At 47.2% G+C, this 68,168-nt stretch overlaps 6 protein-coding genes across 12 annotated transcripts in view; 5 read left to right on the forward strand and 1 right to left on the reverse strand.

Moving 5' to 3' along the window:
• The window catches only part of LOC311310857 (butyrophilin subfamily 2 member A1-like), a 7,909-nt gene extending 5,270 nt beyond the window's left edge, over nucleotides 1-2,639 (forward strand). For all 3 annotated transcript variants that reach the window (XM_084440437.1, XM_084440438.1, XM_084440439.1), the window contains 2 exons: nucleotides 85-111; nucleotides 1,153-2,639. In XM_084440437.1, coding sequence (XP_084296563.1) covers nucleotides 85-111; nucleotides 1,153-1,748 — 623 coding nt within the window. In that variant the 3' untranslated portion in view covers nucleotides 1,749-2,639. The remainder of the gene's footprint in view (nucleotides 1-84; nucleotides 112-1,152) is intronic.
• A 5,256-nt stretch (nucleotides 2,640-7,895) lies between these two features.
• On the forward strand, nucleotides 7,896-14,454 carry mffa (mitochondrial fission factor a). 2 transcript variants are annotated; one of them, XM_084448101.1, is made up of 8 exons: nucleotides 7,896-8,032; nucleotides 8,968-9,176; nucleotides 9,276-9,451; nucleotides 9,602-9,693; nucleotides 11,308-11,472; nucleotides 13,258-13,314; nucleotides 13,545-13,629; nucleotides 13,725-14,454. In XM_084448101.1, exons 2-8 carry the CDS (start codon nucleotides 8,972-8,974, stop codon nucleotides 13,854-13,856), a joined length of 912 nt encoding a protein of 303 aa, XP_084304227.1. In that variant the 5' UTR covers nucleotides 7,896-8,032; nucleotides 8,968-8,971; the 3' UTR covers nucleotides 13,857-14,454. The 2 variants fall into 2 exon arrangements, with proteins under 2 accessions (XP_084304227.1, XP_084304228.1); XM_084448102.1 differs by lacking the exon at nucleotides 13,258-13,314.
• A 929-nt stretch (nucleotides 14,455-15,383) lies between these two features.
• Nucleotides 15,384-17,865, forward strand: mrpl44 (mitochondrial ribosomal protein L44; the record flags this gene model as incomplete). 2 transcript variants are annotated; one of them, XM_084461706.1, is made up of 4 exons in its annotated part: nucleotides 15,384-15,559; nucleotides 16,000-16,468; nucleotides 16,730-16,908; nucleotides 17,098-17,865. In XM_084461706.1, 4 exons carry the CDS (start codon nucleotides 15,384-15,386, stop codon nucleotides 17,270-17,272), a joined length of 999 nt encoding a protein of 332 aa, XP_084317832.1. In that variant the 3' UTR covers nucleotides 17,273-17,865. The 2 variants fall into 2 exon arrangements, with proteins under 2 accessions (XP_084317832.1, XP_084317833.1); XM_084461707.1 differs by having other exon boundaries at nucleotides 16,000-16,387.
• Nucleotides 17,866-19,139: 1,274 nt separating this feature from the next.
• agfg1a (ArfGAP with FG repeats 1a) lies at nucleotides 19,140-52,321 on the forward strand. 3 transcript variants are annotated; one of them, XM_084449220.1, is made up of 13 exons: nucleotides 19,140-19,409; nucleotides 33,515-33,608; nucleotides 37,272-37,387; nucleotides 38,040-38,202; nucleotides 39,134-39,290; nucleotides 40,929-41,057; nucleotides 47,207-47,278; nucleotides 48,243-48,393; nucleotides 48,821-48,903; nucleotides 49,029-49,133; nucleotides 50,474-50,629; nucleotides 51,301-51,395; nucleotides 51,511-52,321. In XM_084449220.1, the coding sequence occupies exons 1-13, from the start codon at nucleotides 19,243-19,245 to the stop codon at nucleotides 51,568-51,570; spliced, it is 1,548 nt and encodes a 515-aa protein (XP_084305346.1). In that variant the 5' UTR covers nucleotides 19,140-19,242; the 3' UTR covers nucleotides 51,571-52,321. The 3 variants fall into 3 exon arrangements, with proteins under 3 accessions (XP_084305346.1, XP_084305347.1, XP_084305348.1); XM_084449221.1 differs by having other exon boundaries at nucleotides 50,477-50,629; XM_084449222.1 differs by lacking the exon at nucleotides 47,207-47,278.
• A 218-nt stretch (nucleotides 52,322-52,539) lies between these two features.
• On the reverse strand, nucleotides 52,540-59,895 carry LOC311327107 (thiamine transporter 2-like; the record flags this gene model as incomplete). Its single annotated transcript, XM_084460134.1, has 5 exons — nucleotides 52,540-52,722; nucleotides 52,816-52,957; nucleotides 53,049-53,241; nucleotides 53,743-54,526; nucleotides 59,749-59,895. The coding sequence occupies 5 exons, from the start codon at nucleotides 59,893-59,895 to the stop codon at nucleotides 52,540-52,542; spliced, it is 1,449 nt and encodes a 482-aa protein (XP_084316260.1).
• A 2,994-nt stretch (nucleotides 59,896-62,889) lies between these two features.
• The window catches only part of daw1 (dynein assembly factor with WDR repeat domains 1), a gene marked incomplete at its 5' end in the record, with an annotated part of 18,561 nt that continues 13,282 nt past the window's right edge, over nucleotides 62,890-68,168 (forward strand). Inside the window, 7 exons of the mRNA XM_084442306.1 lie at nucleotides 62,890-62,929; nucleotides 63,543-63,615; nucleotides 63,819-63,963; nucleotides 66,444-66,502; nucleotides 66,688-66,810; nucleotides 66,910-67,009; nucleotides 67,095-67,202. Of these exons, the coding sequence (XP_084298432.1) occupies nucleotides 62,890-62,929; nucleotides 63,543-63,615; nucleotides 63,819-63,963; nucleotides 66,444-66,502; nucleotides 66,688-66,810; nucleotides 66,910-67,009; nucleotides 67,095-67,202 (648 nt within the window). The remainder of the gene's footprint in view (nucleotides 62,930-63,542; nucleotides 63,616-63,818; nucleotides 63,964-66,443; nucleotides 66,503-66,687; nucleotides 66,811-66,909; nucleotides 67,010-67,094; nucleotides 67,203-68,168) is intronic.

A 68,168-nucleotide genomic window follows, 5' to 3' on the forward strand; every position in this document is an offset into this window, starting at 1 on the left:
AGCAAGGATATAATATAACCTCCCCCTGTGGCTGTTTGTGATATCCCTCATTTGTAAATGTAAATAATGTTCTCTATATTTCAGATTATGAAACCATCAGAAAACATGCAGGTCAGTTTGGTTTACATTATTTATTCTGTGCGATTCTCAAAGTGTTCTGATGTGGGAGATTTCCTGGTGATTTAGTCCAGCCTCATAGACTGTCTACAAAGCAGACTCTGAACATTAGGTTATTGCCTATTTGAGACCACAAACTTGAAAGGACTCTTGAGTAGAGCCTACAACAGAATGCAAGGAACGCAAACGCATGCGGGAGTGAACGAGGCGCTGAGGGGAGATTTTGACTAGTGGAGGAGATTGAGAACGTGGACGGAGGTGACCCTCGGTAGGGGAGTGGGGAATGCAGGAGAGGGAATCAGCTGTGTGCAGTGAATCAACCCTTTAGACAAACGAGGCCATCTCAGTCTGAAGACTTGCTAACTCTCACCACCGGGGGTACCTTATATTATCATAACTCAGTTATTGTACTTGTGAACAATCGTGTGTACTGTAAATGACTATCATAGAAAGTGGATTAATCCCGCACACCATCTCTTAGCCAGTCTTCTTTTTTTAACAAAAAACAACGTTTCGATCAGAACAGATCTTCATCAGGTCACCAACCTGACTTCATCACCAACCTGATGAAGATCCGTTCTGATCGAAACGTTGTTTTTTGTTAAATAAAGAAGACTGGCTAAGAGATGGTGTGCAGGCTTTATCCACTTTCCATGATATCATATATTTGACCCAGCACTCACGTCAATGTGTGTATTGTTATATCCTCACTACTGTAAATGACTATACATAAGCATAGTCAATTACATTTAATTATTTCTAAACAATAAGAGGTGCAAATACTACCCATGTCATCATTGACATTGTTATTGGAAGTGCTGTGATTGTTACCCATGTAACACAGGGGCAGCTCTCATACAAGTACTTTTTATACGAACGTCTATATACAGTAATAGACAACCAAACCATGTTACAGAGTAGTACTGTAAAACTTCAATCATCATGACATCCATGGATTGTGCTTCTAGTTCTATAATAGTGTTTATGATGAAGTGTGTTCATTGACTTCACCATAGTGCATGTTTCTCTCCACAGTGGAGGTGACTCTAGACCCTGATACTGCACATCCCAAACTCATCCTGTCTGATGATCGCAAACAAATGAGATTAGGAAACATACGCCAGGACCTCCCTGACAACCCAGAGAGGTTTGATAAACATGAGTGTGTCCTGGGAAAGAAAGCCATCTCCTCGGGGAGATTCTACTACGAGGTACAGGTGAAGGACAGCACTGATGTTTGGATTTTAGGCGTGGTGAGTGACTCCATCTACAGGAAGGGGAATATGACAGCGAGGCCTTGCTATGGATTCTGGACTATTGACATGACATACAGTAATATGACCAACAGTGAAGAGTACCGGGCTCTGGCTGGCCCTCCGGTCTGCCTTCCCCTGAGTAAGAAGCCCCAGAAGGTGGGGGTGTTTGTGGATTATGAGGATGCTAAGGTGTCCTTCTACAATGTGGATGCCAGGTCTCATATCTACTCTTTCACTGGCTGCACCTTTGACAACAAGAAACTCTATCCATTCTTCTTCAGCGATTGTAAAGTAGTTCCACTGGTCATCTGTCCTGTAGATGGTGACATAGTCGAGTCACCAAGTCTTGTAACAGAGTTGAGTCCTGAGTCCTAAGTGATGAAGACTGTGTCCAGCTTGGTTGAGTCCCAAGCAGCTGAATCTGAGTCAGGTCATCAATAACCAGAGTTCAAATTGGTTTAGGGTCAAAGCTGCACCATGGCTAAACCACGACCCTGTTATTCCCGTGTCTGTCTGTTCACGCGCCATGGTTTTGACACAATGCATTATTTTACAGAAAACTGAAATGAGACTTGTTTGTTATCTGTTTTAAATCAATGAATCAAACAATTGACTAAACGAACCAGGCCGATCCAGCCTGGCTTATGTGCATGGCTGGCTTGTTTCTGTTCAGGACCGGTAGGACGGAAGCTAGTCATGCCACTGAAATACTGCCTCTTAACTACTTCTTCATACTTTGTGCTAGAAACTTCATTCAAACTTTAAAATGTTCATGATGTTTAGCTGTTTCCCGGATGTATTCAGATTTTTGATATTTTTAATAGTTGTTTTTTTTATAATTTAACTTTTAATAGTCATTTTTGTACCATTGAAATTGCTGGTGGAATGTTCAGTAACTTGATGTTTTTAGAGTGGTGGCAGCTGTTGCTTTGAAAATATTCACACATTTTGTAAACTGCTGGCACTCCTACAGTTTTAACTGGCACTCCTCATACACATATACATCAAAATGTTCACACAATTGTGCAGGTTCATACAATGTAATTATCTAAACTGTGCAATTTATAGTTTTTGCGTTATGACCATTTGTTTGACGACCATGCTCACCATTCAAACTAATGGTGCTCCACTATAGCTTTTGAGCTGCAAATTCTTTCTGAATTTATACCTGTTTTCTAACCTGTCACCACTCCTACAGTTTTCAAGCTAAATGGACATATTATATCTCAAAATGTTCAGCTGGCCTCTGCATTTATGGGAACTAGCCTTTACCGATGTGCTACCTATCCCTGCCTTGCTAGTTGAGGTGGGGGAACTGCCCTTGTGGCTGAGACGTGTCAAACTAGGGCTGCAGTACTGGGTCAAGCTGAATGGAAGTGGTCGATCCTTCCTAGCTAGGTGTCAGGTACAGGGGTCGTGGGAGTCAGGAGGTTTTTTGAGGTCATCAGGCGGTGGGCTGGGAAGTTGGGGCTGGAGCAGGAGACGGTCGCTGAGCATGTGAGGTGGGTGGCACTGCCTTTCTGGGTCATGTAGGAGCCGGACGTTGACCTGACCTTTCTGCAGCCGGGGGATAGGAGTGGTGTAACCTCTGAGGTTGTACGCTTCATTCAGAGAGAACTGGAGAATAGGATAGGGATTTTTACTGATGGGTCTAGAGATCCTGAGAGTGGAGGGGCAGGATTAGGAGTATATGTGTCTCAGTTGGATCTGGGGTCTGGTCTCCGCCTCATAGACGGGAGTTCTGTACAACTGAGCTACTAGCAATACTCTGGGCTTTGTGGTGGGCAGAGGATGTAAAACCAGATAGGGTCCTTGTTTGCTCCGACTCTGCAGCGGCCTTAATGGCGATAAGAGGTGGGAAATCCCAAGCTTGGCCTGACCTTGTCCATGAGATCAGGTTTGTACTGTATGGACTGGAGAAGGCAGGCAGTGGGGTCAAATTTTGCTGGGTCCCGGGACATGCAGGGGTGGAGGGGAATGAGAGAGCCGATGCTCTAGCTAAAAGCGCACTGGGAAAAGAGGCTGTAGATGTGCGTTTATCACTGGGAAGAGTGGAGCTGAGGGGTAGAGTCAAGGACGGTGTGCTAAAAGAATGGCAGGAGCTGTGGGGAAAAGAAACTAAGGGACGGCACTTGTTTTCCATTCAGCCGCAGGCTAAATGAGTCACTCAGAGCTTTAGATCTAGGAAAGACTCTGTAAAGGTCTGTCGCCTGAGACTCGGTCATTGTGGATTAAACCACTGTTTGCACATTGTGGGGAAACACAGTTAACACAGTGTGGGAGCCCTGAAACAGTGAAACATATGTGTTTATGGAGTGCGGCAGGCTTAGGGGTGCGATAGAAGCTCTTTTTAAAGTCGCACTGAAATGAAAAAAAAGCATTCTGTCCCATTTTGGTTCACATAATTGGTCATAGTGTTCACCTATTCAACGATGTATGCCAAAAAAAATAAAAAATTCTACTTTTGTTGTAATCTTATATCAAAGTATATAATTTCTTACTTCCTGGAAAACGGTTGGTCACGTGCAATGACGACAACAGATACCTTAGATTTTAGGCCAATAATGATGACATCCACCCGTCAATCAACGCTATCCTTCTATCGAATCTGTCTAAAGTTCTTAAAAACCGTCCACTTGTCAATGTTCCAATCAACTTCCTCTAAACATTATGTCCCACCCTCGGAAATACGTCAAACTATGGAAGTTAGATGATCTCAAACGTCCATTTCTGTGCGAATTTGTTCCTATCGGAGAGGAGTTTCAATGAAAACTCCCATAGACCGGATTTTCTAATAATTACTAAGAAGCCATTTCAGTGAAGTTATCAAAACAAAAACTTGTGAGTGTCTTTACAGTAATAACCTAGCCTACTAACCGTGAGAATTTCAAACAGTATTTCGCCTTCTTTCAAATGTTCGAAATTGCTCCATTCCTCCAGTCAAGTCTTCCTCAAGTCAATGGAATTTAAGAAAAATATTTTCATAATTCGGATTGTGATTGAAAATCAACTATGATCACCAGAATCAATAAAGTTTGTCCATCCATCCATCCATCTTCATCTGCTTATCCGGGGTCGGGTCGTGGAGGCAGCAGCTCCAGCAGGGGGCCCCAGACATCCCTTTCCCTAGCAGCATCAACCAGCTCTGCCTGGGGAATCTTTAGCCGCTCACAGGCCAGTGCGGAGATGTAGTCCCGCCACCTAGTCCTGGGTCTACCCCGCGGCCTCCTCCCAGCCAGACACGCCTGGAACACCTCCCTAGGGAGGCGCCCAGGAGGCATCCTCACTAGATGCCCGAACCACCTCAACTGGCTCCTTTCGACGCAAAGGAGCAGCGGCTCTACTCCGAGTCTCTCCCGGATGACTGAACTTCTCACCCGATCTCTCCCAGCCACCCTCCGGAGAAAAAAAGACCCATCCTTCATGACCATAGGTGATGGTGGGGACGAAGATAGACGGGTAGATCGAGAGCTTTGCCTTTTGGCTCAGCTCTCTTTTCGTCACAACAGTGCGGTAAAGCGACTGCAGAACCGCACCAGCTGCTCCGATTCTCCGGCCAAACTCCCTCTCCATGGTTCCATCACTCGTGAACAAGACCCCCAGATACTTGAACTCCTTCACTTGGGGTAAGGACTCATTTCATACTCGGAGCGGACAGGCCACCGGTTTCCTGCTGAGAACCATGGCCTCAGATTTAGAAGTGCTGATTCTCATCCCAGCCGCTTCACACTCAGTTGCGAACCTATCCAGAGAGTGCTGGAGGTCGCAGGCAGATGATGCCATCAGGACCACATCATCTGCAAATAGTAGCGACGTGATCCCCAGCTCACCGAACTGCAAACCCACCTCCGTGCGGCTACGCCTCAATATCCTGTCCATGAAAATCACAAACAGGATTGGTGACAAAGCGCAGCCCTGGCGGAGGCCAACCCCCACCGGAAAGGAAGACGACTTACTGCCGAGGACCCGGACACAGCTCTCGCTCTGGGTGTACAGGGATTGGATGGCCCTAAGTAGGGACCCCCTCACCCCATACTCCCACATTACCCTCCACAAGACCTCTCGAGGGACCCGGTCATAAGCCTTCTCCAAGTCCACAAAACACATGTAGACAGGTTGGGCAAACTCCCAAGCCCCCTCCAAGATCCTCGCGAGAGTGAAGAGCTGGTCGGTGGTTCCACGACCAGGACGAAATCCGCATTGTTCCTCTTCGATCTGAGGTTCGACTATCGGCCGACCCTCCTTTCCAGCACCTTGGAGTAAACTTTCCCTGGGAGGCTGAGTAATGTGATGCCTCTATAATTGGCACACACCCTCTGGTCCCCTTTTTTGAATATTGGGACCACCACCCCAGTCTGCCACTCCTTTGGCACTGACCCAGACTTCCACGCAATGTTAAAGAGGCGTGTCAACCAAGACAGCCCCTCAACACCCAGCGCCTTCAGCATTTCTGGACGGATCTCATTAGTTTGAAGTTGTTTGACTACCTCAGTGAACTCCTCCAAGGAAATTGACGACCCCCCATCATCTTCCGGCTCTGCCTCGATCGTAGAGGGTGGATTAGTCGGGTTCAGGAGTTTCTCAAAGTGCTCATTCAACAACAATCTCCTCAGTTGAGGTCAGCAGTGTCCCCTCCTTGCTGTATACAGCTTGGATGGTCCCCCGCTTTCCCTTCCTGAGGTGTCTGATGGTCTTCCAGAAACACTTTGGTGCCGACCGAAAATCCTTCTCCATGGTTTCTCCGAACTCCTCCCACACCCGCTGCTTTGCCTTGGTCACGGCCGAAGCCGCAGCCCTCCGGGCCAGTCGATACCCTGCAACTGCTTCTGGGGCCTCCCGGGCTAACATATCACGGAAGGCCTCCTTCTTCAGTCGGACGGCTTCCCTGGCCACTGGTGTCCACCACGGTGTCCGAGGGTTACCGCCCCTTGAGGTACCTATGGCCCTCAGGCCACAGCTCCCAGCCGCAGCTTCAGCAATGGAGGCTTTGAACACCGACCACTCATGCTCGATGTCCCCAACCTCCACAGGGATGGCTGAGAAGCTCCGCCGGAGGTGGCAGGTGGTGACAGGCTCTTCCTCCAGACGTTCCCAGTTCACCCTCACTACACGCTTGGGTTTTCCAGGTAGACAGCTCTGCCCCTCTCTTTACCCGAGTGTCCAAAACACATGGCCTCAGATCAGATGATACAATAACAAAATCGATCATCGACCTTCGGCCTAAGGTGTTCTGATGCCAGGTGTACTTGTGGGCATCCTTGTGTTCGAACATGGTGTTTGTTATGGACAAACCGTGACTAGCACAGAAGTCCAACAACAAAACACCACTCGGGTTCAGATTGTGGTGGCCATGCCTCCCAATCACGCCCCTCCAAGTTTCTCCATCATTGCCCACGTGTGCATTGAAGTCCCCCAATAGGACAGTGGAGTCCCCTGCAGGAGCCCCAAATAGGACTCCACTTAGGGTCTGCAGGAAGGCCGAGTACTCCGAACTGCTGTTCAGTGCATAAGTACAAACCAGTCAGATTCCCCCCCCCCCCACCCACACAGACCTAAGGCACAGGGAGGCGACCCTCTCATACACTAGGGTGAACTCCAGCACAGAGGCGCTCAGCTGGGGGCTAGCTAGTATAGCCACACCTGCCTTACGCCTCATACCGTGAGCAACTCCGGAGAAGAACAGGGTCCAACCCCTATCTAGGAGTTTGGTTCCGGCGCCGGTGCTGTGCGTGGAGGTTAGCCCCACCAGATGTAATTGGTATTGCTCCACCTCCCTCACAAGCTATGGCTCCTTCCCCCCCAGTGAGTTCACATTCCATGTCCCCAGAGCCAGCCTTTGCCGCCCGGGTCCAGTCCGTTGGTGCCCCCCGCCTTCACCGCCACCTAGTTGGCAGCGCACCCGACCCCGACAATTCCTCCCACGGGTGGTGGGTCCACGGGATGGAGGATGAGGTGGTGTCTCCACATCGCTTTTTCGGGCTGGGCCCGGCCGGCCTCCGTGGTAAGCCTGGCCACCAGGTGCTCACAGATGGGCCCTCCGTCGGGGCCTGGCTCCAGACGAGGGCCCCGGGCTTCCTCCGGGCCAGGTCTCTCTTCCTCTTTTGTTGTAATCCATTCGGGTTTTTCCTGTAACCCCAGGTAGGGGGGCTAGGGGGTACTACCACTTGCCCAAGGTGGACCCCCAGACTAGTGGAGGGAAGGAGGCGTCTTACTTCTCCATTCTAGTTTGCACTGAAACTAGCCACTGTCCATGGTATTTCCTCATTTTCTTTAAAGTCAATTTTCGGCCAGAGTGAGAACTACCAACTGATAGCCAAAACGGTGTTGCAATTCCTGTATGACACGGAGCTGCATAATCAGATATAAAGTGATGCTCATCTAGGGATACAACCCTTTGGGTTCCGCCTGTGGAGGGCAGCAATACGCCGTTGATGCGTCTACGCTGCCGGAATAGCACAAGAAGAAGGAGAAGAAGAAGAAGATGCTCTACCTTCGCGAGCTATGACAGTTTCCTGTTTGGGTTGTTCCTCCACCCGCTGGCTGGCATCAACATCAGGAGATGCTGCTACATTCTCTGTAATGCAAGTTTAGACATTTTCTTTACTGTTGAGCAGATCCGTTCTGTTTCATCTTCTGAAGAGGTAGCTACATACCAAAGGGTAAGATTTATTCGACCAAATGTCGATGTACGCCAGTGCTAGCTTGTTAGCTCCCTAACTAGCTGGCTAGTACGACGTAGGAGGTAGCTGGGCTACGCTACCTAACATAGCTATTAGCCGTCATTCAGAATTAGCCGTTATGTCAGAAATTCACGCCTGAACTAACTAACCAACCAACTAGTAACGTTATTGATCTCCGCCAAGTCTTCAGCCCTGCTATGGCAGGCAGGGGGGCAGTTTCGGTACACGCGACGTGAGCTTCGCCTCATTACAGCCGGTAACGTTAGCAGCCTAGCTAACGTTAGCTAACGTCAGTCTAACTGCACTCAGCTCGCTTTATAGCTCAAGGATCCAAGCTAACTAGGCCTCGGGGTATGAACACAGTTAACTAGTGGTAGTAGTGCTAGCTAGAAACGTAGGTGAGTTGTCAAGTAATAACGTTTTTGAACATGTGTGTGTGCTAGCTAACTGTCGCCAAAAGGCTAGAATGCCAACAGTGAATGACATTAAAGTGTTGTTCACGTTGCCATGTATTGGTGGTGTTAAATCACTAACTTGGAAGCCAGACTTCCTCTCAAAGATGGGAAGTCTGGCTTCCAGGCTAGAAAAGGACGACAGTAGTAGCTAGTCAACGCTAAGTTACCAAGGTAGTAGATAGTCACAGCAGGCCATGGGAGCATAATGAGCATGCACTCCAATTGCATTCACTGAAGCAGCAGAATACAATGTTCCCTTGTCTAAAATTAGAGGTGTCTTCATTTAGGCCGCATCTATCCTGTTTTGTTTTTCATTGGGTGATTTCCTAGACCATCTGGCAACCAGTTATAGGCCAGAGCGATTGTTCTTTCCTTAACACCAGTAGAACTGTGTGTCCGAGCTTTTTCACGGATCACCTTGTGCGGTTTTGAATGGTGCTCGTGTGTGTTTTTTTCAAGTGAAATGAACGGAGCGGCATTCCCTTCCCCTACGGCCGAGATGGCTGAGATGAACCGGATCCACTACGAGCTGGAATACACCGAAGGGATCAGCCAGCGCATGCGCATCCCCGAGATGCTCAAAGTTGCGCTCTACGACCCGGAGGCCGGCTCATGCGGCGCCCTTCACAGCGCCATGATGCAGGTCCCGGAGAGGATCGTGGTGGCGGGTACGTAGCACTGCTGGTTCTCCACACAACAGGCTTGCTTGCCGCCGTATCTCTGGACTGACTCTCTCCGACCCCCCCTTTCCCCGTTGCTGTCCTCAGGAGACAGCGAGGAGTCTCAGTTCCCCAGACCCAGAGACCTTGACCTGATTCAGTCCACGCCGCTGGAGAGCCTGTCGCTAAAGACCCCTCCCCGGGTCCTCACGCTCAGCGAGAGGCCGCTGGACTTCCTGGAGGAGGAGCGGAGCGCCGCCCCGGCCCCGCCCACCAGCGAGGAGGTCAGGGAGCAGAGCTGGTGTGAACCAAGCGCTGATAACGATGAGAGTATTGTATTGGGTATTTATATATATATATATATATATATATATATATATATATATATATATATATATATGGGTCAGTATTCTTATTGTCATGTTGTTTTTAAGGTGCTGTCCCAAGGGCGGTTGCGGAGGGAACGCTCGGCCAGTGAGAACACCGGTGTCCGTCACAATGGCCAGTTGGCCAGAAATGATTCCATGTGAGTATCCTGAGCGCTCCACACACCTCGGAATAGCTGCACACTGTTTCATCACCACCCGGCTGCTCCTAAACGCCTGCCTCCTTCCTCTGTCCTGCTGGTAGCTGCCTGTCTGTCAGGATCTCTCTCTCCCTGTTTGTTCGCCTTGTAACAACTTTCAGTAAGATTTGATTGGTGTTCCCCATTTGTTTTTTTCTCATGGTGGTTTTTGCACCTGGTACAATTCTGCCTGTGAGAGATTAGTGCTTCTGCCAGCTGCAGACCATATCAGTGTACTAAAACTATAGCATACTTGTGCTTTTTACCCCAGGGAAGTAGGGGCACCTTCATTACCGTGGTTACTGGCGTGGCTGTGCTGCCCAACGTGAAGTGGAGAGCCGTCACCCTGCTCAGCCGCACCAGTAACCACGGTGAAGCCCCGCCTCCAGTGTTACTGCCTCTATACAACAGCACTGCACTGTCGGTACAGTTAACAAAAACGACAGTTATTAAGGGATTGAAACTTTTTATTAGAATCAAATAGCCTGTACAATGTGTGTTGTGATGGTTGCACAGTGAAATGGTTTTCAAATTCAATTTTCCCCTGTAAAAACAGATGTCTGTGTCCACGCATTAGAGCTATTGCCAGTGTCTCTAGTGTCAGCAAATATCAGCATAGAGCCTACTGGGATTGACTCACAGCAATAGCCTACCATAAAATCAGGGGCTTTTACAGATATCAAATATCTAATCTATAGGCTATTTAAACAAATAAACACAAACACACAAGCACACATGTTTACATCACACTATAAACAATTAATAGTACTTAAGATAAGTAATAATTAGTTTGATTTTTTTTGCCTCTGGCAAGGGAAGTCTATTTTCAGCATCTGTTTATGAAAACAAAATTGTCTGTTCTGACTCGAACTCCAAAACGTGTTGTAGAAGAGAAACTGGGAAATGGGCCTAAAGGACAGAATTAGTGGTCTAGTCCATCAGGGGAATAACCTGGCTGTGGCAGTAGCAAGTTATGGCTCAGCTTTGCAGGGAGACCGTCCCAAAGTGCCTGTCCCCTTTCAACCTTTCCAGTTTTAGTATGTTAATCGCTCACAATCCCCATCACGTCGGGATACAATTTATCAAAGCGGAGTGATTCTTTTACCGGTGATTTACCCGTTGGTATATTGTGGTTACTGGCACGGCTCCGAATGCCTCCTGGCCAATCACGGTGTGTGGCTGGAACTAGCTGCTGTATAATGAGTTTTCAGCCTGGCGAAACGCCGTAGTGGACAAACATGGTGCTCCTATTCAGCTCCTATTCAGAGATCAGTCATCGTCAGAGATGATCTTCAGGATTTTATTAGCGTCAGGAGATTTCATCAAAGATAGAATCACTTTTGTTCATAGTCTCCCTCTTCCTAATGAAGAGCTTGTGCAGTTATTTGTTGGTGATGTAGTATTTGGGTGTACTGGTCCAACTTTTATTGATCTGTCACGCTTGGACCTCTGTCACTCTGGGCGACTGTCTCTGTGTAGTGAGTAAAGCCAGGATGGACTCTTTCCTTCTTCATTCTCCCTCCCTCTCTTTCTCTGCTCTCTCTCTTCTCTGTCTTTGCTCATGTGGACGGGCAGTGTGACCCCGTCGGCCCTGCCCCCCGTCCGCGCCTGCCCCCCCCTCGCTGTGGCTCCGGACGGACAGAACCTCTATGGCACTAGTGGTGTTCTGTCTTTCATCCAGTCCACCACGCGCCGGGCCTACCAGCAGGTCCTGCAGGTCCTGGACGAGAACCAGCACAGGTGACCTGCCCGTGACCTGACATGTGCTCCTGGTGGCGTCTTGGCTGGGCACTCACACCGCTCCCTGAGCAGAGATGAACTAGCCTGTCTTTTCTGCAATCATCATTTCCTCTGAAAAGTTCTCAGTTGTTTGTCAGATTGACATCAATTTGGTGCATGGTGCAAATGTAAATATATTTTTTGCATTTTATAATTTCTTATATTAGGCAGTGGGTCATTTTTTTAAAGGAACAAACAGGTCGAAATATATTTGATCTCCTTAAACTAGTCACCAAATGTATATTACATTACCCCAATCCATTTTCCGAAACAAAGCTCACGTTAAAAGATATTTGCATTTTCGCGTTTTACTTACATTTCAAAAGTTGAACGTGATGGCTTTAAAACATTATTATTATTATTTTTTTTTTCTTTTTTCTTTTTTCCTCTTCCCCCCCTTGTTGCACTGACAAACTCGCCCAAGTTAGTTTCTAATAATTTTCAGTAGTTTTTATTTTCATATTATTTTCGTTTGAATCCGTTGAACTCCTGCGCTGTATTCTCTACTCCACCTGCGCTAGATTCTCTACACAGCGTTCCTAGCAACGGCTACCATGTAAACAGGAAGAAGACATTGAAACCCTTGGACTCTGTCTACCACTCCGCCCTAAGATTTATTACGGGTGATAGATATGACACTCACCACTGTGTTCTTTATCATAAGGTGGGATGGCCATCTCTTTCTCCAAGGCGTAACTATCACTGGTATTTGTTTATTTTCAAAACCATTATTGGTAAACTTCCACCTTACATCTCAGCTCTGTTGGACTGGAGCCTTGGCACCTACCAGATCCGATCTAATGATCGGCTTGTTCTCAGGGTTCCTTGAGTGCATTCTGAACTTGGAAGGGCTGCTTTTTTACATGATGCTCCTTATACTTGGAATACCTTACAACAGACTCTAAAGCTTGAGGTCCTTCCTTCAGTCACAGTTTAAATCCATGGCTTTAGACCTATGTACTTCAATCTGTAACTGTTTTTAATTATTATTATTATTATTATTGTACATTGCATTTGTTTTGTTGATTTATGTCTCTGTGTAAACTTGTCATCACTGTGAATGAGGGAAACCTCAGTGCTTCACGAGTATAAATAAAGCTTTGAAATGAAATAAAGACAGACCATTGGCGTAGGCTGCGCAAAGAGCTGTAAAACGAAAATAATAACTAGTGAAAATTCTGAAACTAACTGGGCCGAGTTTGTCAGCGCAACGAGGGAAGAATTTAAAAATAGGTTTTGTAGCCATCACGTTTTACTTTTGAAATGTAAGTAAAACGCGAAAATGCAAATATCTTTTAACGTGAGCTTTACTTCGGAGAATGTATTGCAGTAATGTGATATACTTTGGGTGAGTAGTTTTAGGAGATCAAATCATATTTAGACTGGTATGGTCCTTTAACCTTCATTAGCTCTTCCGGCATGTTCTTCTTTTATCCTTTGAAATGAAGCTTTTCCTTCCCAAGTGTCTCAACTCTTTTCCGTGTGTGATATATTTACTAGTGTCTACCTGTGGCCTCCCTCAGTGCTTGGCTGAGATGTGTGCCGAGGTCTCAGACCCGGGCCTGTGTTTCAGCTACAGCATATAGACACTGAGACAATATACTACTAGTAATAGACTCTACATCAGGCATGGTTTAGACTGGTCTAAATTGAGAATTGGCTCTCTTCTTGGTGGTAGAGAGATGTTGACGTGATACGCTACCTACACTGCTCTGTCTCTCTGGTTTCCGTCCCCACCCTCTTCAGCAAGCCCTCCCTGCGAGGGGGGTCAGGATCAGCCTCTCACCCCCCGCATGACTCCAGGTAACTCCACCTGGCTCTCCTCCTCCGTAACTCCACCTGGCTCTCCTCCTCCGTTCCCTCCTTCCCTCCTCCTCTACTTTCCTTTCATCACATGATCATTGGTAGCACATGACGGCTATCACACCCTGTCAAATGCTTTATTGTTATTTTATTTATCTGTTTACTTACTTTTCATATCTAATTAACGGACACAGATGGCTAACTGCGGGGAATATTTTGCCTTACTGAAGGTTTGCACTGTCCACGCTTGACACAACGTTGGACGTCGCCCCTGACGACATGGCGGTTGTTGATGCTGCGACACTTCGACGCCAGGTTATATCCAGAATTGAACCTTTATTGGGCTTGTACTGCTGCCTCGCCGACTGTTTACACTGAATGCGTGATGTAATGACTGTCTCTCCCTGTAGATCATCAAGCTGAACCGGAGGCTGCAGCTGCTGGAGGAGGAGAATAAGGAGCGAGCCAAGCGGGAGATGGTCATGTACTCCATCACAGTGGCCTTCTGGCTCATCAACAGCTGGGTGTGGCTGCGCCGCTAGGGCCCCGCGGTCCACCCATGGCTGCTGAGAGGACAACAGCCTCCTTACCCACTTCTGTGTCAAACATTAGCTGAATTTACTCTGCACTATGTCCCAGCGCTGTCTGTGTGTGCACAATATTACCCATTGTGCAAAGGGATGGTTATTTTCATTAATGTGTACATGTACTTTTAGTTTTATTTTTTATACATGTTCTCTGGTTGCATTTTTGTTTCACTTAATGTTTTGTTTTTATGAACATCCTAGACTTGTCTGTAAATATTGGTTCATGCTGTTTGTTCATGAATTGTGGTCAGCATCTCCAACAGATGGAAGGACTACAGGAAAACACAGGGCTATAGAAATGGACTGTATGCTGAATACTATTTATTGTGAATCAGATTGATATGTGAATAGATTTGTGTTTTAATAGATGTATGATGAAGTCATTATCAAACTCTCACAGTTAGTTTCTTTTACAGTTCTCTTTTGTCTTCATTTGTCTTTATTTTGGAAGGATCAAGTGTACAGGACCACTGGTTTCCAATTTCACCCACAATGTACTGACCTATAGGCCTATGGTTAATCTAATCATACATTTTATTGGAATAAATGCGTACAGTAGATAACTGCTCTTTTTGTGTCCCTATTCATCCACGCTGTTGGGGCTAAACCTGAAATAAAGGCACACAACCCAAGTTTAGAAAATAAGTAAATCCAAAGAAATTGATTTATTTCCAATGCAGAGGAGGGTGATTCAATCAAGAGTCAGCACTGCGTCCAGAAACGAGTGATATATATATAAATAAATAGGAGTACATGGTGTGGTTATTCTCACATATACAGTCCTGACACCTCCCACTAGATGGGGGACATGTGAGGGACATACATGCTGGTCTAGACATGGGTCCCTGGATCCAAGGAGCTAGATGTGTAGGTCAAGATAGAGTAGGTGCCTGAACGTCCAGGATAGCTAGGTGCCTGCTTGTCCCCTGGATGTCCAGGATAGCTAGGTGCCTGCTTGTCCCCTGGATGTCCAGGATAGCTAGGTGCCTGCTTGTCCCCTGGATGTCCAGGATAGCTAGGTGCCTGCTTGTCCCCTGGATGTCCAGGATAGCTAGGTGCCTACTTGTCCCCTGAATGGACAGGCCCCTGAGACAAAGCCTGATGGTACAGCCTGAGCTTGTAGCACCAAGTACCAATATACTTGAGTGGTTTCATTAGAACAGTTCATCCAAGTACACAACCAGAGTTCACAGGGTCAAATAGGCCTCAAGTGTCCCCCAGGCCCCTACAAGGTGCAGTGTTTGGAATTCCTTTCTCAGGATGATTTTTCCTCATTTCACAAGTTCTCAGGGTGGGGACTTCAGGATATAGTAACTATATTTCGGTTCCACTATTCTAACTTATGAAAGACATCACAAGGAAGGCATTGCATGAAGCAGCTGGCTTACTGTATCCAGTTGCCCCGGAACTCAAAGTGACTGTGCTTCAATTGCAGTTGGGAAACATTTCTCCGGCACATTGTCACTTTAAGTCGGAGGTGTCATGGCGTCTGGATACCTTGTAAATCGTGGTGTGCTAACACTGGGAATTCATTGCCAAAACGTTTGTAGAAATGTCATTTTCACACAGATCAGAGAAAAGAAGCGATGGGCGAAGACGTACACACTTTTGATGGAGAGGAAATTGAAAATCGAAGGTCCACCACCGCCAAAGCCACGGTACCGTTGAGCCAATGTCAACTAACGAATAGCTAAATGAGCTCAAGGCCATTTGACATTTGTATTAGTTAGCTATCTAAGTAAACATAAATACAATTAAAACTATTTGTAGCTCCGCACATAATTCGTGCGGAGGTACGATAGGTGTGGTAACAAATTGAAGAATGTCTTGACTCTTAACAGCGACAGCATAACGTTAGTTTGCTAGAGCTGTTAACTACCTAGCTTCTAAAGATCACTTGGCGTGCTAACCTTAGCTAAAGTTAGCTAGCACTAACTGAACAGTGTCATGTCCTTATGTCCTTACATGTCCTTATCCAAAACGGTGGATTACTAGTTATAGATCTTATGTCGTCTGGCTTGTTTCACAGCGACTAAAACTGCTTTGGTCTGTTAACAGTGATAGGTGACTAACTGAACTATGTTCTACTATATTTCAGCTCTCAGCAGCCTAACTGGGACTACCATGCAGAGGTCCAGGCTTTCAGCAGTCGCCTTCACGAGAGCTTCTCCCTCGAACTCCTGAAGACGGCCTTCGTCAACCCCAGTTACCTGCAGTCTGAGCAAGAAAGAAGGCGCTCCGCAGGCATGGACATCCAATCAGCCGCGCTTGCCCTCAGGGACAACAGTCAGCTCAGCGCGCACGGTTCCAGCTTCACAAAGAGCTTCCTGGCCGACTGGTGCGAGGCTTACTTCCCCAGCCTGCCTGCAGAGGGCGTGGCCGCTTTGGTGGGGCATCTGACCAGCCATGCAGTCGTGTGCCACGTGGCAAAGAACCTGGCCGTGGAGGAGCTGACCATGAGCGCTGACTTCCCCGTGCCGGACGAGGTATTGCTCAGCACGTTCATGGCTGTGGTGGGAGCGCTCCACCAGAGCAGCGGGCCAGAGAGAGCCCAGCTCTTTCTCAGGGTGAGTCTGAAACAAGAGCCCTCGTTGGTCCCGACTCCTGAGCGTAGCGAGTTGTTGGGTATACTCACTCCCCCAGTAGAAATAGCATCTACCGTCCAGAGCTGGCTTTTCATCAGCATAGCTGGTTAGAACGGCGTCTGTCCTGCGGAACACTCGGTTTCAAATACCACCGAAACGTATGGGTTACATAAGACCCTTAGAAATGTGTTTAGGTTCCTTAATGTTATTTTGTATCAAATTTTGTATGCTTCCCATTTCCAGGATTTCCTGATCACACAGCTGATGGGGAAGGACCTGTTTGACCTGTGGTCCGTGGTGAACCCTATGGGCCTGCTTGTGGAGGAGCTGTCCAGGAGGAGCCTGCCGCTCCCAGAGCCACGGATCACCAGGGCAGCTGGAGCCAGCACAGCTCTCCCACTTTACTTCGTAGGACTGTACAGGTATGCTGCCAGGCAGGGGTTAAAACTTAAAGCTGGTTTACCAGCCAGCCAGATTTTTACCAGCCATTGGCTAAATTCAGTTAATTTCAACCCCTGTAGCCAGGAATTCCCAATAGTGCCTGCCTTCTGGAGTGTTTGTGGAATGAGAATGTTTTGTTTACGTGCGATGTTGTGTGTTTGTGTTCTCAGTGATAAGAAGCTCTTGGCTGAGGCTCCAGGAGAGACTGTCTTTTCTGCGGAGGAGGAGTCGGCCCGCGTGGCCCTGCGGAAACTCTACGGCTTCACTGAGAACCGGAGACCCTTTGACTTCTCTACATCAAACCTACCTCAGGCTCCCACTGCCCAGGCGGTCAGCAGTGGCTGAAGGACCCACCCCCCCCCCAAAACAAAGACTGACATGTAATAGTTTGATGACATGGCAAAGGCCTCTGAAGACAGTCACTCCCTTGCAGACTCAATCACAGACTGAAGGACGCCCTTGAAAATGTACCACACTCTCCTCAGCGTTGTAAATCAAGGGGTTTTCATTTGGCGAGAACAAAGCTTCCTGTCGGCACAGCTGACGTAACTCAGTGCAGGGAGAGCTGCCCGCTCTGAATCCAGGAGGACTTAAGAGAAGCCCAGTTCACACCAACCTGACGTTGGGCCAACAACAGTGGGGGGTGAGGCCATGTGGATTTGGTGTGAATACCTCCTCAGCTGATGTTGGAGTTGGAACAGGAGAGATCAGAAATGTATGTTGGAGCTGAACCAGATAAATCAGACTTGTGTGTTGTCTATCAGCCAAAAATGGAGTCCTGTCTCCCCCGTTCAGCTCCAACATGGCCGACAAGGTGTTCACACCAAACCCAGCTCCAACATGGCCGACGAGGTGTTCACACCAAACCCAGGACACCCGTCTGTCAGACCCCCACTGTTTACACCCCCTGTCCAGTTGGTTTGACTTGGCTTTCAGGTGTTAGCTCATAGTTCATGCTCATAATAAATGTCAATATATTCCCAAGATTCTATTTATTTTCCTACCCTCAGGTATACGTAAATATCTACTGTCACATGAGGGTTATACCCTCACAGGGTGGTAGGATTTTGCAGTACATTAACAGAATGCTTAAATGTGAACATTTGAATTAATTTTAGGAGATTAAGACTAAGAGGTGTCGGTTACAGTACATGTAAAGGTAGGGTTTCATGAACCTGAAACATTTGGCTGGCCTGGCCTTATATTTCCTATATATCTCCACCCAGTGGCGGGGATCTGTATCCAACTTTGGGGGGGACTTTTACATTGAAATTTTGTGGAATATTTTTTGGGGGGGACATCTTCCTACGTGGCTGTATGGTCATTTGAATGCCACTACCCCAATCTAAATATTTTAATGATCTCAAATATTGGGGGTGACATGTCCCCCCTGACCCCCCCACGATCCCCGCCCCTGTCTCCACACATGCCTCAACTCTGACCTGAGGGGGAAAGCCTGCTCAGACCCTACTGTTAGCTGGTGAATACTCCTACAAATGTGACTAGTTCAAACTATCCTCAGAGGCTAGAGTTTCAGTATGTCTTTTGCTGACAGTTGAAAAGCGGAGTCTACCAGCTGCTCAGGCTCAGTCACCGGACACACACAGACGGCCACCAACCTGCCGTCCCCTGTCGCTTTTGACAGAGACCAGCTTGGTGCGTCCGGGATTTTGATCCAGGTTTTTGCATTAGAGAAGGCACTGGTGGTGTTCCTCCTCATAATTCATTTTTTACAGCACCTTGAGGGTCTTTTACTAGTCGCGCGGTAAGTGACACAAACACACACGTGAGTGAGTGGCGACTACACACACAAGCATCAGCGGTCGCCAGTGGAATTTGTTCTCTGCATTTGACACGTCATGTGTGAAGAAGCACTTATTCATTCTGGCGAGCTGCTGGAACGAAGGTTTGTCTTGACACTGCGTGGTGATCATCGCATGATAGCCTACTCATCCGAGACTCATCCTAGGAATATCTCTATCAAACCGAAGGCAGTCTACTTTATTGTAATTAACGAGTTGAACCGCTGGGTGTCGCTAGTTCGCCCTTGGATACTGATAGCGAGGCGGTGCGTGACCCTCTTCTCGACGGAACGCCTCGGCTCCTCGTTCCAGGCGGAGACTCGAGTCGGGCCGACCGTTCAGTCAGTCAGCAGAGCTAGCTAACGGCAGCTAGCCACCCAGACTAGCCACTCGGTACCCGTTGGCTTTATCATACCATCCATTTTTCGTTGAGGCTCCTAATTCCCCATCTTTCCTGGTTGTTTTTTTTTTTAAATATTTTTTTTAAATCAAGTCTGTTTATCCCATCCAGCCATGGCGGCGAGTGCAAAACGAAAGCAGGAGGAGAAACACCTGAAGATGCTGAGAGAAATGACGAGTTTGCCCCCCAACAGAAAGTGCTTCGACTGCGACCAGCGCGGCCCGACCTACGCGAACATGACAGTGGGCTCTTTCGTCTGCACCTCCTGCTCCGGCATCCTGTGAGTTGCGGTGTACACGATTCAGTGACATTTAGCGTTAGCTAGTCCGGCTATCTATGTTATTTCGCCCAGGCCGCGCTAGCAAGCCGTTAGCTAGTCATCACGACGTGCCTGCCCACCTTTCATTCAAGTTGGCGGACACGCTCACGTTAGCTAGCTAGATAACCTTAGTACTAGATAACCTTAGTACTAGCTAACCTTTCGTGCTAGCGCGACATGAGGTATTTTGATTGTCTAGAGTTACTGTTGCTGCACCGGTGGTGGAACATCTGGAACAAGCATACTTGCTACCTATCCTGCTAAATAGCTAGCAAGTCTAGCACCAACTGTCAGATAACGTTAGCGTTAGCACTAACTAGCATTAACGTTAGTAATGAGTAGTGAGCTTGCTGACTGTCTAGCTGGTAACGTTACTGTTTGCTAACGTTAGCATCTATCTGTCTGCCAGTCACACATTTGTACGAATGGTCAGCTAACTAGCTAGGCAGTGCTTACTAGCAAGCCTAACCATGCATGCGCGTGTACTAGGTAATACGTGCCCGTAGTACATCTATCCAACCAGTGTCCACGATAACTAAAATGATCTACACCGTGTCATGTCATATTGAGACCAGTTAGGCTAACGTTACTAACTACTGTTAACAGCACTGCACTCTCTAAAGAACAGATAAGAACTGTTTGGACAATAGAAGAATCCCCTGAAAAAGGACACGTCCACATGGGGGAGCCTGGATTGGGCGACCCGCTTTACCTCCTGAGCCACAGCCGACCTATACAGTGTAGGCTTACTACTGGTCCAGGAGAATGTTGTTGACCTATACAGTGTAGGCTTACTACTGGTCCAGGAGAATGTTGTTGACCTATACAGTGTAGGCTTACTACTGGTCCAGGAGAATGTTGTTGACCTATACAGTGTAGGCTTACTACTGGTCCAGGAGAATGTTGTTGACCTAGACAGTGCAGGCCTACTACTGGTCCAGGAGAATGTTGTTGACCTAGACAGTGTAGGCCTACTACTGGTCCAGGAGAATGTTGTTGACCTAGACAGTGTAGACCTTACTGCTGGTACAGGAGAATGTTGTTGACCTAGACAGTGTAGACCTTACTGCTGGTCCAGGAGAATGTTGTTGACCTAGACAGTGTAGGCCTACTACTGGTCCAGGAGAATGTTGTTGACCTAGACAGTGTAGGCCTACTACTGGTCCAGGAGAATGTTGTTGACCTAGACAGTGTAGACCTTACTGCTGGTACAGGAGAATGTTGTTGACCTAGACAGTGTAGACCTTACTGCTGGTACAGGAGAATGTTCTTGACCTAGACAGTGTAGACCTTACTGCTGGTACAGGAGAATGTTGTTGACCTAGAGAGTGTAGGCCTACTGCTGGTACAGGAGAATGTTATTGACTTAGAGTGTAGGTGAGAATATTGCCGACCTCTCTGGTCCATGCAAATGAAATGCAGGTATATGTTGACCTTCTCATAACTTGTGACTCCAAATGTGTCTTCTAAAAGACTTTTCAGGGCCTCGATAGGTTATTGGCTATTGTATCAACTACCCTGTCTGAAAGAACACAGACTACATTTAGGCTATTACTAGTAGTGACCCTTACCTATGTGTTCCTTGATTTAGTATTTGGGTTTGGACTATATATCTGATATGTTTCCACCTCCATTCACATCCAGCTTGTGCATGATTGTGGGACTCCCAGCCCTTTCTCATTGTACACACATTCCTGTGTACACTAAGATGATCTACTATGCTAAGTTGCAGTGTGCCCTCTCCTAGACTGCCCTCTCCACTCCGCTTCACTTTATTGCTGTAGATCCATCCACAAGAACTGCTCTTCGCTAAATATTAAACTTATGCCGGGTTCACACTACAGGATTTTTGGGCCGATTTATCCCTGATTCACCCCCGACAAAAATCTGGTCTGGAACGTTGGTCGGTACCGATGTTCGGCCCAGATGATCTTGTAATGTGAGGGGTTTACAGATCCAATCTGAAACCTCCTCCTTATTATGTCACTATTTTACAAGAGACGGCAGTGGTTCGATGCTGAGTTGCTCCTCGGGCACTATAAAATCCTACAGTGTGGGATGAGGCGTTATTTTCAAATCTTGTAGTGTGTGCATGTTTGAGATATCAGAGAAGAGCATCTTTTAAGATTCTCCTTATGTGCGTGATGCAACCCGATTGCAAATCGATTAGGATTTTAAATATCCTGTAGTGTGAGCCTGGCATTACTATCACATTAAGCACACATGATTTATTTTCCTTCCTAAGTGCTTATGGAGGGTCAGCCTTCGTTCTTAATTAGTCGATAGCCTGATGGTGAGTCATTGCAGGAAGGTCATGGAACTGAGGAGGCAGTGGAACAGTTGTCCTCTCTGATTTAGGTCATGCTGCCTCCGGTCTTTTGGAGGTGCCCCCAAGTCCCCTCATTCGCTGTTCCCTGTCAGAGTACTTCCATTGCTTTACAGTGCTGCTCCTGCTTGTATGCTGTGCCTTTTAAAATTGTGCATACAGTCGATCTGTTAGGACTTATCATTTTATTTAAGTGGTACTTTTGTTTGTTGGGTATGGAGTAGGCCTATGTGTGTGTTGGCGTGTGTTGAACAGTGCCTCTGTGGAAGAATACTCATGTTGGGAAGACGAGCAGAGATTGGACTGGCCTCCCACTCCCTGCTGTAGGTCAGGTTCTGCTGGGATTCCACTGTGAATTTCCCAGTGGTCCTGTGGTTCTAAACTTTGATGTGAGATAATTGAGTTCTTTTATAAGCTCAGAAACAGGTTCCTTAGACGAGTCTCATTCAGTATCGTGTCTGGTGCAGTAATTCAACAGAGGATAACGTTTCCTCTTGGAGTATTATAACCTATCTTAACATTAGTTGTCTGCGTCGATTGTCATGTTTTGTGGTTGTTTGGTAATAGCCAAGACATTTGGGTCGGGTCGGGTAGCGTAACCATGGCCACGCCGACTGTCCTCGTCTGAACTTGAGTCATCTTTCTTTGTTCCACTGATCAGGACACAACGAATTATGTGGAAATCTTGCGTTGTGGAAGCCTGGCAGAGGGACAAGTAAGTCGCGTTGCTGTGTACCTCACGCAGACAGGAAGCCTGTTGCGATTGTAACGGCAGGAAGCGGCGTGGCCCCACGGCGCTCCACCGGCAGCCGGTCACGTGTGGAACAGGAAGCGGTAGGGCTGAGCTTTGTTCCACCAAGCTAGAGGAGGTGACCGAGAGGCACTGGGTGTGCCATGATCGCGCTTCCCAGTTGCGTGGTCAGAGGAAATGCTTGTCTTGGCTGTGTTGGTGGATGTGTTTTGTGTGTGTCTTTAGAGGGTATTTATTAAGCGATCCTGTAAACATCATTTAGGCCTGCTTGTCTCTGGAGAGCAGGCTGGCGGATGTGAGACTTCCTCCATTCTGTCTCTTGTTAGCCAAATGTTCTGGAGGTAAGAGTGGGGGCAACTGTAGCTTGTGGGCTATAGGCTAATGGCAGGAGTTGGAATCTACTGTGTAAACACATTCTTAGAGGCTTTACCAGGATGCAAAGTTGTTTGATGTAAGCTATAAGAGGAAGTGGCTAGTTAGACTAGTTGTTTGCTGTAGGCTATAGGAGGAAGTGGCTAGTTAGACTAGTTGTTTGCTGTAGGCTATAGGAGGAAGTGGCTAGTTAGACTAGTTGTTTGCTGTAGGCTATAGGAGGAAGTGGCTAGTTAGACTAGTTGTTTGCTGTAGGCTATAGGAGGAAGTGGCTAGTTAGACTAGTTGTTTGCTGTAAGCTATAGGAGGAAGTGGCTAGTTAGACTAGTTAGTGTCCTACTTATTGTCCCCCACCCGGCAACAGCCGAAGGGGGGGCTTGAGGTTGGCCGGTGTCACGTCAGTCAGTCAGTCCCCCCCCTTGTAGTACCAGAATCCACCACAAAAGGGGTGCCTTTCCAATTAATTTTTCAATTGACAAGTGCATTTCGATTTTTACATCAAAAACTATTCTTAGTCTCCGATAAGTTTACTTGGGAAACCATGTACTTTCTACATCCGCAGAGAGTAGAGCTTGAGGTGTTTAGATATATCTGTATTTCAACATTTATTAGGACTTCAGACCAAACAGGTGCATGGACTTGTTTGCCCACTAGATGGAGACATTATTGTACTCTTATTCACTCTACCATGGTTTGTAGAGAGCTTACTTTGGTCAATCATTGATACACATGATGTGACATTAGTAGCACTAGATATTAGGGCTGGGTATCGAGTCGAATTTCAAGAATCGATTCCGATTCACAAGGTTCAGAATCAATTATCACGATTCGATTCAATATCGATTCGGTTAGTGTTACTAAAACCTTTTTTTTTTTTTTTAAGCTGTTACCTTAAAATGACTGCCAAGTTATGCAACACATCAATACTAGGGCTGGGTATCGATACTGATTTCCAAAAATGAATGAATGAATGAATCATTGAATGAATTAATGAACTATTCATTCCTTCATTTATTCATTCATTCATTCATTATATAAAAGATCGATTTTGGGATTCATGATTCGATTCAGAATCATTTGATTCAGAATCGATGAATCGTTTTTTTAAACCCAGCCCTACTAGATATGTCTGTATTTCAACATCCATTATAGGACTTTTGACCGTACAGGTGCATGGACTTGTTGGCTATTAAAACAGCGCTCGTTTGTCATTGCTTTCTACACAAAAATCTGTAAGTGTCTCAGTGTAGGCACAGTCCATTTCAGCGAGGGGCCTTTTTAGCTTGACCAGTGTCATCATTAGGCATGTGCACGATTAACCGAGTACTTGAGTATGCGATCTGCTAGTCAGAAAATAAACACTACTCGGTTAATCTAAAGGCTATACAATATTGCATGTTTGGCCGTGAAAGCACACATTTCTGCCCATTTTCAATTGTTACCAAAGAGGATAGAACGTTGGCGGCTGCCTGGAGAAAAGCGCTGTATACAGCGTCTTTTTTTCGAGCGCTCCGGCTTTTTGAAAACACTGCCATCTCAACTTTCCAGAAAGGCGCTGCCAACGTCACTGTGGCTCTTTCAGGCAACCAATGATCAGATATTAGATGGGGCATGACTCGTCAGCTGTCTGGGGACCCTGGGGGACACCCCTGCCTGGCTATTAAACGGAATATCTGAAAGTGCACCAATCGTAAAAATAATAAATGCAGCCAAGCTGTTAGGGGCAGTGATGACTGATTACTAGTTGACTACTGTCTAGCCAGCTAAATGGTTCCGCTTTAAAAGCTATGTTTATTAACATGGATACAGTGCTTAGGTGCAAAGTTACGTGGTCACGAAAACTAGCAATAATTAGACTTGCTAATGCTAGCTGTCCATGGCTCGGTTTTCCGTACTGTTAAGCATTTTCGGATCAAACTACACCGTGGTTTTGCATAGTGTTAAAGATTTTTTTGGATCGAGCCTCGGACTTTCAAACCTGTTGCAGCGTGCCTATTACATTACATTACAGTCATTTAGCAGACTCTTTTATCCAAAGCGACTAACAATAATTGCATTTAACGTAGGAAAAGCCAATGTACTACTTGTCAGAACTCACAAGTGCATCTTCTTTCTAAAACAAGTGACTAAGAGCATAATCTAGTGCTGAAGGCAAAGAACTTGGGGTGGTTGAACACCAGGCGAGCAGCGGCTTTCTGGACAAGTTCCAGATGTTTAATGGCTGACGCTGGGGCCCCAGCGAGGAGGGAGTTGCAGTAGTCCAGGCGGGAGTTGACCAGGGCCTGGATGAGTACCTGCACCGTTTCATCAGTGAGGAAAGGGCGAATCCTCCTGATGTTGTAGAGCATGAATCTGCAGGAGCGTGTGACGGATGTGACATGTGCGGAAAACGACAGTCGGTCATCCAGGGTCACACCCAGATTCCTCGCAGTCCGAGTCGGGGTCACCACTGTGTCTTCAATGGTGATGGCCAGGTCCCGGTGCGGGCAGCCCTTCCCCGGGAGGAACAGCAGCTCAGTCTTGTCCAGATTGAGCTTGAGGTGATGTGTCGTCATCCACTCCGAGATGTCAGCCAAGCACCCAGCTATGCGTGTCTCCACTTGTGTATCAGAAGGGGGAAATTACAGGACCAGTTGGGTGTCATCGGCATAGCAGAGATAGGAGAAGCCATGCGAGCGAATGACAGAGCCCAGAGATGTAGTGTAGAGGGAAAACAGGAGAGGACCCAGGACAGACCCTTGTGGAACCCCTGTAGCACCCGATAATGTAATAATTAACTGATAATGTAATAATGCCTGATAATGTAATAAAGGTTTGACTTAACTCAATCGAAAATGTAATAAAACCTGATAATGTAATAACTTAACCAATAATGTAATACAATTTCCTGACTGATGATGTAATACAATTTTTCTGATAATGTAATACCTTATTAGGCTACATTATTAGTCAAGTTATTACATTATCAGGTGGGTCTTTTTTTTTCAAAACTGGTAATGTAGCCTTATAATTGACTGATAATGTAATCTAAAAAAGCGAATGAATAATACTGTTAGGGTACCTTGTGGTATACTTTGGCATACTTTGTGGTACTTGTGTATACTTTGGTGTATTATTATACTTTGCAGTATACTTTGGGGTGCTCTGAGGTACTGTGTGGTATACTTTGGGGTACTCTGTGGTGTACTTTGCAGTACTTTGTGGTATACTTTGGGGTACACAGCAATACTTTGCAGTACTCTGCAGTATACTTTGAGGTACTTTGATATTTTGCAATAGTTTGCAGTAAATGTTTGGGTACTTTGTGGTACTTTGTGGAATACTTTGAGGTACTTTGTGGTGTGTTCTGGAGTACTTTGCGGTACTTAGTGGTATACTTTGGGATACTTTGGTACTCTGCAGTACTTTGCAGTATACTTGGGGTACTTTGCTTTATACTTTGGGGTACTTTGTAGTACTTTGTGGTAAACATTGAGGTACTTACCCATACTTTGCAGTAGGGATGTGCACGGTTAACCGATTTCTCGAGTACCCGAGTAGGCAATCTGCTAGTCGGAAAATAAATACTACTCGGTTAATCTAAAGGCTATACAATATGGCATGTTTGGCCGTGAAAGCGCGCATTTCTGAGCGCCTGTGCCCTTCTTCAATTGTTACCAAAGAGGATAGAGCGTTGGCGGCTGCCTGGAGAAAAGCGCTGTACTGTATATGGAGTCTTTTTAAGAGCGCTCCGGCACAGGCCCATGTGCGTATAGCCTACTCGTTTTCCAGCCTATAAAGAAATATTGAATGAATAGGCCTGTTGTTCAATAAATCTATTTAGTTTTGCATGGACATTTCTCTAATGAAGGCTTGACGCCGAAACATCCATTATTGTCCAATAAATTGGAAATAGGCAGTGAGTGCCGCGGTGCTTTTTAGATAACGCTAAAAATTAATTCACTTGTTATCCGGCATCGGCAGTAAAGGCTTGGTTTAATACTTAATTTATATTAGTAAATTAGAGGTCTGGTTGCATATTGTAGGCTTAGAGTTTTCAGAGTAGCCTAACGATAGGCTTAATAGGCTATGAGCTGGGCAGTGCATCCAAATTAAAAGGCTGCGTTTTTCGATTCCGATAGCTTCATGAAAACCTGTGGGTTATTCAATCTGATAAGTAATGCATCCAACCACACATCAGCTTTTAAATATGTTTATTTGCAAGGGCATGGACGAGACATGAAAGCACCGCCACGGTAATAACGGCGGAAAAAAACGTTTTCCCCTCCGAGGGGGCCGGGGTTAAATGCGCTCTGTCTGGACGGTATCTTTTTTTGAGTAATCTTTTTTTTGAGTAATCGGTTACTCGAGTAGGATCAGGTTAGGTTACTCGGTTTTAAAATTAGTCGAAATTCCCATCCCTACTTTGCAGTAATGTGTGGTAATTTTATATATATATATATATATATATATATATATATAATATTTGGTATACTTTGTGCAGTATTTTGTGGTATACTTTGGGGTACACAGCAATACTTTGCAGTACTCTGCAGTATACTTTGGGGTACTTTGATATTTTGCGGGAGTTTGCAGTAAACGTTGTACGGCAAAGTACTCCAAAGCACACCACAAAGTACATCAAAGTATTCCACAAAGTATAATATAATGCAAATTATCCAAAGTATACTGCAAAGTACTGCAGAGTACCACAAAGTATACCACTAAGTACAGTTCATATAACGGTACAGTTTATATGACGGTACAGTTAGTTCATATAACGGTACAGTTAGTTCACGGTACAGTTAGTTCATATGATGGTACAGTTAGTTCAACAGTACAGTTAGTTCATATAACGGTACAGTTAGCTCATATAACATTACAGTTATATGCACTGTTAAGTAGCGATATTCAGACCTGGAGGGCTTTGGAACTCTCTCCCTGTATCTGACCTAGTTTTCCTTCCTCCTCATGGGACTGGGAACTGATCATTCACCTGCCCCAGGCACGGGACATACACACACACACACACACACACAAACCTGCCCCAGGCACTGGACATTCTCTCTCACACACACACACACACACACACACACAAACAAACCTGCCCCAGGCATTGAACATTCACACACAAACACACACACAAATGCACCAGCTGCCTTCCCGGTTGACAATATAGAATAAAGGGAAAGGTTTGGAAATCTTGTCTTAAGTCATGCTGAATTATTACTGAATATATCCCTTAACAATGACATAGGCCAGCCCAGGTCTGACAGCTGCAGCAGGGTTACCAGCGCCAGGCTGCGCTCACTCTCAGTGGAGCAACAGCACATGTAATGGACTTGATTGGGTGTTTGTGTAGATGGAGAGCTGCTGTTGGGTGGGGCGAGGGGAAAGGGAGGAGGGCTAATGGCAAGAGGCGTGAATAATTTAACACCCTCGTCTAGTCTTACACAGCTGATCAGTTTGGCTCTGGTACGGCCATTCTTATGTCACCTAGGAGATTGCGTGCATGCGTTTTTTCGAGGAAACTCATTGGAACGTGTGAAGGCTCAGGTGACCATGCTCAGGTGGCCTCAGTGTCAGGTGTTTTGCGGGGGAGACTATGGGAATAGTAGTAAACCAAAGACAATGACAACCATGATAGTGATATCTAGCCCTTTTCATATGTCAGCTGCATGGCAACAGCTCGGTACCCGGTAGGGTTGGGCGGTTTTCTGTTATTTCGGTGCTATAAAATCTGGACGGTGTGGTCAGCAAAACCGTCTAAAGAATTATGCTGTTAATGAATAAAATGTATATTATTATTATTATTATTATTATTATTATTATTACTACAATAATTTAATCTTGTTAAATTGTATCAGCGGAGGGCTAGATGAGGTGAGGACATCAGCAAAAACGTGAATGCGCTTAATTTTGGCCTTTTTTTTTTCTTTTTTTCTCAGGCCTTGACTACATTTCTAAATTAAGCTGATTATTCTTTAGTATTTATTAGTAACTGATTCGTTATTATGCATAATTATTCTAGATAGTATTTTATTAGGATATAACTTTGTCTTTTTCATGTAGGCCTGAGGTCCCGTCAGGGTTTTTCCTGGCTCAGAATGGGTCTATGGGGGGTGATGCGCACACATTTTTGGGGAGGAAACCTCAGATTTATGCCGAGTAGCCTACCAGCATGTATAGGCCAATATTCTTCGCTGTCGTTGAGTTGACTGAGCTCACTTTTCACAATCGCGGGAAATCTCCCGACATGACAAAATGGATATGAAACGTACTGATAACCTGTCTAGTAATTATTTGATTACTAGGTATAGGTATAGGTACTGCATTTGTAACGCACTCCCCATCCCGGAGCGCCATTCACACACCAATGGCGGCAGCTGCCATGCAAGGCGCTTGCCTGCTCATTGGGAGCAATTTTGGGGTTCAGTGTCTTGCCCAAGGACACTTCGACAGGTAGTCAGGAGAAGCCGGGATTCGAACCACCGACCCTACGACCACTGAACGACCCGCTCTACCTCCTGAGCTATACTGCCGCCCCGGTACTAGTGGTCCAACCCATGGACAATGACAGAAAGAGGGATGAAACAAGCTATCAAACACATTTGGAGAGTTGAATTGCTATTTTTTATTCTCAGTTTTTTAGCATTTTTCCACTGGGGATTTTCCTTTGGCTCCGGCTAAAATCTCTTTGGGGGGCGCCAAAAGATCTCTATGCAGAAAAACCCTCCCAGAAGGCCCAAATCCACCGAACTTGAGTTTGCACCACATTACTCTTACATGATCTCATTCTTTTCATGCCGCCTACATCCATCCAAATCATTTAAATACATTAAATTCCATGGACTGCCATTAGATAATTTAATTAGATCATAATCATCTTTATTGGGTGGCTATAGTACTGTAGGTCTAGGTAATAATCATAAATAAAAACGATATATTAGCCAAACGTGGCGATGGCAAAGAGCTGCACATTCAGTTCTCTCCAAATTGAAAAATGTAGCCTCAGACCTTTAAGGTCTTGATCTTAAATGAACAGCAACAAAAATGACAAGAATTTCCAAAAATGATCATACGATCACACTCAGGGCTGTAAAATGTTTTGTCTAGGTAATTCAAAACGCTCCCGTGTCTAGGTAATTCAAAACGCTCCCGTTTCGCCAGTCTATTTTATTAGTGTTATGTATTTTTGTCTAACAAAGTATAGGCTAAGCTTTGCATTTGCTCGACCAATAGAATCTTGGTCGGATGAGAGCATTTTGAACAAACAATCGACCGTTAAGCAATCAGCCCTAGTGCCCGTGTAATGGACTTGTTGTAAATGAGAACGCTTATCGGGGCTTGCCATATGCCATAACATTAAGCCCCTGACACACCAATGCTGTGTTCGAAACCATTCCCTATTCCCTATATAGTGTCTGCCATTTTTGTTGTAGTGTTAGAATTCTCAACAGTTAATTTAATTAGGTGGGCTAGCTTGCAGAAGCTAGCCCAACTTGTGATATTTCTTTCTTTCTTTCTTTCTTTCTTTCTTTCTTTCTTTCTTTCTTTCTTTCTTTCTTTCTTTCTTTCTTTCTTTCTTTCTTTCTTTCTTTCTTTCTTTCTTTCTTTCTTTCTTTCTTTCTTTGGTGGGCTAGCTTGCTTGAGAAAGAGCTATCTGAATCGGACATGCCTTTCCATTGAAGTGAATGAGAGGATGCTCAGTTGGGATTTGAATTTGGGGACACGTGCAGGCTCTCTGTACAGGCACCCTTTTATGACTATTGTGGTAGCATTCATATTCCTTCCTTCCTTCCTTCCTTCCGTCCTTCCATCTTTCCTTCCTTCCTTCCTTCCTTCCTTCCTTCCTTCCTTCCTTCCTTCCTTCCTTCCTTCCTTCCTTCCTTCCTTCCTTCCTTCCTTCTTTCCTTCCTTCCTTCCTTCCTTCCATCCATCCTTCCTTTCTTCCCTTCCTTCCTTCCTTCCATCCTTCCATCCATCCTTCCTTCTTTCCTTCTTTCCTTCCTTTCTTCCTTTCCTTCCTTCCATCCATCCATCCATCCTACCATCCTTCCTTCCTTCCTTCCTTCCATCCATCTTTCCTTCCTTCCTTCCTTCTTCCTTCCTTCCTTCCTTTCCTTCCTTCCTTCCTTCCTTCCTTCCTTCCTTCCTTCCTTCCTTCCTTCCTTCCATCCATCCATCCATCCATCCTTCCTTCCTTTCCTTTCCTTCCTTCCATCCATCCATCCTTCCATCTTTCCTTCCTTTCTTTCCTTCCTTCCTTCCTTCCTTCCTTCCTTCCTTCCTTCCTTCCTTCCTTCCTTCCTTCCTTCCTTCCTTCCATCCTTCTTTCTTTCTTTCTTTCTTTCTTTCTTTCTTTCTTTCTTTCTTTCTTTCTTTCTTTCTTTCTTTCTTTCTTTCTTTCTTTCTTTCTTTCTTTCTTTCTTTCTTTCTTTCTTTCTTTCATCTTTCTTTCTTTCATCTTTCTTTCTTTCATCTTTCTTTCTTTCTTTCTTCCATCCATCCATCTTTCTTTCTTTCTTTCTTTCTTTCTCTTTCTTCCATCCATCCATCCATCCTTTCTTTCTTTCTTTCTTTCTTTCTTCCATCCTTCCTTCCTTGCATCCTTCTTTCTTTCTTTCTTTCTTTCTTTCTTTCTCTTCGTGGTGGCGTGGTGGTCTCGCCACCACGCCACAGATCCCACAACTCAGCCCCTGATTGAGCTAGAGAGACACAGTCTTCACCAGTGGGTGCAAGGAGACTGCCCGGAGGTCTTCATGGTGGAGTCAGGAAGTTGGCCTGGAGAGGGGTACACTGTCCCCGACTGGCTCTGACCTGAAGGGGTGGAGTCTCATCACCACGCCACTATCCACGCCACGGGCCCCACAACTCAAATCTTGAGTGGGCTAGAGAGACAGTCTTCATTGGTGGATGCATTGAAATTGCCCAGAGGTCACTGTACTGTCCCCGACTAGCTGTGACCCAAGGGGGCGGGGCCTAACCAGCACGCCACTATCCACGCCACGGGCCCCACAACTCAGCCCCTGAGTGGGCTAGAGACACACGGTCTTCACCGGTTGAGTCAGGTAGGTGGCCCGGAGAGGGCTACACTGTCCCTGACTGGCTCTGACCTGAGGGGGCGGAGTCTCACCCCCACGCCACTATCCACGCCACGGCCCCACAATTCAGCCCCTGAGTGGGCTAGAGAAACATGGTCTTCACCGGTGCGGGCGGGTAGGTGGCCCGGAGAGGGGTACACTGTCCTCGACCAGCTCTGACCTGAGGGGGCAGAGTCTCACCACCATGCCACTGTCCACGCAACAGACCCCACAACTCAGCCCCTGAGTGGGCTAGAGACGCACGGTCTTCGCAGGTGGGTGCATGGAGATTGCCTGGTCCATAGTAGTTCTAGCAGTAGCTGTTACATACAGCTGCAGCAGCTAGCCCACCTCACATTTTCTCCAGGAAATGTACTTTCTAGTTATTATTATTCTCCCCGCTTTTTTGAACCTTAACTAGTTCTTCATACTTTGTGCTAGAAACCTCATTCAAACTTTCAAATGTTCATGACGTTCAGCTCTTGAACGGATCCATTCCGATTTTTGATATTTTTGATATTTTTTTTAGAAATGTAACTTTTAAAACTATTTTTTGTCCCATTGAAACTGCTTGAAACTGCTTTTGGAATGTTCAGAAACTTTATGGTTTTAGAGTGGTGGCAGCAGTTGCTTTGAAAATATTCACACATTTTGTAAACTGCTGGCACTCCTACAGTTTTGAAAGCTCACACACATATTACAGCTCACACACATATTATACATCAAAACATTCACACAACTGTGCTGATTCGTACAATGTAAGTATCTAAGCAGTGTGACTTATAGTTTTCGCTGTATGACGATTTGTTCGGCAACTGCGCTCCTCATTGAAACGTATGGCAACGCACTCTAGCTTTTGAGCTGCTAATTTTTTCTTTCTTTCTTTCTTTCTTTCTTTCTTTCTTTCTTTCTTTCTTTCTTTCTTTCTTTCTTTCTTTCTTTCTTTCTTTCTTTCTTTCTCTTCGTGGTGGCGTGGTGGTCTCGCCACCACGCCACAGACCCCACAACTCAGCCCCTGATTGAGCTAGAGACACACAGTCTTCACCAGTGGGTGCAAGGAGACTGCCCGACTCTCCTACCGGGGGAAACGTGGTTCTCTCTCATATCACTAATGCATCCCGAGGCATATTATGAAAGCACACAGACACCTGAATAGTTCTCTTTGCTACTAGTGTCACAGGAGAAGCAAATTTGCCTGAGGCTGAGTGTTGATATTGGCTCCTATTTTGGGTTAAACTGTAGAAAAATAGTACCCTCTTAGTTCCAGTGTTTGAGACTGCGAGTGTCTAAATATTGGCTCATATTGTGGGGTAAACGGTAGTAGAACATCCTCTTAGTTGCCGGGTTCTGCCCTTCCCTGAGTGTCCTGCTAGTCCTTGTCTCGCCGGGCTGCCCTTGTCCCAGATTCACAGTAATCAGCACATAACTCAGCACGTTTCTAATTAGTCCTCTGGTCTCCCCACTGGGGTCTGGATCTTTTCTAATAACATGGTTTTGAATGTGTGATGTTTAAAAAAAAAAAATCATAATTTACCCACCACCCCCCCATCCACAGGCGAGGGCTGAACCCACCCCACAGAGTGAAGTCCATCTCCATGACGACCTTCACTCTACAGGAAATCGAGTTCCTGCAGAAACACAGCAACGAGGTAAGCATGGCGACCCACGAGCCAGCCACATGTCTGAGGCACCTCTGGTCTGTCTGCCGGGGACAAGGCAGTAATGTACCTGTCAGAGTTCAGGAGGGAACCAGGACTGTTCTAGCCTAGATACAGTCCTGGAACCAGGGCTGTTCTACCCGATATGCAGTCCTGGAACTAGGACTGTTCTAACCTATATGCAGTCCTGGAACTAGGACTGTTCTAGCCTATAGACCTGGAACCAGGGCTGTTCTAGCCTATAGACCTGGAACCAGGGCTGTTCTAGCCTATATGCAGTGCTGGAACTAGGACTGTTCTAGCCTATATGCAGTGCTGGAACTAGGACTGTTCTAGCCTATATGCAGTGCTGGAACCAGGACTGTTCTAGCCCATATGCAGTCCTGGAACCAGGGCTGTTCAAAGATAGCTGATATTCAGTCACGGAACCAGAACTCTGTTCTACCCCCCCCCCCCCCCCCCCCCCCCCGGTACGTCATTGGGTCAGTACCGAAATATCAATGAGCTCATGGACAAACGGTGCTGCTATCAGTATTTACCGCGTTCGTTTCATAAATCCATGGAGCTGAGTTTGTTAAATGAATCAGTCGACAAAGTTGGCATCCGTTCCCTTATCATGACCAAGCTGCTGGTGACAGGCGATGACATCACATTGTTATTGTTTGCTTCTCTATAGGAGGCCAGTGTACAGGTAACACTCATTATCGTTATTATAAATAAGTCTGTACAGTTTTCCCTACCATTGCCTTGAAGGGGCGGCCCGCCCTCCCAACGGGACCTCCCACCCTTCCTGAAACCCCCCCAAAAATGAATGGTTTTTAGCATAAGTCAATGGAGTTTAACAAGGCGGAAATTAGAATTACGATTAGCTGACATTTTCTGACTGGGAGTGATCCCGATCAAACCAAATGGGGGCGCTAGAGAGCTCATTTCCTATTTAGGCTTAACCGCCATGCCGTTTTTTCCGAAACTTGGTACATTGATAGAAGGGCATGCCTAATGGTCATTGGATAAATATGAAGCTAGCAAGCTAAAGCAACAAGCTAAAATGACTAAAAGTGGCTAAAAAGCAAACAATTGTTGTAGTGTGCCCTGTGGCCAAATGGGGCTCATATTTCTTGTATGAGTAGGTCACTGAATGCGCTATAACTTAGTAATTGGACACGAAATCATCAGATTCAATTTTGACGTCGATATAGTGTTTTTGTGCAAAGCACAAATGTGGCCATGGCGTGTTTGGCTTGTTGCCTTTGATGCGTTCGCTGCGCTTGGCCCCCGTTGTTGCTGCTTGCAGCTATATTTGGGGGCCAAGCAGCGAAGCTGCGTAGGCACCCTAAGTGATTCTATGTTTTCTTATTATTATTCTTCCGCAATTTGAGTCTATGGCAGCCCCTAGAACCATGTGGTAAAAAGTCAGAAAATTGGCATACTCACTCATCCATGCCACGGGCCCCACAACTCGGCCCCTGAGTGGGCTAGAGACACATGGTCTTCGCTGGTGGGTGCATGGAGATTGGCCGGAGGTCATTGCACTGCCCCCGACCAGCTCTGACCTGAGGGGGCAGAGTCTCGCCACCACGCCACGGACCCCACAATTCAGCCCCTGAGTGGACACACGGTCTTTACCGGTGGGTGCATGGAGATTGCCTGGTCCGTAGTAGTACTAGCAGTTGCTGTTACATACAGCTGCAGCAGCTAGCCCACCTCACATTTTCTCCAGGAAATGTACTTTCTAGTTATTGTTATTCTTCCGCAATGGGAGTTTATGGCAGCCCATGGAACCATATGGTAAAAAGTTGTTAAAATTTGGGGCGCCACCGGTGGCTCACCGGGTTAAGGGGCATACCGCAAAGGCTTGTCCTTACCACAGCGGCTTGGGTTCGAATCCAGCCCGGGCCATGTGCTGCATGTCCCCCCCACCCCCCCTCTCTCCTGCATTTCCTGTCTATAATCTTCACTGTTCTATCTAATAAAGCAGAAATGCCATAAACAAATCTTTACATTTTTTTTAAAAGTTGTGAAAATTGACTCATTCGGGACAGTGCCATGACCCTCCTGACCAAGTATTATGTCCACACCTCGAACCCTCTAGCGCCACCAACGTGTCAAAGTTGGAGGTGCGTTTAGGCATGTAACTTTTGAGCCATCAGCCCAATTTAAAAAACGAGGTACCGTTGGATTCCGTGGCTCATGCCGCTATGACATATTTTCCACCATATTGGATTTTCCGCCATTTTGGATTTTGTGAAAAACACAATCTATCTCCTCCGAGGAACATTCACCAATCTGCATGTCCCTCGATTTACACAACTAGGGACCAATATTTTAAAGATCTAATTTTGCAAAAGTTTGAAAAGTCAAAAGTCAGAGATACGGGGCGAGTCATTGAAGATTGCAGAGGGTGTGGCTTTTCACATAAAGGTGTATAACTTCTGAACGGTTTGACCAAACATCACCATACCTTGTATGCCTATCAACACCCATGGAGAGAGGGTAAACGTGCGTTACTGGCTCGATCAAACAAAATGGGGGTGCTATAGCTCTATAACTATAGCCTAGTTGTCTTTGATGCCTTTGATGCCCTGGTTGCACTATCTGCTTGGCCCCCATATTGCTGCTTGCAGCGATATTTGTATATTGTTATTTTTCTTAGTTTATCCTTTTTTGCACTAGCATTTTGTACTGCTCTTTGCTCTGTTCTATCTCGTCCTGCTCCCTGTCCAATGGTGTCTCCATGTTATGCACCTCGACCGAAAGCAAATTCCTAGTATGTTAAAAAACTGCATTGCAATAAAGAGATTCTGATTCTAAACCGGGACTCTGTTCTAGCCTACATGCAGAGCCTCGTTCCCCTCTGCTTTGGGTTGCATTCCTGGGAGATTTGCCTAATCCTATAAAGTTGTGTGTGTGTGTGTTTGTGCTGAGAATAGCGTGGCGTGCAGACAAAGAGCGGTTCCTGCAGAGATGATGCGCTCCTACAGACTCTCTTCAGAGATGATGCGCTCCTACAGACTCTCTTCAGAGATGATGCGCTCCTACAGACTCTCTTCAGAGATGATGCGCTCCTACAGACTCTCTTCAGAGATGATGCGCTCCTACAGACTCTCTTCAGAGATGATGCGCTCCTACAGACTTTCTTCAGAGATGATGCGCTCCTACAGACTCTCATGCCTTCCTCATGTCTGCTGTTGTGTTTAGCTTCCCAAAGGGCTCCCTCATGCTTTATTCTGACAAGGCCCATTTTGAATTGAAGTATTGCGTTACTAAATAATATAGGCAGTACAATTCCAACGTTTTCTTGCTTGTTTCTTTGAGGCCTTGATGATTAGTATGTGTGTGTCAGATGCCGTAAAGTGTCTGTGTGTGTGTGCGAGTGTGTGTGCGTGTGTCTGTATGTGCGTGTTTCTGTGTGCGTGTGAATGTGTGATATGTACAGTACCACTTCTGTTGCAGTGTTATCTCTTCCTGGGTCCTGGGAGAACCTGGAATGCTCTGGAATGTTGTTCTGTTTTCGCAGCCTCTCGGTGAAGCTGTTCATGTTTTCCTTCCTTCCTCCCTGGGAGTGTGTGAACTGCGTCGTGATGAACCTGTGCCGTTTGCTCTGGTTTCCTCCACCAAACATGCGCTCCTCCTCTCTTCCTTCCTTCCTCCCAGGCATGCAAGCAGATCTGGCTGGGCCTCTACGACGACAGAACCTCCTCCATACCAGACTTCAGAGAACCGCAGAAAGTCAAGGAGTTCCTTCAGGAGAAATACGAGAAGAAGAGATGGTACAGTAGATACGATTGGATGGGTGGATGTGGACAGATGGATAAATGGATGGAAGCAAGCCTTTATTTAGACAGGGGAGAACATACTGAGACCAGGTCTTCCTTACAGATTTGCCCTGCGTACAGCCAACATATATAGTAATTCAGTAGCTGAGTACAGAAAAATTCAAGAACAGTGACAGCGTGCAGACAACAATGGCAATGTACGAACTTACAATCAATGTTTACAGTAATACAGTAGCAGAGTACGAAAAATACTAAAGTAGTGACAACATGCACGGGTACAGTGTAGAATAATTACTAAAGTACAGTGAGGAAATGACAGCATCAATTGCATTTATAAACTACAGTTCCATAGCTATCAGTTAATAATTAGCAGGATGTTAAGAGCCTGCACATGGTGACTTGGCTAGCGGTCTCCCTGCTGTTAAGTCAAGTTATTCTTCCCCCCTGACTAAAGTGCCTTAAAGCCAGCTCATTACAGTAGGCCCTCCAGCAAGGCGCTTTGCATTTGTAGATGCCCGCGTGTAACTGCATGAAATGTAGGTCACCCGTATGTAGGTCGTCCATAGCCTACCAGCTGCCCTGAAAGCTACCCTCTGCAGAGTGAAGGAAGTGATGTCGCCGTTGTTGTTGTTGTTGGTTTTGTCAGGTACGTTCCCCCGGAGCAGGCCAAGGTGGTGGCCTCGGTCCACGCCTCCATTTCAGGCTCCTCCAATAGCAGCACCAGCAGCACCCCTGAGGTGCGCCCCCTCAAAACCCTGCTGGGGGAGTCGGCCCCCACCCTGCACCTCAGCAAGAACACCCCTAGTCAGGTGAGAACACACACACACACACACACACACACACACACACACACACACACCCCTAGTCAGGTGAGAACACACACACACACACACACCCCTAGTCAGGTGAGAACACACACACACACACACACACACACACACACAGCAGGTCTAGCAGGTCTGCTGTCTGGTTCTGTGGTTCCCTTCTCCTCTCTATGGTGGTCCAACTCTCTAGCAGGTCTGCTGTCTGGTTCTGGAGAGATCAGCACAGCACACCTGGCTGTTCACAATGTTCACATGCAACATTGATCATATTAGATACATATAAGTCGCACTGTAACGGACGTTTGAGATCATCTAACTTCCGTAGTTTGACGTATTTCTGACGCAAACAAGCTATGAGGTTGGACATTTGATTGGAACATTGACAAGTGGACGGGTTTTAAGAACTTTAGACAGATTCTATAGAAGGATAGTGTTGATTGACGGGTGGATGTGGTGAGATTATTGGCCTAAAATCTAAGGTACCTGTTGTCGTCATTGCACGTGAGTAAAATATTATATACTTTGATATAAGATTACAACAAAAGTAGAATTTTGTAATTTTTTGGGCATACATCGTTGAATAGGTGACCAATTATGTGAACCAAAATGGGACAGAATGCTTTTTTCATTTCAGTGCGACTTTAAACATGATCATATTAAACGTATGATAATATTAAAAATGATCATATTAAATGTGTTTTTATTGGAACGTCAAGACTGACTGGGATGGCCGTCTCACACCAAATGATAAAGATGAGGGGAGCAGTAGGGAAGTGGGTTAGTTTTGGGCTTTAGTCTCCTGACTGAAGTGGGTTAGTGTTGGGCTTTAGTCTCCTGACTGAACGTGTGTGTGAGGTAACTGCTCTCTCCCAGTCTCCTGACTGAACGTGTGTGTGAGGTAACTGCTCTCTCCCAGTCTCCAGTGGTCAGCCGGGCGCAGGCCCACCAGCAGTTCCCGGACAGGAAGTTTGACCTCCTCAGTGACCTGGGCGGCGACATCTTCGCGGCTCCGCCCTCCCAGGCTCCTGGACCGCCCAACTTCGCCAACTTTGCACAGTTCAACAGCCATCCAGGTAGGTGGCGGCGAGGAGGAGGAGCTTGGCTAGACCACGCCCCCGGCAGCTCCGCTGCTCTGTATGGGACATGGGATCCTAGCAGCACAGTCACCATGGTGACTGAGGCCTCGGACATAAAGGTTTAAGCCTTTGGTTCCCGTGGTAACGTCTCTGCATCATGAAGGTCCACCAGAGAAGCAGACGGACAGCTTACAGAAACACACACACACACACACACACACACACACACACACACACAGTAGAGGGGGGTCAGCCTAGGTAAGGACAGTGCCCTTGTCTCTTTGTGCTGTGGTGATCCCAGTGGGACAGACGGTCGGTCCGTCACACCCAACACCTCAGAACACCCCTCCCCCCTCCCCACCACCTCCACCTCCTCCCCCCTCCCCACCACCTCCTCCCCCCTCCCCTCCCCACCACCTCCACCCCCCTCCCCACCACCTCCACCTCCTCCCCCCTCCCAACCACCTCCACCTCCTCCCCCCTCCCCACCACCTCCTCCCCCTCCCCTCCCCACCACCTCCACCCCCCTCCCCTCCCCACCACCTCCACCCCCCTCCCCACCACCTCCACCTCCCTCCCCACCACCTCCACCTCCTCCACCTCCTCCCCCCTCCCCACCACCTCCTCCCCCTCTTCCCCCCTCCCCACCACCTCCACCCCCCTCCCCTCCCCACCACCTCCTCCCCCCTCCCCACCACCTCCACCTCCCTCCCCACCACCTCCACCTCCTCCCCCTCTTCTCCCCTCCCCACAACCTCCACCCCCTCCAGGTCTGTCACATCTCTCCATCCAGCCTGGGTGATGCCATTATGTTCCTCATGGTTCCACTATGTTCCTCATGGTTCCATTGCTGTGTAATCATCCAAGCCTGGGTCCAGTGTGTGAACCAGGGGCCCCCAGCCAGCCCAGCTCTGCGTTAGCTCTGTCTACCAACGGCCAATTACACAGAAGAACGCCTCCCACGTTCACTAAACATAGTCATGTAAACAAGGTAGAGATGTAAAGAGGGACGCACTGACTCCATATGTTTATCCATGTTTGGCAGAAATGTGCCGCCGATGTAGCCTACTGTCTGATCAGTTTGCCTGTGTTCACGCACATGGGAATTCCAGTGATCTCGTGGAGGCAACGTCATTTAACCAGTGATCCAGCTGTGACTCAGGAGGTAGAGCGGGTCGTCCGGTGACCACAGGGGTCGGCGGTTCGAACCCCGGCTCCTCCTGTCCACATGTGGAAGTGTCCTTGGGCAAGGAACCTGAATCCCAAGTTGCTCCCAGTAAGCAGGCGAGCACCCTGCATGGCAGCTGGCCGCCGTGTGTGTGTGTGTGTGTGTGTGTGTGTGTGTGTGTGTGTGTGTGTGTGTGTGTGTGTGTGTGTGTGGGTGTGGGTGTGGGTGTGGGTGGGTGGGTGGGTGGGTGGGTGGGTGAATGGGTGAATGACTGTGCAGCTCTTTGGTTCAAAGCCTTTATCAGTGCAGTCCATTGACCATGCAGGCGGAGTCCAGCCCCGGCGTTGTGGGTAGACAGAGCTGACGCAGAGCTGGTCCACACGTGGCCCGGGTCCAGGCTTTAATCATCTCCTCCGTTATCTCTTTCCTGTGTCCTCCTGGCGCCTGACCCTCCTCCTGGCCCCCAGCCCCTCACAACGCGGCCGGACATGACTTTGCAAACGCCGACTTTGCAAACTTTGACGCGTTCGGAAACACGGGTTCGTCAGACGCTTTCCCCTCTGCACCGCAAGCCCCCTTCCAGCCCGCTAACACAGGTAGAGCACACACACACACACACACTCACACACTCACACACACACACACACACACACACACACACACACTCACACACACACCTTCCAGCCCGCTAACACAGGTAGAGCACCACACACTCACACACACCTTCCAGCCCGCTAACACACAAAGAGCACACACACTCACTCACACACACACTCACACTCACACATCCCTCCCAGCCCTCTAACACAGGTAGAGCACACACACACACCCACATCCCTCCCAGCTCTCTAACACAGGTAGAGCACACACACACACACTCACATATCCCTCCCAGCCCTCTAACACAGGTAGAGCACACAGACTCACACACACACACACACACACACACTCTCTCTCTCTCATACATACACACACACACACACACTCACACATCCCTCCCAGCCCTCTAACACAGGTAGAGCACACACACTCACTAGGGGTGTAACAATATATCGTGCCACAATATATCGGGATACAGAAACGTCACAATACTTATCGTCAAGGTGAAAACAATATTGTGATATGTTTATTGTATATCAGTGAACGCTGGCTACATAACGCTGGTAACAAACACGTCTTTTGTCTCTAGGCCTCTCCATGATATTACAACAGTTAAGCTCTAAATTCACAAAGTGTATTGGAGTAGAGATGTGGAGAAATGCACTATTGGTGTGAACTGCAGCGCTACTGCAACGCTTCACACTTGCCCTTAGTGTATCGTATCATATTGTTACTACTACCCCTGACCCCTGCCTCTACCTGGACCCAGGCACACTCACACACACACAGAGATACACCAGTCCTGGGCTCAGATCCCCTTCCCCTCACCCTAACCCGGGTCCGTATCCTTTTCCTACCCCGAACCTACCCCTGACCCCTGCCTCTATCTGGGCCCAGACACATTCACGCACACACAGACATACACCAGTGTTTGCCATGTCTCTCCTATGATGTAATTAGCCTCTCTTACTCTGAAAATGTAATTTAATGTTATTTATTGCTCTATAAATGTTCTTAGCCGGTAGACAAACATACTCCAGGAGCTTGCTCGATCGCCTCGTTGAGAGGGGTCAGGGAAGAATTTTTACAGCTCACTTATCTGGCCCCCGGGTTTTTACTGTTTTTTTGCTTCCCTCTGGAATATGTAGGGGTGGGACGTCTGCCCACCTCCCTTGTTCTCTGTAAAGCGCATTGTGTTGCCTCTGGGTATGAAATGCGCTATACAAATAAAGCTTTGATTGATTGATTGATATTGTTATCGTCAATCCAATATCGTGTATCGCATCGTATCGTGAGATTAGTGTATCGTTACACCCCGAAAACACACACACGCACACACACACACACACACACACACACACACATCCCTCCCTCCCAGCCCTCTAACACAGGTAGAGCGCACACACACACTCACACACACACACACACACACACACATCCTTTCCAGCCCGCTAACACAGGTAGAGCACACACACACACACACTCACACACTCACACACACACACACACATCCCTTCCAGCCCTCATACACAGAGCATGCTCTGTTCATCTGACGCACACACACACCCCTTCCAGCCCTCTAACACAGGTAGAGCACACACACACACGTCGTCCACACATCCTCCTCAACACGCCTCCTCGCCCGGGTGCCCTTTCCATGTGTTATCATGTCCGCTGTGTAGAGCTGCTTATGCTGTGCCTGTGTTGTCACTGTTTCTCGTCTGTCCTGTGTCTCTCGTCTGCCCTGTGTCTCTCGTCTGCCCTGTGTGTCACTCATTGTCTCGCTTCATAGTCCTGTCCATGGGCTTCATAATCACACCCAACACACTCCTGATCATGGCTTCATAAGGGCTTCATAATCACACCAACACACTCCTGATCATGGCTTCATGAGGGCTTCATAATCACACCAACACACTCCTGATCATGGCTTCATAAGGGCTTCATAATCACACCAACACACTCCTGATCATGGCTTCATAAGGGCTTCATAATCACACCATGGATGTATTATATAAACTGGATACAGCCACTCCATTCACTGGCCGCTATCAACAATGAAGCCCTATTGAACCGCGCCATCTTGGCAAAATTTGTAGTCATTTGACTATTTCCGGTGACTTTTGACTTGCGCAGTTGTGCTTTTCTGGCCTTCCGGTGACTTTTGACTTGCGCAGTTGAGCTTCTCTGGCCGACGCGCGTCCACGAAAAAGTTCACATTTATCTGAAATGTAGACGCACGTTCCCGGCTCTCTCCGCTTTGATTTAGCAATGAAAACCGGCTTGCATATTAACCTGTTTTTGTCAAATATATCAATTGGAGAAATTATTTTTTCATCCAGGCATCTTAGTTTTAACAGGTTAAATATAATTGAACATGTTTTGTTTGCTAGTAGATGGTATTCATTCCGTTCGCGATAACGTTATTGCAGCCAGGCTAAATTCCTCCAGGGAGCCAGTGACCGGCGAGTTGAAGAGCTTCACTCCCCGCCAGCAGGAGCTCTGGCCGCGGCTACCGCATCTCGGATAACCCGCTGAGTTCCTGGCTGCTATTTCACACTCGCCCTTGATCAATCCCAATACCGATCCATGGTAATAATGAATCAATCGTTCAGATCAGATCGGCAGTGCTGCATGCATGTTACAACATCATTGTTAGCTTTATTAACATAACCATAGCCTACATTTATCTCTCTAACGTTAGGCTATCCATCTTACACCAGTCGGCCATTCGATAGCTGGAAGCGGTCAACGCCAACGTTGACTGAAAACACCCAAACTCAGTGTATCGTTTCATCTTCATGCTACACATCAACTCCTTTACATTGTATGTGAATAAATTCCTGTTATTCTAAAAATATCCCATTTCTGTCCATTCCTGGAAAAGGCTAATAATTGCTGTCAAATGATCACTCCAGTTTATCAACGTATCCCACTACCATTTCAACTATGCACAGGAGATTGTCTTATATATATATGTGTGTGTATGGAGCAATTGTTTTTAATGTCCGACTTTTGTCTGTGCTGTTCAGTAAATGTGCATCTGTCCTAATTTATTGTAGCCTATCTACTACACAACCTAGTTCAAATTTATGAATCTTCCGCGGCGTGATCATTTCCAAACCAAATTGCGGGGGGGGGGCATTAAAAGCATTACAAATTAGACATTAAAAGCATTAAAACGAAATGTGAAACAGCATGACAACATACATATTCCTTGATTATTTGTATGCTGTGTTGTCCCGTCTGAGTTTGTCCTGTTCGTGATTGGTCTCGTGTTCCCACTCGATAGGCTTGCACCTTGACGTTGGTGAGTGGGCTTTAAACCAAGACGGGCTGTATGTGTATGTGTGTATGTATGTGGTTTGTGTGTCATATTCTATTATTGAAATGTAATAACAGAAACAGGGTGCCTCCTCTTATCCTCACAGCTCAAGCCATTTTTAGGAGACCAGTTCACACCTCAACCAGACCTGCTGCTGTTTAGGACCTGCTTTAAGCCCTTTTTTGTGGTGTCCGTTTTCTGTGTTCTGTGTCAAGTAAGCCAACCCACCTTCAATGCAGTGTAGCCTCCACATTTGAATGGTTACAGCAGTCTTGTCGTCTACAAGCAACAGTCTCTGGCTTTGCATGGCAATTTATGTAGTATCCGAGTTCTACAAATGCTGTACTTTTTTGTACTGTAAGTAACCCCTCAATTATTCAATTTTACTGGGGAGCAGTGACCATAGCCTACTTGCCAACCCTCCTGACTTCCGCGGGAGATTCATAAATTTGAACTAGGTTGTGTAGTAGATAGGCTACAATAAATTAGGACAGATGCACATTTACTGAACAGCACAGACAAAAGTCGGACATTAAAAACAATTGCTCCATACACACATATATATATATATATATATAATGTTTCACATTTCGTTTTAATGCTTTTAATGTCTAATTTGTAATGCTTTTAATGCCCCCCCCCCCCCCCCCCCCCCCCCGCAATTTGGTTTGGAAATGCTCCCTATTTCTGAGGTCCCAAGGTTGGTGAGTATGGCAAGCTATAAGCTATTAATACAAGCATACCGCTCAAAAAGGGCTTAATACATACAACAAACTGATCAGGCTAATCATTTTTTAATGAAAATGACCACAAGACAACCTCCTGTGCATAGTTGAAATGGTAGTGGGATACGGTGATAAACTGGAGTGATCATTTGACAGCAATTATTAGCCTTTTCCAGGAATGGACAGAAATGGGATATTTTTTAGAATAACAGGAATTTATTCACATACAATGTAAAGGAGTTGATGTGTAGCATGAAGATGAAACGATACACTGAGTTTGGGTGTTTTCAGTCAACGTTGGCGTTGACCGCTTCCAGCTATCGAATGGCCGACTGGTGTAAGATGGATAGCCTAACGTTAGAGAGATAAATGTAGGCTATGGTTATGTTAATAAAGCTAACAATGATGTTGTAACATGCATGCAGCACTGCCGATCTGATCTGAACGATTGATTCATTATTACCATGGATCGGTATTGGGATTGATCAAGGGCGAATGTGAAATAGCAGCCACGAACTCAGCGGGTTTTCCGAGATGCGGTAGCCGCGGCCAGAGCTCCTGCTGGCGGGGAGTGAAGCTCTTCAACTCGCCGGTCACTGGCTCCCTGGAGGAATTTAGCCTGGCTGCAATAACGTTATCGCGAACGGAATGAATACCATCTACTAGCAAACAAAACATGTTCAATTATATTTAACCTGTTAAAACTAAGATGCCAGGATCAAAAAATAATTTCTCCAATTGATATATTTGACAAAAACAGGTTAATATGCAAGCCGGTTTTCATTGCTAAATCAAAGCGGGGAGAGCAGAGAGAGCCGGGAACGCGCGTCTACATTTCAGATAAATGTGAACTTTTTCGTGGACGCGCGTCGGCCAGAGAAGCTCAACTGCGCAAGTCAAAAGTCACCGGAAATAGCCAAGTGACTACAAATCTAGCCAAGATGGCGCGGTTCAATAGGCCTTCACTTTAGATTTCGATTCCTGGGGGCTTGAATCACACCAACACACTCCTGATCATGGCTTCATAAGGGCTTCATAATCACACCAACACACTCCTGATCATGGCTTCATAAGGGCTTCATAATCACACCAACACAGAACAGCCTGAAAGGCCTTGGCTCTGCAGTGGCTCGCTACTAAAAGCTTTGAATATGCACTCTCCATCCACAGTCAGATACCTCCATTTCCCATAGACTACATCGCCCCCTGCTGGTGACTGAGTGCAGTTGCAGGACGACCTCTTGACCAGAGTTGCAAAGGGGCGGAAATTTACCATGGGAAGTTAGGTTCGGGGATTTGGGGAATTTTTACCTTTTTTGTAGCCTATAATAGCTTTTCGAAGGGGAGAGACGACTCCTTCACTCTCTCAGCTCACAACCGTAATTCCGACACCAGACAGGGCTGCTGTTGTGTGACGAACCCTCAGGCTGAGATTAAACTAACCACTCAGGGAGCGGCGACCCAATAGGCCACCCCCTCTGGGATCCGGCCGTACGCGGATCTGGTGAAACCGCTTGTCCCCGGTGGGCAGCTGCACCGGAACACGATGCGTTAGACCGCTACACCACCGCAGACCCCTATATCAGGAAACTTAAATGTAGCCTAGTTGAGGGAAAAACATGAAATGCACTTCTAGATTTTGCAGCATGATCTTGGTTAAAACAACCTGAATGTCTTTTTATAAACCAAATGTGTTTGTCTGTATATAACAAGGTAAATACAGTTGGTATAAATAACCCCCAAATTCCCAGTTTATCCCGTTAATTCCCATAAATTCCCACGGAAAGTTTCCAACTGAATATTCCCGCAATTTTGCAACCCTACTGTTGACTATGCGAGCCGATCTGTACTCTGGGAGAGGATCCTCGTCTGGTCCCGTCTGGTCCTGTCTGGTCCCGTCTGGTCCTGTCTGGTCCCGTCTGGTCCACACCGCTGGCCGCAGCTGCTCACTCTCCGTTCGCTCGCTATCTGGCTTTTTATTATTTTTCTTTGGGTGATGTTACTCCACACGCTTTCCTCTTGGTTTATCTTTGTCTCTGTTTTCCCATCCTTCCTTGCGCTCATCGTGCCCCCCCCCACCTGTCATGGCCGCCAGCGTTCTCTGTCCTGTCGTCCAGTCACAGTGTGGGGGTGTCGGCCACCGCTCTGCCCTTCCCGGTCGCTCACAGTAAGTCTGTTAAAGGCTCCCGCCTCCTAACAGCTTCCCCGTTCCAGCTCCCCTCACAACGCAGGCTTCTCAGGTGTGTGTGTGTGTGTGTGTGTGTGTGTGTGTGTGTGTGTGTGTGTGTGTGTGTGTGTGTGTGTGTGTGTGTGTGTGTGTGTGTGTGTGTGTGTGTGTGTGTGTGTGTGTGTGTGTGTGTGTGTGTGTGTGTGTGTGTGCGCGCGCGTGCGCGTGTGTGTGCTTTGTCTGTCCACCGGTCTGTGGGTACATGTGCTTCTGTGTCTGCTGATCTGTTCATAGAGCTCAGTGTAAGATGGTTGTTCCTAAGGTGCATTCAGAGCATCCAGGTCTAATACAGTCTTGACTGCTCTACGATGTAATGATGTCCATTCTGTCCACTGATGGACCCAGGTGATGAACAGCACTGTTGTACAGTCCTCTGTGGTGTAGCAGTGTTTAATGACCGAGCCCAGCTCCAGGTTTAGATCCTCCCGCCGCCTGCTCTACATGAGCTGTACAGGAACACACACACACACACACACACACACACACACACACACTTTGGACGCCCTCCTCTTGTCACATTCTCTGTAATCTCTCTCTCATGCAGGCAGCAGCACCTCAGGAGGACTAGCTATGCCAATTTAGAAATAACTGAGCACATGATTTTTTAAATTTAAAAACCAACAACATGAAAAGCAATAAATAAAATATAATATCAAAACAGTAAAATATTAGGAAAGTAAGAAATAACAGTAAAAGTGCACGTCGAAAAAAGCGTTCAGACAACCAGGGAGTCTGGTGAGCCACAGTCACGCTGCCTAATGAGAAGCTGGCTAGCCGTCACAGATCCGCTGTGTGGGTGAGATGCTGGACCCCCTCCTGCTGAGGACGCAGATGTAGGTGGTTCGGTTGTGAACGAAGGTGCGGGTGCTCTCAGGCTAACCGGGTGTGGTGCCCCCCCCCCCAGGAGGAAGCGTCCCAGCGGGGGCGAGCCACCCCCAGAGCCAGCCCGCTGGGTCCGGAGGGGACCGCTACGCCGCGCTGGCACAGCTGGCCACCGTCTTCAGCTCCTCCTCCCTGCCCACCAGCGTGTACAACACACCCACCACCTCAGCAGGGTGAGACGCCAGGCCTGCCCCCTCACAGGCCGGCCGGACTACTCCGCTCTTTCCTTTCCATACATTATGCCCCACAGGGACTATAAACTGCCTTTGGTTTTTAAGAGTAATGTCAGTCAATCTCATTCATTCCCTCCACTTTATTTTTATTTTTTAACTGTATGACACTTTTGAGCTGATCTATTGTTTTTTAATGTGAGTGTGTATGAAACTGTTTGTACTGCTGCCATTCTTGGCCAGGTCGCTCCTGGAAAAATAGATTTTAATCTCAATAGGTCTAAACCTGGTTAAATAAAGGTTGATGAGAAAAAAGTAATATTTATATAGTACAGTATGTTATTTATGTTAATCTCTGTAAGTGGTTCCCAGCCTTACTGTTTCTCCGGTCACCGTCTCTCCGGTATGTGACCCATCTCTTGTGTCTCAGGGGGATGTACGGGGCTGTGACAGGAGTCTCGTCTGCCCAGGCACATCACAGCTGCCTACCCAGCATGCCCCAGGGCTTTGGAGGTGAGTGATGCCCTTCCACGTGTCGTCCTCCGCCGCAGTGTTCAATGAAGCCCCTTCAGAGACGAGCTACACCGGACCGAATGCCCTCCTCTTGTTAATGACTGACGTCTCTCCCTCGCCACCAGCTCCATCAACAAATCCCTTTGTGGCTGCAGCTGTTGCCCCAGCAACAGCCCCGCCAACCAACCCCTTCCAGAGCAGCGGGCGGGCGGCAGCCATGATGGCAGCAGGTGAGGACTCTGAACACCGCTCACACATCCACCATGCCAGGGATTAACTAGCTAACACACATCCACCACGCCAGGGATTAACTAGCTAACACACATCCACCACGCCAGGGATTAACTACCTAACACACATCCACCAAGCCAGGGATTAACTACCTAACACACATCCACCACACCAGGGATTAACTACCTAACACACATCCACCACGCCAGGGATTAACTAGCTAACACACATCCACCACGCCAGGGATTAACTATCTAACACACATCCACCACGCCAGGGATTAACTAGCTAACACACATCCACCACGCCAGGGATTAACTATCTAACACACATCCACCACACCAGGGATTAACTATCTAACACACATCCACCACGCCAGGGATTAACTATCTAACACACATCCACCACGTGTGGAGGATAGGTAGGGATTAACCACTCACCTAACCTAACACCACTCACACATCCACCACGCCAGGAATTAACGACCTAATCTAACACCACTAACACATCCACCACGCCAGGGATTAACTACCTAACCTAACACTGCTAACACATCCACCACACCAGGGATTAACTACCTAATCTAATACCACTAACACATCCACCATGCCAGGAGAGATTACCTACCTAACCTAACACACACATCCACCACGGCAGGAGAGGTAATCTACCTACAGTGAAGTGTGAGAGTGCACACAACTCCTGGTTTCAATGAACAGTCACTCACAGGTGCCCGGTAGGGAGATACACTGAATAAAAACGAGAACCGGCACTCACCAGATAGACAGTAAAGTCTTTAAAGTTTAATGCACAAACGGATGCATTTCAGCCTTAAACCATCATCAGTATCAGATTAACTACCTAGCCTAACACACAACCACCATGCCATGAGAGATTCACTCCTTGCTTAGTTTTTGCTTGGAACGTTCTCTGGCAGTTCAGTTATTCAGTCAGTTAATTCATTGGATTTATGCGTACTTGAATAATTCAATACCATGAATGTTCATGAAATGATTGCCAGACTATATACTGGTCCATTCAGGCAAATGGCTGCCTGGTTTAACTGTCCTGGCATACGTTTGAACTTGCCCCAGACCATCATTAATGTTCAACCTTGTCTTCATGCTATCTCTCTGATGGGCTTCATGCCTATCTCTGTAGTGCAAATGATATGATGCCTGTGTTAGAATGATCAGTGTAGCTAATCCTGTGTTTGTGTTAAGTTTGGGGATATTTCTAAGTATGTGGGTTTTTGTGTGTGTGTCTGGGTCATGGCTCGTGATATTTCTAAGTGTGTTTTTGATGTGTGTGCGTGACCTGCTTATCTCCTGGTGTGTAGCAGCCTCGTTTGCCACCGGCTCCATGAGCATGCCGTCAGGGTTTGGGAACGCCGCCGCCTTCAACCTCCCCACCAGCTTCAGCGGGACGTTCCAGCCTCCCTTCCCCGGCCAGGGCCCCTTCCCCCAGCCCCAGGCCTATCCCCAGCAGCCCAACGGTGTGTGTGTGTGTGTGTGTGTGTGCACGTGTGCGTGCACCTTAAATGGGTCGGATGGCATAGAATTTTAATTTCAAATACTTAAAGTTTGTGCCTCCCTGATGTTTCAGATGGGTGAGTTTGTTGGACTATCCCATTGGTAATATTGTACTTGTAGGAAGATCCCATTGGTTATATTGTACTTGTAGTGACTATCCCATTGGTAATATTGTACTTGTAGGATGATCCCATTGGTTATATTGTACTTGTAGGACTATCCCGTTGGTTATATTGTACTTGTAGGACAATCCCATTGGTTATATTGTACTTGTAGGACTATCCCATTGGTAATATTGTACTTGTAGGACTATCCCATTGGTTATATTGTACTTGTAGGACGATCCCATTGGTTATATTGTACTTATAGGACTATCCCATTGGTAATATTGTACTTGTAGGACGATCCCATTGGTTATATTGTACTTGTAGGACGATCCCATTGGTTATATTGTACTTGTAGGACTATCCCATTGGTTATATTGTGTGAGCCAGGCTTCAAACACAGCTGAAGTATTAACAATCCTATCTATACCCAGGTTTGGTGTGTGGCTGCTTGTACAGGACTAGTGTTTCAGGTGAAAGTCTTTATACTCTCTCATACAACGCCCCTCCCATCCCCTGCGCTTTTCTAGGTGGAGGCTTTTCAGTCTATGGACAGGCCAAGCCCATGGTGACACCCTTTGGCCAGGCAATGGCCGGACCAGGCGTCTCCAGTAACCCCTTCTTGGTGAGGTTTCTATCTGGATGTGTATTGTCCCCTGGGTTCTTGTAAACGTATTAACGGTGTCTAGTTCAGTGGTGAATTACCATTCTTTTCCTTCTCTTCTCTGTGGGTGAACCAGACTGGAGCTCCGTCATCACAATACCCCGCAGGAGGCTCATCCACCAACCCCTTCTTATAGCGCAGGAGGCTCATCCACCAACCCCTTCTTATAGCGCAGGAGGCTCATCCACCAACCCCTTCTTATAGCGCAGGAGGCTCCTCCTCCAACCCCTTCTTATAGCGCATGAGGCTCCTCCTCCAACCCCTTCTTATGGCGCTGGATCGCAAAGGCACAACATGGCGCCATTGTCGGCGAGCTCGCCTCTCTGCACTGTTTTGTTTCATGAGTAGCTTTAAAAAAAAAAAAGAAGAAATCTTTCTAAGAACTTGTATTTTTCAATGAGTTTGAAGAGCAATGGCAACAACAAGGAAGCAACTGTCACCATGTCACCGTCCACGGCACCAAAACAGTAGGGGGTCAGGGTGTGGAGAGCCAGAGTAGGGGTCTCCTCATCTCCCACCTGGCTGTCGGCACGGCCTCACCTGAGCCACGTACATTCAAACCGCCTGATACCACGTTATTGCAAACATCACATTCATCATGCTGCAGTTATGTACATATTTATTTCTTAAAGGAAATGAGCTCTTTGTGCATATCAGTATTTGTGTCTCCAACATGCATTTGTTAAGGCAGAACTTCTACTTGGAAAGCTGCAGGCTACTGTGAATTACTGTGTTTGTAAAAGAACCAAAAGCAGGTTGAGCAGTAAGGAGTCAGTAGGAATGTTTTACTGAGGAGAGATCATCTGAGGGGGGGGTGCTCTCACCTCGCATGTCCTGCTGTCCTGGTGGTGAACCACAACTAGAGACTGAAGACCACTTCTGCTGAGTGTCACCCACATTTAAGTTAATGTGTAAATATATAAATATTAAAATGAATTTTAACTAAAAGACTAGACTTCATTTGTATTGCTGACTGTATACTTACATTTTGTACATAAAAAACATTTCTATGTTGCGGTCTAAATCATTTGAATCTGCTGCTTTAGACTTGGGAATACTGCCATTCCCACCTACTGCTCCTAAATAGATGAACAGATGCCACTGGTTACTGGAACTCTTCTGAGAGTCTGTGTTCAAGGCCAGTGTCCGTGTCTGTAAGGTTTGGGGCTTGGTGTTCTGGATGAGGAGAATGGGCCTCATGCCTTTGCCTGGCCGTCGCTCTAGTATACACACCCATCAGGGTGAACAGGACCGCGATGGCTGCAAAGTAGGAGCCATACACGATGAACTGCAAGAAAGAGTGGACAGGCATTCAAATGCATAAGGTACTTCAACATGTACCCCCACCCCCCCACCAGAACAGAGGGCATGCTTGGCTGACCTGTGTGATGATGTCCAGGCCAAGTCCGTTGCTGTCCACCACTATGGTCGTGATGGCCGTCTGAAGGACCAAAGCCCCAAAGGTGTTTGCCCCGAAGATCAGAGCGTACCTCTCCACCGACAGCTCAGTCGCAATTTGGAACCTCAAAGTGAGAAGAGAGTGTTTAAATGTTGACTATCAAAAGTTGCTTTGTATGTGCAGTATGTGGTGTTTCGCATGCCTGTCAGACTCACATGGCTACGGTGAGAAGCAGCATGTATAGACACCTGAAGACGATGTATCCGGCATAGCAGACCCAGATGTTGCCAGTGAAGGTCATGATGAAAAGAGCTGTGGCCCCCAGGGCTGTGCAGAGGCCCAGGACCAGCTCCCCCCACTGGGCCCAGTCCACCTGAAGGAAGCCTATACCATAGGCCGTCGCTGCGCCTGCAGGGGACACACGGCACTCTGCGTTTGAGGCCACGAATAAGAGCTCGGGGGACCCTTTGCATTTCTTGTTGCATTGTCAAAGGGCTTAGTCATTCATGTCAGTAACAGAGCCCCCCAAAATTCTGCTGAAAAACTGAAGCAATAGCCTCAACATACACTTTGAAGATGTCACAAGAAAGAAACCATCATGATACTTTTTAAGTGAGTGTTTATCTATCGTACTTTAGAGGGGCTGAGTACTCCATGTAATATGGGCAACTCTTTTGGGGAGAAATCCAAATAGTCCTGCCCATAGAGTTGAGGTCCCTCGAGTCAAGGCCGAGCTGTTTTTATTGTGTTTTCTCGATTATCTTCAAATTGGATGCCGTCTCATTGGGCAAATTAAAAAACGCTATGGTTTGGGGCCCTTCACGTCTGTGTCAATGTATTGTATGAAATGTCTCTGTCAGTTTCTAGTTTGCAGTAACGTTGGCCGCGTTGAATCTGTCCGCTACTCACCAAAAAGGCTGGACGCGGCCTCCACTGCGCCGTTGTAGACTGTGAAGTTCTCCGAAGGCTCCACGTGCTCCCACAGGACCTGCACGTAGTTGAGGGTCAAGTTGTAGCCGCAGGTGGCCAGGGTCCACCACACCGACCAGTACAGCAGCTGCCGGTTGGAATAGCACTGCTTGAAGTCCCCCCACACCCGGAGGATAAGCTGCCAGCAGCCCCGCGCTCTCGCCCGGCCCTCGGAGACCTCGCCGCTGTCCCGGCCCACTTGCCCCGGAGACGCGTCGCCTTCTATCACATCCACACCTTCCTTAGAAAGCTTCGTCTCGCCATTATCACTGTGATGGAAGAACATGCTCCTCCGTGGCATGGGGAGGAAGCAAGACGTGACCAGGGCTACGCAGGTCAGCACTAAGGTTAGCACCAGGATGTAGTGGTAGGACAGGAGGCTGAAGCTGACCAGCGTTTGGCCCAGGGCGTAGCCCGCCGTGTAGCCCAGCAGCTGCACGCTGCGGCAGTACGACGTGGCCCTCAGGTACCTGGGCAGGTCCACCACGCTGTAGATGTAGGAGAAGTAGGCCACCTCGCTGGCTGTCACCAGCCCGTAGAAGAACTGCATGGCCTGCATGGCCGCCACTCCCTGGAGCCACAGCAGCATGGCCGTGGTGGTCAGGAGGCTCGCGCACTGGAGCACCACCACCGGCTTGTAGCGCAGCCAATCAGTGAGCAGGAACACCGGCACCAGCGTAGTCATGTAGGAGTACGTTGACACAGGGAAGATTTCATTGTTCACCTGTTGAATGAAGCAGGAGCCCCAGAGTACATCATATGTTTTTACAACTTTAATTCTTATCATACGCAAGTTTTAAAGATATTGCAGAGGGTTGGAAATGTTACTTCCTTAAAGGGTTAGTGTGCTATTTTGGACATTTAGCCCTATTTGTGCTCTGTCTACCATGAACCTGAAACATAATTTCACTGATCGTTCCAGTACTGAGCTAGCTGCAGTTTTTATACGGGCTCTTACTGGGCTACAATGGAAGTCAATGGGGCATACCTAAATGCGTTGGGGAAAAACTATGATAAAGTGGTTTTCCGAGACGGGAAGCACACGGTGTAATCTTACTACATCTCCGCACTGGCCTGTGAGCGGCTAAAGATTCCCCAGGCAGAGCTGGTCGATGCTGCTAGGGAAAGGAATGTCTGGGGCCCCCTGCTGGAACTGCTGCCTCCGCGACCTGACCGCGGATAAGCGGATGAAGATGGATGGATGGAAAAGACAAAATAGACTAATAGATTAAAAATTAACATTAAAATCAGATTAGGGGTACATGCAAGTTAGACAGATGCATAGGGTTTTTGTTTTGATGTTCTGGGACCACAGCATCTTGTAGTGGCACAATCAGTTTGACACAGTTAATTCATCTGCAAAACAGACTGTACATTTCCTTAAAGAAAAAAAAAAGAGAAAAGGTTTTGTTCCCATGGGATCTCTCCCGTCCGTCTGAAAAAACTAAACATTTACCTGGTAAATACATGCAAAGTAATAGCCTAATATATAATGGGTAATGACTGAGACACCTATATTGTAGGTATAATTTCAAAACGAGTATTTTCAAATGTTCAATTACTGCACATAAATTCAATAACTGACATAGCACCACCAGTTAATCATATTTTTACATAGCTTCTATAACATCCAGTGACAACACCCTCATCCACACCAAGGCTTGAACTCACAACCTTTAGCATGGGAGGCAGAAGCCCTATCCACTAAGCCACCAAGGATCTGGAAAATTTGTGGTGTCATAGTGTTTTTGTTTTGATGTTCTGGGACCACTGCGTCTTGTCGTGGCCCAGTCAGTTGAAAAAATGTTTTGTTCCCATGGGATCTCTCCCGTCCGTCTGAAAAAATTAAACAATTATCTGGTAAATACCAAATACCAAAATAGGAGTATTTCAAATGTTAAATTAATGCACATAAATTCAATAACTGACATAGCACCACCAGGTAACCGCATTTTTACATAGCTTCTATAACATCCAGTGACAAAATATTGTCCACACTGAGGCTTGAACTCACGGCAACTACACCACCTAGGGTCTGGAAAATGTGCTGCATCATAGTGTTTTTGTTTTGATGTTCTGGGACCACGCACAAAAATACACTGTTCAGTTCGTTTAATACGGTTGCGATTGCGGATTCAACATCAGCTGCTGCCATCTTGGTTGTTGGCGAACATTCCTTGGTGCTCCTCTGTTCCGTCATCTTATTAAATCCGCCACATATTAGATAAACGGTTGTTCATCTAATTTAAATCGGTTCGAGGGGATTCTGTTAGAACGGTTGGATATCCAGACTGATCTGTGGAGTGAAATAGAATGTTAGTTCGCGAGATCAGGCTGGAAACGCCAGGTGGTAATATCCTGCTCCGTGCGAAGTCCACCACCGCTTCCTTGGTTTTGCTGATGTTGAGTTGGTGCTGGTTCTCCTCAGACCATTGAATGAATCTCCCGACCACAGCTCAGTACTCCTCGTCCTCACTGATACAGCCCACGATATAGGAGTCATCTGAGAGCTTCTGGAGGTGGCATGCTCCACAGTTATGGCTGAAGTTGGAGGTGTAGGCTAGTGTTTGAGCAGGAAGGGTGACAGTACGGTTCCTTGGGGGGCACCAATGTTGCTTATCACCATCACAGATAGGCAGCCCTGCGGACATACTGAGGCCTGCCGGTGAGGTGGTCTAGTCCATGACATTGTTGTGGTCTACCGGTGAGGTGGTCTAGTCCATGACATCGTTGTGGTCTACCGGTGAGGTGGTCTAGTCCATGACATCGTTGTGGTTTACCGGTGAGGTGGTCTAGTCCATGACATTGTTGTGGTCTACCGGTGAGGTGGTCTAGTCCATGACATCGTTGTGGTCTACCGGTGAGGTGGTCTAGTCCATGACATCGTTGTGGTTTACCGGTGAGGTGGTCTAGTCCATGACATCGTTGTGGTTTACCGGTGAGGTGGTCTAGTCCATGACATCGTTGTGGTCCACCTGCATGGATGGGAGCTTCTCTGCAAGCCGGAGGGGCAGGAGGGTTTGAATGCACTGGAAAAGTACAAAAAAAAACTGACTCACCCTCTCCAGGTGTGAATAGGCTCTGTGAAGTAGGTAGATGATGGCATCATCAACACGCATTCAGGCCTGGTAAACGAACTGCAGGGAGTCCAGGGAGTCATTCACTAGGGGCCTAAGGTGCTGCATTATCAGTCAATCAGAGACCTTCATGACACGTGACGTCAGTGCCACTGGCCTGTAGTCGTTGAGAACACTGGCGTGTCCTTTTTAGGGCACCAGAACGATGCAGGTGGTCTTCCACAGTTGAGGCACCTTCTTCAGCCTCTAGGATTAGGCTGTCCCCTGAACTCAGGCTAGGGACTGAGTCAAAAAAGAGTGCGCACAACTCAAAATTAATCTGGAGCAGTCACGGGTTAGTGGCCAGGTCAAGTGTTATAATAAATGAAGGAAAGCACTGGCACTCACGAGATAGACATGGTCTTCAAAACTTTCATTTATTAGGGACTGAGTCAAACCTATTAGCCTCTAGGATTAGGCTGTCACCTGAGCTCACAGGCTGGGGGCTGAGTCAAACCTATTAGCCTCTAGGATTAGGCTGTCCCCTGAGCTCACAAACCTATTGACAGACAGGTTTAGCTCATTATTACGCTCCAGGCGGGACCTGATTTGACTTTGTCCAGTGATCTTTCTCTGGACTGGCCTAGCCAACCCCCGGTCTTTGTCCAGTGATCTTTCTCTGGACTGGCCTAGCCAACCCCCGGTCTTTGTCCAGTGATCTTTCTCTGGACTGGCCTAGCCAACCCCCGGTCTTTTGCCACGAAGGCCTTTGATGTCCTCCCCTTGTTCCTCTGAGAACAGGTCTCCCGTCTGTAATCTGGAGACAGTCATGCAGGTTCTCCACAGCCTCTATCACAATCTAATCACCACACCCTCACAATCTTAGAGGAGCTGACTGCTACAGTACCTAGCAATAGGCGTGTACCTGGGATCAAGGGCTATCAGGCTGTGGTGTGATCTGCTGAGAGGGGGAGGGCGTTGGGGCGGTACGCCTCCGTCACGCTGGCACACAGCAGGCCCAGGATCTTACTCTCGCTCCTTTTGCATTTTCACATACTGTGTAGAGTTAGTCAGAGTTCTGGAGAGGGAAACGTGATTTAAGTCTTCATTAATTGCCATGACGGTGCTGAGGTGTGACAAGCATATCTCTTCTCATGTCAGTGCTAGATGGGAAGTGTGGTGAGGCACCTCACGCTTGTTATGAGAGAACTGGGGTTCTGCCTCACGCTTGTTATGAGAGAACGTTCTCTTTCAAGCAATCGCTCGGATGTCACTGTGGGATAGATATTATATTACATTACAGTCATGTTGCACTTTTATCCAAAGCAACTTACAATAAGTCCATCCTCACCTCCATCACCTTCTGTTTCTCAGCTGCAACAGACAAAGACAAGGGCAGACTGCAGCGCATCAGCCGCTCTGCTGAGAGGGTGATCGGCTGTAGACCGCCATCCCTACAGGACCTGCACGCCTCCAGTACCCTAATACAGGCCAGAAAGATTGTGGCCGACCCCTCCCATCCCGGTCACGGTCTCATGAATACAGCGAAACAGTATAGTCTGGGAGCCATAGCCCGATTTATAGGTGAACCTTGTTTTGTCGGGTGCAATTTTTTTCTTTGCTGTTTCTTGTAGCTTGGGGGTACCTCTTCAAAATACAAGAGGGTGCTCGGTGATATCCCTTGAGCATTTTCAGATATTAACCCCTTCATGCCCGGAAATTCCAAAATAACTCAAAAATAGAGACTTATGATATTGCATGTTGAATATATAAATTAAATGCATCCAATTTACATTATCTAATGTGTTTTTCATACAAGGGGTGATGGGAAATGTATTACATTCCAAATTATTAGTATTAACCCTTTCAAGCCAGGCCTGTAAAACAACTTTTGTAGCAGGAGTTATTAGCTGCGAGACACAACTCAAGTTTGCATTGTGTTGGTCCATTTATTGATATGGGCAACAAAACATGAGCAACAGGAAAAGGAAGAATAAATAAGTCAAAAGGACATTTAAAAAAATAAACAATAAAAAACAACATTCACAGTATCACAAATCCTGGGTATTCTACCTATTTCACATTATTCAGAGTTTAATGTGGTCACTGCTTTGGGGTAGAAACTATGTTTCAGCTTATAAATATACACCTAATAGGTCCCTCAGGTCCTCTGGCACTGAGCTTTTAATGGTTCCTAGAGCCAGGACTAAGAGGCAGCCTTCAGTTCATATGCCCCCTGCCTTTGGAACACCCTGCCAGAGGACCTGAGAATGTCTGAGACCATGGAAACCTTTAACCGAGATCTTAAACATACCTTTTTAATATTGCTTTTACTACGTAGCTTTAGTTGTGTTAATATCTTAAAGTGTTCTTAATTTGTATTCTGTTTTAGTGTTATTCTATTTTACATTTTACATTTGACCTTTTAAATTATCTTTACATTTTTTATTCATTTTACTTTTATTGTTTCTTTTAAATCTGTTCTCATTGTGTTTACACAATTTGTTTTTTTTTTACCTACTCTTTTTACTCTTTTTATGTAAAGCACTAGAATGTGCTACATTGATTTGTATGAATGGTCCTATATAAATAAAATGAAATTGACACAATTTGCTTGACCCCAAATTTACAACAACAACTACATATGAAATGGCAGCATAAATAATACTGTGGTCTCAAGTAGCATGCCACTGCTGCTTCTAAACTGATGAAAAGGCCTAAAAGAGCTGAAAGATGCTCTTCATGCTATAAAGCTTTTCATAAACTCTCCTCAGGCATGTGATGGAGCCCCAACTAACACCATTTCATCTGGCTACTGTTGTTTTTCTTGAAAATAATGTATAATGGCTGTCAAAAGCCTAATGAGAAAAAAAAGTGTTTGATGCTGTACCTGGTTTAGTGTCAGATTCTTGTCGGGTCCTGTCAGGTAAAGGATGAGGAACGGTTCTAGGGGCTTCACGGAGCTAAAGAACCCACAGACACACAGCAGACAGGTGGGGTATCCCCAACCAGCCCTCCAACGCTTCAGAGTGTCCATCTTTGTTGACTATAGTGGCAGCGCTGTTCCTAGTGGACGGTTTACCTGTCCAGGTGGTTCTGGGAAGCTCTGCCTGGCCTGTTCCCAAATGGAAGTCGCCTGTTTGTGTTTATGTGAGTTGCATCACCAGTCTGTTAATCAGCAACCTGCTCAAAGGGCACTGCAGCCGGCATTCACTTCTTGCCGAGATGCCCTGTGCACTGAATAAAACAGGAAGAAATCTTTAACAAGCCAGAACATAAAAGCTGGAGACTTATCTTTTTGCACGTGTCTGAAATGGTAATCAAACTAAGCAATGTGTTATCCAACTTTGAGTATACAACTTTTTGATTGTGAATACATTGTAAATATGTTATACTGGACATTCTGACCACCATTATTTTACTATGAGGAAACTGTGGCAGTTAGTTTTCTGTAGTTTGAACTGGTGTGCTGAAAGCACCTGGGTCCAGCAGACTCTGGAGTAGTAGGGCCCTCGCCGTCCCTGTGCCTCCCTCAGACCAGGAACAGAACAAAGATGGCGGTGTAGTAGCTGCCATAGATGAATAACATAGATTTATTTGAATCATAGTTGGTTAGATTGGATTTCTGGAGATCTCCAAATGCAGTGGTAACTATCTACCAGCAGGTGTCACTCTTAGACAGACACATATGGAGTAGTCTGTCCAGGTAGATGCATGTTGACATACAGTAGGCCTACCTGAGTCACTCAGTCCAGCCCAGAGAGCAGTTTAATTGACAAAGATGGCTGTCATAATTGTCCGCAGCAAGAGGGCAGTGAAGGTGTTGATCCCAAATGTTAAGGTGCAGCTCTCCATGGAGAGGTTGGATGCTATCTGAAATCTAGAAAGTTTAGAAGATGAGAATATTTGAGTGTATGACTATTATTTAAAACAAATATATTTTAACATCATGCAAATGTAGCATAGCTCATCCCGGTCTGAACCCTAGCGTTGTTGAGAGCTGACGTTGTGATTGTGATGAGCAGCATGTAGGAGGCCTTGGATATGACAGCCAGTGTAGCAGGCCCAGGTATTACTAGTGCAACTCATCAAAAACCATGGTCAAAAACACACCCCAGTCCCCACTGCTGAGAACAACCCTAGAACCCCCCCCCCCCCCCCCACACACACACACACACACACACACATCCCGGGTCACCTCCATGTGGCCCACAGAGCAGGCTGCAGCTGTACCCGGGCCAGGGGAGGATATGACTGATTTACTGCCTGCTCCTATAGGACAATCACTCCAGCCAGGCTCTCCATCTAAATCCATTAGCTTCTCCCACAATAACATCTATATTCCTGAACACAAGCACACTGATCAGTGTGAACCTTATGCACACACATGCACTGGCTCTTCTCCACAAGCGTGTTCTGTCACGTCCTGGCGATTAGCGATAATCAGAGACCAAACATTACCCGCTAAGTCTATCACCTCGATGGAGCCAATTACCCTTCTGCAACCACGCTGATCCAACTCTGACCAAAGCCAGTAAAACCAGGAAACGACTTTTCCGGATCCCTCTGACAGCCGATCGATACACATTATCCAACACATTCACTATCCCATCTGAACAAGAGTGTGAGACCAACATGCTGCTGTTTTATATCACAGGTTTATAACATTATTTATTTACATCGTAAATGTTTTTTGTGAACACAAGTGTCTTAGCTATTAGTGCACAGGCAGCCTCTACCCTTCCACTGACAGAGGAGTTTCTGGAAGGTTCTGTGTGTTCCCACGTCAGCTGGAAGCAGGTGAAAACCTGTCCGTTCCACCCAGGGCCGACGCCCACGGCGGGGACCCAGTAGACCGGACGCCAGGAGGAGCATGACTCTCTGAGACCCCCCTGCGCCCGCCTGCCCGCGCGGGCAACGCTGCTCCAGCTACGACAGCCAGCATCGCCCGCTGTCATCCCTGGACGCACGGAGCTCAGGACAGGCTGGCCATGCCAGTGGCCTGCTGGGATACCTACCTACCTATCTGCTGAAATGCCACTGTAGATGTAGGGGAAATAGGCCACGTCTGTGGAGGCCACCACAGCGGTCAGGCCTCGGGGGAGGAGCAGAGCAGGATGTGGGTGGTGACCAGGCCTCGGGGGAGGAGCAGAGCAGGATGTGGGTGGTGACCAGGCCTCGGGGGAGGAGCAGAGCAGGATGTGGGTGGTGACCAGGCCTCGGGGGAGGAGCAGAGCAGGATGTAGGTGTTGACCGGGGAGAGAGAGGGAGCTGGGACAGGTTCAGGGGGCGTGAAACTCAGGAGGTCCGTCACCAGGAATGCTGGGGAGAGGAGGGCTGGGGGTGAGGAGAGTCCATGTCATTTTGTCACCTGTGAAGAGGGTGGATTAATGGATGTCCATCTATTCAATAGTATACTAATGTGTGTGTGTGTGTGTGTGTGTGTGTGTGTGTGTGTGTGTGTGTGTGTGTGTGTGTGTGTGTGTGTGTCTGTCTTACCACTTCCTCTGACACATTCTTGTATGGCCCAATCAGACGTGGTGTCAGGAAGGACTCGGAGCAGGTTGACAGTTGTCAAAGAGCCGTAAAGAGAGGGCCCTGCTGTGGGATGGACCCAGCCGGAGCACTTCAGTTTGGCCCAGAAACCCGTCCTGCTGTCCTAGTGATCCCCGTTTCTGGTTCTGAACCACCTTGTCCACTGGACTGGAGTAAGCTACTACAGTAGGCTATGAGGTGGAACATTATACCAGCCAGTCGCTAATGGGCCCGTCTCCCTCTTGGAGATATCTGTGATGCAGCTGCCACGTGCAGCTGCCACTTTAGGCCTGAGTCCCACTAAGTACTTATAAAATGACAAGTTTACACCCGTCTCAGTTTTTTTTTCCAAGTCTTTTTTTCAACCCCATGCCCTAGTTATTGTGCTTAAATAATCAGCCAACTATAAAGGCTCTCTTTCGATTCTACGCATGCGTGTCTCTCCTCGGCCTGTTGTCATAGAAACGGTTTGTTGTCAGTCTGAACCGGAGGAGACATGAAACTCCGAAGATTCCTCGTCAGATATTATCCACCAGGTAACGTTCATAAAAGATTCCTTATCAGATATTATCCACTAGGTAACGTTCATAAAAGATTTCTATCAGATATTATCCACCAGCTAACGTTCATAAAATATTCCTTATTAGATATTATCCACCAGGTAACGTTCATACAAGTTAGACTTTGACTGTCTACATTGTAGCTAAGTTACTCTCAAACGTGTTCACATTATTGTATTTACCACTTGTATAAATGTACGTCAACGTTATACGACAGAAGCCAGCTAACGATAATAGCACTGGCTACAGTAGATGTTAGTATTCTTACTAGTAGGCCTACTAACGTTAGCTGTTATAGTATTTTACTATTACTGTTAGCTAACTTCACCCGCTATGTCTGCGGACTGAAGACGATGCAGACGCGAGGGAGCCCCTTGAAATGGGACTGTTAGTCACAGGAAGTTAAGAAGTAGCTGGCCCCATTTGTAGTGCTACGTAGGCAAGGAGAGGGGATAGAACTTGGCAGTTCCCAAATAATTCACTCTATAAAACATACTGTCTAATTCCAAGACTAAGCTAAATACGATTTCGATTGATACATTTCAAAATAGGTTCAATTCAGCAACGCCTCTGTGTTGATTTTTCTTAGGTATTATCCTGGAATATGAGAAAGGGGGGGAGCTGAGGACCAAATCCATTGACCTGCTGAATTTGTCTCCTGAGTGAGTAACTTGCCAGCCAGATAATGGCCCTGCAATGATATCACATTACTGTATCTGCATCTAATGATGCCGATGGTGTTTTGTGTATGCCTCATTAGAGCTAGTCTATAGATGGAGGACAGGATGTCCTTTAGCTTTCCCCTTGTGTTTATTTTGTCGATGCCCATTGCTGCCTCACTGTGGAGCGTCTCTCTCGTTAACAGGACCGACACAGAGCAGTTAGTGGCAGAGATAAGGCAGTCGGAGCCACTGATCACCACGTCACGGATCCATCAGGTGAAACTCCTGATCCAGCGACTGCAGGAGAAACTGGGTCAGCAGGACGATCACCGGTTCTACCTCTTCAAGGTGAGATCATGGGACACGTCCCTTGTCATTCACTTGTATTCCAAACGACCGAGGTCTTCCACTCATCCCCCTCCTGGATTCTGACTAGGCGGTAGGCGCTCAGGTCCGACTTAGTGAAGATGGTGGCTCCAGCTCGTGAGGGGGCGTATTTGTGGGTATTTGCTCTTCACTGTGATGTCGTTTAGCCCGCAGTCAATGCAGGGGGCGAAGAGCGTGGCCCTTTCTCTCCGCAAAGAAGAGGCCTGCTATGACAAGAGATGAGGAGGGCCTGATGACGCCTGCAGCCGGCCGCTGGTATTCCTCCATGGCTGCTCTCACGTATTCCTCCATGGCTGCTCTCACGTATTCCTCCATGGCTGCTCTCTCGTATTCCTCCATGGCTGCTCTCTTGTATTCCTCCATGGCTGCTCTCTCGTATTCCTCCATGGCTGCTCTCTCGTATTCCTCCATGGCTGCTCTCTCGTATTCCTCCATGGCTGCTCTCTCGGGACCTGACGGCTCGTACGGGCAGCCCGACGGCCGCGGCGCCCCAGGGAGCAGCTCTACGGCGGGGTCGCCGGGTCGATGGGGAGGCCAGGAGAAGGCCTGCGGTTGGCTAGCCTCGGGAGACCATCCTGATCTCGCGAGCTTATATTCAGTTTCACTCTGCAGATCAGTCTGGCCTTCCCCCTGTCTCCAATGATTATTGTGGGCGGGAGTACTTATAGACTAACTCCTTCAGCCAATCAGCGTAACAAAACTTTTTCTAAATCAAGTCACAGAGGGGGTTTGACTCCTCCACCCACAGGAGCGCACACAGAGGGTGTTTGACTCCTCCACCCACAGGAGCGCACACAGAGGGGGTTTGACTCCTCCACCCACAGGAGCGCACACAGAGGGGGTTTGACTCCTCCACCCACAGGAGCGCACACAGAGGGGGTTTGACTCCCCCACCCACAGGAGCGCACACAGAGGGGGTTTGACTCCTCCACCCACAGGAGCGCACACAGAGGGGGTTTGACTCCTCCACCCACAGGAGCGCACACAGAGGGGGTTTGACTCCTCCACCCACAGGAGCGCACACAGAGGGTGTTTGACTCCTCCACCCACAGGAGCGCACACAGAGGGGGTTTGACTCCTCCACCCAGAGGAGCGCACACAGAGGGGGTTTGACTCCCCCACCCACAGGAGCGCACACAGAGGGGGTTTGACTCCTCCACCCACAGGAGCGCACACAGAGGGGGTTTGACTCCTCCACCCACAGGAGCGCACACAGAGGGGGTTTGACTCCTCCACCCACAGGAGCTCACACAGAGGGGGTTTGACTCCTCCACCAGAGGGCGGCATTGGGCCGCTGACTTGGCAGAGAGCTGGGTTGTCCGGCTCACCAGGAGGACACCCACGCTACTGACGAGCCTGTTCTTCTGGCCGCCGGGGGAACGAGGCGAAGAAGTGACCAGCCTGGCCACAGTAGAGACCCCCTTCCTGGCGCTCTGAGGGGGGTGGGCCCAGCCATATGGGCTTCTCGTCAGTGGCAGCTGTAGCCAGAGCTCCCACTGATGTTGACGCAGGGCGGCGCGGTGTTTCAACTCTCCTCATAGACCCTCACGGCCATGACACGTTCGGAGACCGCGCCCACAAGTTGGGGGGAAACAGTGGAAGACAACATAGTCTTTTTCTTCTTTTCGTTTGCTGTGATTTTGATTTTGCAGAGGCTGTTTGTTTGAATTTCATAATATTTCTAGAATATTTAATCATAATCATAATCATAATCCGTTTATTGCCATGCAGTTTTCAACGTACCAGGAATTTGCTTTTGGTCGTGGTCCATAACATGGAGACATCATTGGACAGGGACAAGACAGGACAGAGCAAAGAGCGAGTACGCTAAGAAAAAGAACAACATACTAAAAGTAGTGCAGTCAGTGTATACTGTATACAGTGAGTATGCAGAGTGTTACGTGTATGTGTGTGCGGCGTGATGTGTGAGTGTGGTGCGCTTTATACAGTACATTCAGGTCATGTGCGAGTGTCTATCCTGTCTATTAAGGTGTTATTCATGACATATTTCACTATTACTGTTATCAAACGACTGCATGACGATACATTTTGCTGCATGATGCAATGAAAACAGACATAGTAATTAGCTCTCATTAGCTTATCATTACAAACACTGTATGTCCACTGGAAACAAATGTGAATGTCACTATCACTATAATATGAAAACGTCAATAATATTGTAAATATAGAAATAATCACAACAAACTATAATCTGAAAGATTTCTTGTTACATCTTGATGTGTGTATGAACCTGCAACATTTCAGATATGCATTCAGTGAAGAGGATTGGCCTGTTTCCTCTGCTTCACTGCTACAGGGCGCAGCTCCATTGGTGGGGCTGGTTATTGTGCCCTTGTGGATGTTACATGGTCAGATGTGAATTGACTGAATGCAGTCAAGTATATATCTCCTCAGAGTGGACTCTTCTGTTCGTTGTGCAGGCGCTGCAGGCCCACATCCTGCCTCTGACCAACGTTGCCTTCAATAAATCGGGGTCATGGTGAGTTCACCGGCTCTGCATGGAGATCTGCAGCTCCGGTCTGTGGCAAAAAAACCCGCGGGCGCTTTTTCGTATTCGTATTTCTATGGGGGAGCAGAAGTAATCAGTTTACACCCCCCCCCCGACACACACACACTCACACACACACCATCTCTCTCTTTGTTCCTCCGACTATCACCCTGCAGTTTCATCACCGGGAGCTACGACAGGACGTGCAAGCTATGGGACACGGCGTCGGGGGAGGAGCTGCACACTCTGGAGGGCCACAGGAACGTGGTGTACGCCATCGCGTTCAACAACCCCTACGGGTAATCAGCTCTCCTCCGGGGAGCCTCTCGCTCTCGTCCAAGGGCTCATTTCAGGCAGAGTTCAGAATCCTCTCTTTTTTTCCATCGTCCTCCACGCAGAGACAAGATTGCCACTGGTTCCTTTGATAAGACCTGCAAGCTGTGGAGCGCTGAGACCGGGAAGTGTTTCCATACCTTCCGAGGACACACTGCCGAAATAGTACGTGTGGTGTTCTCCTCTCTCAGAGCTTTGATTGCAGTTTTGTATGTGAATGACCTTTAATCTACATCTCTGCTGCCACTAGGTGTGCCTGGCCTTTAACCCCCAGAGCACGCTGGTGGCCACAGGCAGCATGGACACCACCGCCAAGCTGTGGGACGTCCAGACAGGAGAGGAGGTGGCCAGCCTGACAGTGAGTTATAACACTCTGTTCAGTTATAACACCCTGGACCTCTGACAGTTATAACACCCTGGACCTCTGACAGTTATAACACCCTGGACCTCTGACAGTTATAACACCCTGGACCTCTGACAGTTATAACACCCTGGACCTCTGACAGTTATAACACCCTGGACCTCTGACAGTTATAACACCCTGGACCCTTTAACAGTTATAACACCCTGGACCTCTGACAGTTATAACACCCTGGACCTCTGACAGTTATAACACCCTGGACCTCTAACAGTTATAACACCCTGGACCTCTGACAGTTATAACACCCTGGACCTCTGACAGTTATAACACCCTGGACCTCTGACAGTTATAACACCCTGGACCTCTAACAGTTATAACACCCTGGACCTCTAACAGTTATAACACCCTGGACCTCTGACAGTTATAACACCCTGGACCCTTTAACAGTTATAACACCCTGGACCTCTAACAGTCAGTTTCCTCTGTCTGTATTCAACTATTAATTAATGAATTCATGTATTCACTAATTTCCAAAGTGTAATGATTCATTGCGCTGCTGCTCTCCAGTGTGACTGAGTGAGCGTCGTGTGGCGGAGCAGCTGTAACACTTTAATAAGGCAGCTAATCACAAGCGCTCAGAGCTCTGGGAAGGAGCGTAGTGATGTCAAGCTGTGCTACGCAGGGGTACGCCGTGTTCCACGAGAAACCATCAGCTCCTCAAATCACTCCCACTCTACATGAGTCACGCCACAGAGTAGTGGGCTGAGCACAGAACCAGGAGTGTTCCACAGAGTAGCGAGCTGAGCACAGAACCAGGAGTGTTCCACAGAGTAGCGAGCTGAGCAGACAACCAGGAGTGTTCCACAGAGTAGCGGGCTGAGCACAGAACCAGGAGTGTTCCACATAGTAGTGAGCTTAGCACAGAACCAGGAGTGTTCCACAGAGTAGCGAGCTTAGCACAGA

The sequence above is a fragment of the Borostomias antarcticus genome (genome assembly GCF_949987555.1).
Source record: "Borostomias antarcticus genome assembly, chromosome: 1".
Taxonomy (NCBI): Eukaryota; Metazoa; Chordata; class Actinopteri; order Stomiiformes; family Stomiidae; genus Borostomias; species Borostomias antarcticus.

Coding starts and splice junctions, on each gene's coding strand:
- mffa (XM_084448101.1), top strand. CDS start 8,972: ATGAACGGAGCGGCATTCCCTTCCCCTACGGCCGAGATGGCTGAGATG. Junction 9,177..9,275: donor GGAGAGGATCGTGGTGGCGG/GTACGTAGCACT, acceptor TGCTGTCCTCAG/GAGACAGCGAGGAGTCTCAG. Junction 9,694..11,307: donor TTGGCCAGAAATGATTCCAT/GTGAGTATCCTG, acceptor GTGGACGGGCAG/TGTGACCCCGTCGGCCCTGC.
- agfg1a (XM_084449220.1), top strand. CDS start 19,243: ATGGCGGCGAGTGCAAAACGAAAGCAGGAGGAGAAACACCTGAAGATG. Junction 19,410..33,514: donor ACCTCCTGCTCCGGCATCCT/GTGAGTTGCGGT, acceptor CCCCATCCACAG/GCGAGGGCTGAACCCACCCC. Junction 48,904..49,028: donor CATGCCCCAGGGCTTTGGAG/GTGAGTGATGCC, acceptor CCTCGCCACCAG/CTCCATCAACAAATCCCTTT.